Genomic DNA, 72,089 nt, shown 5'->3' on the forward strand with positions numbered 1-72,089 from the left:
AAGGTTTCTCTATTCCTCCTGGTAAGGCTTTGCACCTGCTGCACCACTATGGCATACTCCATTGCTACCTTCATTAACATGGCCATTATCATGGCACTGCACATCAGCTTTAATTTCTCTTCACCACAGGTGGGCCTAGACTGTTCCACTTGGTCTTCACTAGGCACCTCGGCTTGCACTTTATGCTGCTTCTTGCACATATTCATTGCCTCTCCACTCACATGTAAGAGGTCAAACTCATCATACCTGGATTGAGAGGACTCGGTCTCCCAACTCGTATATGTGTCCATAGACCTACTGTCATTCGACTCGGCTTCTTCTTCTATTTCAAGCTCATGAATCTCCTCTAGTTTCACCGCTTTGACCTCGTCTGCAAACCACACTATTTTCTCTTTACAACACTTCAATGGAAATTGCCACACTTGAACTTGGTAGCACATCCGTTGTCCACTCTTAAACCACCTGCACTTCCTCCACAATTGGAGCCAATCTAGCCGGCATCTTCGGCATAAGAATCACCCTCTCTCTTTGTTGCCAAAGAAGTCTCGGTTCTTCTTGCACTTGCACATCACTTTGCATCACCTCTGGCTTGGCTACCACCGCATTACAGTGCCTTGGCATCACTCCACTTGGCAAAACCTGCCTAGCCTCATGCTTCTTCAAAATCTTTTTGGTCCGCCCTTTTGCTAGAGCTACCGCCTCCTTATACGACATCGGGCCATCTATCTCCACCTTATCTCGCACTTCCTCATGCAGGCAATCCATGAATTTACTCAATTTCAAAAAACAGGCATTCTTTGCAGCAGTTAAGTTGATCAATTTCCCCCATAGGGCTTCAAACTCCCACCCGAACGTTTGAAAATCACCCTCCAAGCATTGTGTCGAATTGTTCAGCTTTCTCTTTACTTCATCTAGTTGCTCATCTACTACAAATCCGCTTCAAAAAGCCGCCTCCAGGCCTTCACAATTTGCCTTTCCTTCTTCGCCAAGGCTATCAAACCATAGCCACGCTTTACCATGAACTAGGAGCAGGAACACCTGTACCGCACAGTCTTCTCTTGACAAACCCCTTTCCGACACGAAAGATCCGTATTCTTGAAGCCAGGTTTCCGCATCTTCAACCCCAGTGAAAATGGGAAATCCAGTCCAAGCCATCGCTAGTAGCAATTGCTCTTCAAAGGCCGCACCTTTGGCATCACCGAAATCACCACTTTGACATCAACTAGGAGCATCAGCACACTCCTTCATGGGGGCACCAAAAGATGGAGAGGGGGAATGGGGGAACACACTTTGCATGAGGGTATCCATAGGGTATCCACAGCTCAGGGTATCCACAACACCCCAGTCTTCTCGGAGAACACCTTCAAAAAACACACTTCACACTAGCAGACCACCGCTTGCCCAATTTCCACTGTCCACACACTCCACAAACCCACCACACAAAGCACACCTACTGCCACGATCTGTTTCCACCCCTACACACGCACACAACCACTCAATCTCACTCTCTCACACATAACACCGTCAGTCCGGGGGAGACACACCCATCCGCACAGCCGGCACCGAGGGGAAACACTTGAGCAGGAGAAAGAGAAGGTGGGGAGGGAAAACAACAACAAGACGGGGCAAGAATGGATCGATTGTACTTCAAAAAGCACATACACAGGCTTACACTGCCATCGCCATCGCCATTTTCACCAAAAAATACAAAGGGCTTTGACAGGCACACTCCTCTGTCAGAGAGCTCCACTTTGCAGGTTTCAAACGGCCCAAATAAGCCCAGAAAAAAGCCCCTAATTTGATGCAAAATTGACTTTTATAGGGGGGTCTTCAATTTTGGAAAGTGCTCTTTATTGGTCCATTTGGTACCCTAATTTGGTATATCTGAAAAGGGGGCACCACCTTGCTTCATCAGCTCAATTCCGCTCTCTTTTACACTTTGGGGGGGGGGGGGGGGTTCAATAGCAACGTCGCTATTGCCCCTGAGGCTTCTTATTATTTTTTTTATTATTTTTATTTTTCCACCCTTGGGAGGGCCCACTTTGCACTGCTCCTTTGGATCATCTTTGACCACCTCTCTCGGCTCACTCCTGCCTCCTCTCTCTCTCTCTCTCTCTCTCTCTCTCTCTCTCTCTCTCTCTCTCTCTCTCTTTTATCTCTCTCTCTCTCGCTCTCTTTTCTCTCTCTCTCTCTCTCTCTCTCTCTCTCTCTCTCTCTCTTTTCTCTCTCTCTCTTTTCTCTCTCCTTTCCTTCTCTTTGGTCCCGGTCTTTTCCTGGCCTTTGTTTTTTTTTTCTTTGTACACCCTGGCAGCCTCGAGCTCTCTCCCCTTCTTCCTCTCTGGACTCCCTCCCAATTGACCAGTGCGGGACACACCCTTGGCTTTAGACCTCCCGGCTGCCCTGGCCCTCTCTTCACCTCTGTGGGACACGTCTCTATTTCACACTCTGGGGGCATTAGCGATGTTTCTAATGCCCTTCCCCTTTGCCTTCAAAATGTCTCGCAGTGTGGCCACGCGTGTGATCTCGCCCTTTAGTCGGCGCTTGCCATGTCAATAGCAAGCTACAGCCACCGTCTCCTCCTCTCTCCCACGCGAGCGGACGCCACCGCATTGCCTCTCTTGGCCAAAATGCCACCGGGCTCCGCCCACGCCACTCGCGCACAACGCTGACAAGGCCGCCCTATTCCACACCATAGCTCACGGAGCTCTAAGCTCCCCACATTCCACCTCTACTAGCAATGGGCCACATGTCCCAGCCTTTATACTCCAGACTCCATCCTTCTTCTAGTGCATGTTGGTTTACCCACTACCATGTGGCAGCCCGTGGGGTGCTTTCCCTTAGAGCCCTCCAAGCTCCTCACAAATCCTTCCATGTTAACTAAAAAAAAACCTTTTTTTGCTTGCATTGGATGCTCTGCCATATCCTGCTCAATTGGCCTATGCACTATCCGTTGAACCCAACCAAAACCCTACATTTTAATCTTTAAGCTCACATACTGACCCCGCAAGGAGACTTTAACCCGACCTTGATCAGTGCACCCCAAACCGGGAAAAAGCATCTGACTCCTCACATTTGCCACAAATTGCTAACTTCGATGAGCATATCTCCGTGCTCCGGACTGCGATCCATGTGCCCTCACTTCCTCCTAGCATCATATACTACATACTATGCACCGAACACATGGCGAGATCATGAAAATGCCAGATGGCGCCTCTCCCCATGCGGGCAAGTGGGCAGAAACCTGGCCCCCGTCCAAATTTCGACAGCTGATATCTTGCAAACCGTGAGTCTAATCATCGATCTTAAAAGACCACCAGGCTCCATAAATCGAGCACTTCAGCCCTATCACTTCACATCCACTTATCTGGCCTAGCCACACATGTCCATCCCGTCAGAAATTTGCAACCACCTTTACCTTCAATCTGGCATATCTCTCTCTGTATAGCTCTGTTTGACGAGCCGTTTGAACGAGATCCTAGAGAATCTCAAGTAATCCATTTCAGGACATTGATAGAGCACTTTGGGCACCTTCACCTGCTACTCCAAGTGAGCCTTCTTTGAGGTTCCTGGGCCTAAAAAGCCGCTTTAGACATACTTTTCCGCTAGCCTTTTACACTGCACCTGCATGCCCCCTGTGCTTGGCGTAGACCACTTCCTAGCTCGGACCAACTTTGGCTGCACCAACGTGATTAAATTTCAAGACAATTGCACGTCAACTTGGATATCAAATGAATATGCAAGAGATGTCATCACAACTTGGCATCATTTAAAAATGACTAAGAACAATACATTGGATGACTACTACCAAAGGTTTTGGGATACTTAGTTGCCAATGTCTTCGTTTCAAAAGATTAATTTGAAATACCAGATTGAGTAGTTTTGTTGTGGTTTCACAAAAGAGATTCACAACTATTATCTGAACCTGAAGTGCGACTTTACTCAGAGAATTTTGCAACATGCTAAGGAACGATTTGGAATGCATGCTGGCTCATTGACTTATCTTACGGACATGATAGTATCCATCTCAACAAGGCAAGAGTCCGCTAGATTGAAAAGGATGATTCAGGAGAACCATATGACAACTCATCAGAGGATTCTGGTGAATCAAAGGGTTCCGACGAACCAAGGGAACCAGATGCAAGTTCATCAAAGGATTCCAGAGAAAGGGGATCAGATGATAATGCATCTTAAGGTTCCAATGATTGAGACTAAAGTGCCAATGGACAAGGGAAGCGAAAGACGTTACCCACAAGTCCCAGGGCATAAGGAAAGAAAGGAGAAAGGGAATCAACTGGTAGATCAGAGAATTCCCCAGACCCAGGATAAGATTTTTGAAGCAGATCAATATGATCTAGATCTAGATATTGCTTTTGCCAAGGTGCACAAGGCTCTTGAGAAGTTTTAAGCACGGCAGCTAAACTTGGTCCAAGCTAGAAAGTGGTCTATGCCAAGGGAAGGCTGCAAGCAACTGCATTGCAAAAATCTAGGGCAAATACCAAGGTCCTGGGCAGCCCAAGGTAGAGAAAACGTATGTTTAATGCGGTTTTTTAGGCCAAAAGGGCTAAAGGATGGTCTAGATGGGATAGTAGGTAAAGGTGGCTGAAGTGCCAAGTCAATGCTCTACAGTGTAGTGTTTGATGTGTTCTAGAAGCCGGTCCAAATGGCTCATCAAATGGATCCCCGGTGTGCAAGATACTGAAGTTTAAAGTTAGAAGGTGTTGCAGATCCCCGACAGGCAGGGCAGATGGGGACACATGGCCTAGGTAGATTTCAGCAGATAGATGCATAGAGCTCAAATTATGGAGCGTGGATGTCTTCTCAGATTGCAGATCAAAGCTCTAGATAGCAAGTTATAGCTAGGTGTAGTTTTGTTGTGGGCCGGGTCTTTGCCCACTTGACTGCATTGGAGGAGGTGCCATCTGGCGTCATTCTAGGATCAACCAGGTTTAAGAAGATAGAACACACCATGCAAAGTTTCAAGACGTTGATGGCTTGCCAATCGGATGTTTGGACACTAAGTTACAGTCCGATGAAGTCTAGAGCAGTTACCTGAGGGGTGGCTACAACTGGTTTTCTCATGTTTTTGCGGCCTTGGTTCGAGGTCTTCAGAGATTCCAGATGAGGAGGGGTTATGCAACTTGAAGCTGAAGATAAGGGATTTCAGTCGGCCTTGACGACTTGGCAGGTAGGGTAAGTAGGGGGAACAAAATGAGTTTGGGGATATTTTTGAGAAAAAAACCTTGGAGTTTCAAGTTCTTAGAGGCCACTCACCGAAGGGCACCACATTGTCGTGCGGTGGCACATACATAGTGTGAAATAAAAACATTCACCTCACTCTTGACACTTCTCGACGTAAGACCAGTTTAGGAATAATGGGAAAAATTCAAGTCCCATTTTTTGAAATGGTTCATCTAATTGGAGGTATTTTGGCAATATACAAGAGCCAACCATGTAATAGAATCCTCTACTTAGTGTAATTGAATTATCCTCTTTTTATGCATTGAAAGAAACTTCTAGTACATTTTGGAATCATTTTACCAATATTGTTCATTGCTACATGAAAAATAGCTTTAATTCAGTGAAAACTTGACATGCTAAAGTTTGAGTACTCACAAGTAAGGGGTCTTTTGGAAGAACAAAGGATATCATTCTCCTATTTTAGGGGTCAAAATATGGAAAATGCAAGTCCTTCACTTTTAGAAGTTTGCAAATGAGCTCCATTTTTTATGCAAACTGTATGAATTTTGAGCCTTAATAGAAAGATATTATTTAAAGAATCATCTAAATCCCTAAGAAAAAGCCTTCCCCTCATTCAAGCATGTGATGGGCATGAGGCAAGCTCCCCCCCTCATTTACATACATAATGAGCATGAGGTTCGAACTCAAGTTTGAGCCTCCATGTTTATTGATAGGCACATATCCCGCAAGCCTCGATGTTTCCCTCTCGTTTACATAAATAACGAGCAGGAACAAGCATGGAAGCTCCATGCTTTTCCCTCATTTACATACATAATGAGCATGAACATGCATGCAGGCTCGAACTTAAGTTCGAGCCTTCATGCTTGCTAAAAGTTTTAGATCCCAAGGTCTCCATGCTTTCAAATAGGTTTAGATCCAATAGGTCCCTCATTTACATACACAATGAGCATGAACAAGTAGGGAGGCTCGAACTTAAGATCGAGCCTCCATGCTTGCTAATAGGTACCAATCCCAAACTTTCTTGGTTTAAGTTAAGATATTATCAAACATCTTACCAAAGGGTAGAGATCTTCTCAAATTTTCTATCTAGAGGTGCTCTTCTCTAGATGTTTCCTTCTTTACCCAATACCTATTCTTGGTGTCACTAAGTTTTATTGTCGCTATTAGAAGACTATGGTGCTGGTATGAAATGGTGTTCTGGTGATGGCACTCAACTGATTGGTGTTGAGAGAAGACGTGCTGTTAATCTAGGATATTAAGCACTAGACAATAGTGATCCCCATAAGCTGCATAGCTAGCAAAAATTAGTGTTGGGGAAAGCGACATGCTATAGACTAGACCAAGTTGTCATGACTCATCTTGCTATGCACTTGAAGAAGCTATCTCAACTCAAAGGAGCTACTACATAAGACGTCTGAGAAGGCCCATTTAAATGACCTTTCTCAAAAGTCCAAAAAGAAAAGGGTTTAACAATATAGAAGGGCCTCGATTTTGATGATGGTCACATGTGATGAGTGATAGCAAGTTACATTTGACAGGTTGGTGGTGGTGATGATAAGGAGATGGACGAGAAGGTAGAGACGAGAAGTTGGTGGTGGTGGTAATGAAGAGATAGGGATGATTTCAAATAGCGCAAGTTGGATCAAGGTCCATAAAGTGGAGCTATAGATCCTGGAGGCGAGGGGGAAGGTGTGGAAGAGCACATGTGTGGATGAGGTAGCCCATGCCTCACACATCCATCTTGAGGCCATGGTTGATGCCTAATCAACTCATCTCAGGCGGTGCTTTTGCGGCATGAAATAATCTTGGCAGAAGTAGACTGATGATCCGGAAACAGCATCACGTGAAGAGCTAGCGACGCCCTCCTCACTAAAGGTGGAGGCAGTTGGATGATCCGAAAGCGACACCTTTTGGAAGTGTGCTGATGATATGGTTCGACCTCATCGACTTTGAGGATGCCACCTTTGTTGAGGTGGGCACCGCTAGCACTTCACCCATTGAGGATAAGTAGAAGAAGCTGAAGCGCGATGAACCACAGATCCAAGCAAACAAGGCCTGCCCCGATGGTAGTTTATTGCATTGTTGCGAGCATTAGAAAGAAGGGAGCTTTATTCAAAATATCCTCAGGATGTTGTCCCGTCGCTCCTCCTGCAAGTTCAGAGCCTGCATGACCTCACCTTCGCCTGAGGGCTCACACCCTGCATGATCTCATTTGAGTGCTTGCAATAGCCTTTCCACAGAGCCGAGATGCTCCCCTTCATGGCTTGAGCTTGTCAGCAGACGGTCATCCATTAGACGTCAGATCTCCTGACGGTCGTCCGCTTGAAGCCACTCCAAGTTCAAATTAAAGTGAAAATTCAAATTAAAGTGCAATTTGAGTCTTGAAGGCAGCTCGACCAACCTTCCCTTTGAATTTTGTCATTATTCGTTTCAAAATTTGAGTTTTGTCATGTTTAGGTATATGTTTGGAGCACGATGGCACCACCACAATGTTTTTTAATTTTGATGAGTCACATTAGAGAAGTGGTGCTCCTCTGCATTTTAGAGCCTTTTGCCTCGCCCTCAAGTTTGAGCCTTGAGCATTGGGAAAGAACCTCAAACCACGACCCAACTCTCTACCCTTTATGGTTGACACAAGTAGTTCTCGTCTAGACTTTAGAGCCTTGTCCATCATCCTCAAGTTTGAGGCTTGACCATTGTCAAGGAGCCTCAACCCACAATAGAGAACACTAACCTCCATGTTTGACACAAGTGATTCTTTGCTAGACTTTAGAGCCTTCTACCTTACCCTCAAGTTTGAGGTTTGAACATTGGCAAGGTGCATCAACCCACAACCCAACATGCTAGCCTCCATGTTTGAGACAAGTAGAATAGCCAAAAGCTTGAAACTCATGCATTTGCATGGATCTTCAGCCTAGATTTTCACCCTCAAGACAATGTTTGTTACAATGTTTGTTTTGGGAGAAGCATGGCCTTAAAATTGAATATTTGTTTGCTTCTTTTGATGCTAGCCTCATGAAAACACGTTCCTTCTTTTTCTTTTTGCTGACACAAAGTGGATTAACTTAAGCTGCCTCAAGTCGGGAGAAGATTCATCGAGAAGTCATGTGTAGTCGTAGTCAAAGAAGTTCCAACAATGACAGATATCAAAATTGGTCAACCCACAGGGGATTGCTACAAAAGGCAACGCCTGTACCAATAGAGACGTTGGCAGACAAGGCTGCTCCTCTTGCACCAAGCCACTCGTGACAAATGCACTGCCAAGATATCTCCATGCTACCAAAGAAGGATCTTTCTAGAAGCATGAAGTGGAACCGAGCCTTTGAGCTTCAAATGTAATATATGTCTAACAGATGCATGTTTTCATATAAAGTGGTGGCCACAAATAACACTTGCGAGTGCATCATCCAAACACTACATTTCATTCAAGATTTGGAGACAGAAAAGTGTGCATCTTGGACCGAGTTCCCCTCTCTTTAAAAGCTAGAGACAAAAAGAATTGTCCCATTTTAGTGAATTTTTCCCAGAATTCCTAAATTTGAGTTATGTATTCAAAATCAATCATGTACATATTGTGATATATGTTGAAGCATCTAATGCGGTCATTATCATGTACATATCTATCCAGGGAGTCGTGGCCCTAGATGTGGCACATTTGCTTGATTTTTTAATTGATAAGATGCTTAATTTGGTTTTACAATGTATATACTCCAAGTGATTCATGGTGGCACACTCATCTCGCCTATAAAGACTGATGCGGGCAAAAAACTGCCAAAAATAGCAGCTAATAGGCATCGTTGCATAATTGCATGGAAAGTGACTCAAAATGGTATATTGATGAAAAATTATGCTTATATATGCTTTTTATGCTTATGCAAGTAATCCCATAAATTTAGGGATTTTTCTGACTCCAAGAGGCAGGTACAAAGTCTTGCACTTCATCACAATGTCCATTTTCAAGAAAAGTTACAAAGGGGTTCGACAGGCACACTCCTCTGTCTGAGAGCTCCACTTTGCAGGCTTCAAACGGCACAAAAAAGCCCGTAATCTGATTTAAAATTTAGCATCTGCCCTCTCATTGGCCATCAGGTACCTTAGTTTGGTATCTTTTGGAAGGGGGGGGATGCCTCATTTTATATGCTCCCTTTTGGCTTGTGCTTTTGAAGGGGGGTGCACTAGCGATGTCTCTAGTGCCCCTTTGCATCATTTTCTATTTTTATTTTTACCCTTTGGGAGGCCTAGCCATGTACTGCTCCTTTGACTCCTCTTTTTGACCCTTTGTCTGGAGCTTTGTTTGATCCATCTCCACCAGTCTTATTCTCTCTCTTTTTCCTCACCCTCTTCTTGGTCCTGCGATGCCTGACCTTCTCCTCCTTGCCCTTTCCTTTGTCTCGGATTGCCTTTGCTTGGCCGGCCTTGGAATGGGTCCGCCTATCTTCTGTACCCTTGGGCGGCCCTTGAACACACTCTCTCCCTCTCTCCCATATTTCATAGCATGGGAATCGTACCCTGCCCCTAGACCTCGAGCACTAGTGACCTTGCTAGTGGGGGGGGAGCTTATCCTCAAAAACGATTGGGGCCCCAGGGGTCATGCGGGATCCCACCCTAACGAGCCGCCATGTCATCGCTGCACTGACCACCGTGACCTCCATAGCAAGCATACCATTGGGAAGGACCACCACCATGCACCACCAACTCGGAAAAACCGCCACTCTGGCCGCCCTGCGTAGCACCGAACGCCGCCAGTGTAGTGCTAAATATGCACACCATAGCCTCCCAAGAGGGGAGATCCCCTTCGCCTTCACGCCTTGCCAATGGGCTAGTTCCCTAGGCCTTATACACTTTGGTCTAGCCTCCCTATTTTCCCTGTGGGATTTATCCCCGCCACGTTGTCGGAAAGTATGCGGTCTAGCTCGGAAGGGGCAAAACCTCTGGCTGCGAGAGTTCGTGATGAGAGTCACAAACACTTTGTGAAAAAGTGTTTGCAGAGAATCACCAACCCTCTTTCTAAGGGCGACAAAAAATCTAAGAGCATTCATGACAGCAAAGTCACAAACCCTCTTTCCTATCGTGCTTGGAGTCTGCTTGTTTTCGTAGTCGAGATTATGATGAGAGGGTCACCAAATCACATTCAATTTTACTTTACAAGACCATTTAAAAAACACTAAAGTTTCAGCGATGAAACCTCAATGCTCATACAAGCACAATTCTCAATCAAAACCCAAACCTCTTTCACGGTATCATGTAGCCTCGCCCCCAATTACATACTCGTCGTAACATCAAACAGTTGAAAGGAATGCTTGAGCTTCCACCTTCATGACGACCATTTTCTGATTTTGCAGAGATTTATGAGCTTCTAAAGTGAAGCCCAAACACCATTTGATAAGGGGAAACCCTAATTCACTCCCTCACAAGCTCAGATACAAGATTGCGAAGAGGCGGGATTGCAGCACACATAGAATGGGCAACCATGGAAGCTATTGAACAGTAGAGAAAAATTGTTGGTCTTTTCTGTAAAAAGCCGCCCTCTCTCTCTTACCCATGGAATTTTCAGATGAGGTGTCAATTTTTAGGCCATTTTTCCGTTTTTGACCAAAACTAGGCCATTTTCAGGTCATTTTTGAGCCAAAAAAAAAACCATTGAAGTGTAATCAAGCCACTATTACCCTATTTTGTTTTTGTTTCCCCTTCCTCCCTTCTCTTTCTCCTGCTGCTCTGGTGTCTCCCTGTGGTGCTGGCAGTGTGGATGTGTGTGACCCCCCCCCGAATGACGGTTTTTGTGTGAGAGAGTAAGATTGAGCAGCTGTTTGTGTGTAAGTGAAAGGGTGGTGGTAATGCGTGTGCTAGTCTCCACCCAACCGTGATATCTTATAGCCTCCCCCTAGCGTACACACTGTCCGGCCGTGCCAGTGGCCTTGCCCATAGGACCCATGTCCTTACATTACCCCTCCCCCCCCCTTAGAGAATTGTTTTCGTCCTCAAAAACAAACATAGAAAAACGTTTCTTAAGTGCAGAGACATTCTCCCATGTAGAACCTTCTTCAGGTCTATCTAGCCTCCACCCAACCATGCTATCTTATAGCCTCCCCCTATAGTACACACTGTCCGTCCGTGCCGTTGGCCTTGCCCATAGGACCCATGTCCTTACATTACCCCCCCCCCCCCCCCTTGGAGAATCGTTTTTGTCCTCAAAAACGAACGTAGGAAAACATTTCTTAAGTGCGGAGACATTCTCCCATGTAGAACCTTCTTAAGGTTTATCTAGCCATTTTACCAACACCTTTCGTCTGACATGATGACTGGTGCAAAGATCATGAGAATCCAAAATCTTTTCGGGCTCATGAGAAATGCTTCGCGGTTCCATAAGGTCAACTAACACACCTGTGTTAAGGACATTATTTTTTTGTCCTAGCTGTTTTTGTAAACAGATAACATGAAAAACAAGATGAACTCGTGAATGCTCTAGGAGAGCTAACTTATAGGCCACTTGACTTGTACGTTTGAGATTGGTAAACTGTTCACAATAGCCTGGTAAAAGTTTAACAACTATTCCCATCTTCAGACTTTTTGAATGCTCCGAAACTTTGAGGAAACCTTGTCTCCTTCTTCGAAAGTAGCAAGACGACGATGCTCCTATGCGTACTTCTTATATCAATCTTGAGCTTGCTTAAAATTTTGTTGAGCACTCGAAGCATGTCAAAATGATCTTGGAGAAAATCCTTCTCTTGCTGTATCTTCTTGTTAGCCAACCCCACTGTAACAGGTGATCTAGGTAGAAATCCATACAACAGCATAAATGGACTAAACCCTATAGTCACATGCTTTGAAATATTATAAGAAAATTCCAATATAGGTAAGTAGTCTTCCCAATTGGTTTTCTTCTTGCTAATGTACACTCGTAGCATATCCTCTAGCACTTGATTAACTCTTTCTGTTTGACCATCCATTTCTGGATGATCAGCTGTACTTAGATTAAGTTTAGTTTCCAACTTTTGAAAGACAACTCTCTAGAAGTGATTATCGAACTTTTGATGTCTCTCACTAATGATACTACCTGGAAGACCGTAGAATTTGTATATATGCTCTACAGATAGCCGTGCTAATTCTGGTGTCTTAACCGTAGTCTTAGTGGGAATGAATTGGCCCATCTTTGTGAGACGGTCTACAATTGCCCAAATGGAATCATGGCCACAATTTGTAGTAGGTAGTCCTACTACAAAATCCATAGAGATACTCTCCCACTTACCTTGTGGAATCTCTAAAGGATGTAAAAGGCCACTTACCTTGAGGCGCTCTGCCTTATCAACTTGGCACTAATGGAAGTTTAGTACGTACTCTTGAAGATCATGATGTAAGTCCAGCCAATAAAATTGTCATCAAACTAAGGCACCGTCTTACAAATACTTGGATGACCAGTACTTGAACTGTCATGACACTCAAAAAAGATTTGGTGCCTAGTGTCTGAGTCCTCTGGCACACATAATTTACCCTTGTTTAGTAATTAGCCATCATCAATGAAAAAATTCTTCCATCGCTTAAGCTCTTCCTAAGTAGGGGTGGAGCTCTGTGTGTTGGAGTTTTTATATGTGCGTACAGAGACATGTAGATCTGGCTGTTTAGAGACATGTGAGTGTGAGGGATCCCTTTTTCAAACTGCACTCCACACTTTAGCATATGATTGATCTTGTGCACACTTGCCATGTAATGACTCCAAAAATCCACTCTTTAGTTCCGTGAAAGCAAGTGAATTAATCTGAGGCATCCAACTTAGTGCATCCGATACTACATTATATCGCCCTTGAAATATCGTATCTTACAATCATAATCTTGAAGGATTTATGTCCATCTAGCTTTACGGCCCTTCAAGTCTGTTTGAGTAGTAAACCATTTGATACTCTCATGGTAAAAAACTACTTCAAACTCGACACCATATAAAAAGTGTCGCCACTTTTGTAAATTGTGAATTATGGCATAGAGCTCTCTCTCATAAACAAAATAATTTTGTTGAGCTTTATCTAACTTTTTACTTTCAAAGGCTATAGGTCTTCCCTCCTGGAGAAGCACCGCACCAATTGCTTTATCACTAGCATCAATCTCTACCACAAATGGCTTAAGTGGGTCGATGATTGCTAGGATGGGAGTAGGGGCTATAGCTACCTTGAGCTGTTCGAAACTGCATTTTTGGGCATCTTCCCAAGAAAAGGTCTTACCTTTTTCTTTAAGTTGATCAGTCATAGGAAGAGTGATTTTGGGATAGTCATGGATATAGTGTCGATAAAATCCAACCATGCCTAACAATATTTGAAGCTGCTCAACCGTGTTGGGATGTATCCATCGAAGAATGGCAGCGACCTTGTCAGTGTCCATCTTGATGCCATAATAAGAGATCACATGATCTAGGTAATGTATCTACGTTTTGAAGAAATCATACTTTCTTTGATTAGCATACAACATGTGAGCTTGTAGTTGTTCAAACACTAATCGTAGGTGTTGTATGCATCTTCAGTCTTACTGTAAATGAGAATGTCGTCAAGGAAAACCACAACAAATTTTCCTAGACACTATCCATGAGTGTCATAAATGTAGCTGGAGCATTGGTTAGGCATAACCAAAAAGTCATAACCAAAAAGGAACTAAGACACTCTCCATGAGTGTCATAAATGTAGATAGAGCATTGGTTAGAAATAACCAAAAAGGCATAACCAAAAAGGAACTAAGACACTATCCATGAGTGTCATAAATGTAGTTGGAGCATTGGTTAGGCCAAAAGGCATAACCAAAAATTCAAATGCCCGAACCGTGTTCTAAAGACACTTTTGGAGATATCTTGCAGTAGGATATGCACCTGTTGGTATCCTGAACGAAGATCTATCTTTGTATAGTATCTTGCCCCATGGAGTTGATCAAACAAATCATCCACTCAAGCTCGAGGATACTTGTTCTTGATGGTTATCGCATTCAATCTGCGATAATCTACACACATGCGCATAGTACCATCTTTCTTTTTTACCAATAGAATTGGTGATGCCCAAGGCGAAGTGCTAGGTCTAATGAAACCAAGAGCAAGGTAGTCAACCAACTGACTCTCAACCTCCTTGGCTTCTTTAGCACTCATATGATAAGGTGGTTTACTCACCGGTTTAGTGTCTGGCAAGACATCTATGCCATGCTGCACATCACGTGTAGGGGGTAAACTTGGTGGTAAATCACTTGAGAACACATCACTATACTCCGTGAGTAAGTGAGTTAGCTTTTGCCGTGAAAAAGAAGAAAGTAAACTAGAGTTGGGATGGAGAATCTTGTAATTCCTATAATGTTTGTTTTACAACAATTTCACATTGCTCTATAGAATTAAAATTAAGAGCACTTTGCTCATTAGATTTGTTAACACTTTGTTTATCAATATAATTCATTGCACTTTGCATACCATTACTAGACTTCACCGCACTTTGCTCTTGAGAATTCACAAGACTTGGAGACAAGCAGTAACACAAAAAAACTTTATCTATTAAATCTTCTTTTTGCAAAATAGAAAGCTCGGTTGTACGTATAAGATGTGCAAATGGTATATTTTTCTCACCAAGAAAAAGCACATGTTTACCATTGGCCATAAAGGATAAGGAGTTCTATTCATAACTAGTGTGCAGTGTGTTTCCTAAATCATGCAGTCACTCTGTCCTAAAACTACATCAGCACGGTTCATGTTCATAACTTGGAAGTCAAGGGTCATTGTATGATCTTGAACAATAAGCTCAACCCCTTGAACTACCGTGTCCCATACTTCTTCATCATTCCCACACATCTGCTTTACCACATACTTGTGAGAGCAGGGAGTCTGTGTAAGCTTCAATTTCTTGCTAGCTTATAGTTCAAGAAGTTATGAGTTGCACCATCATCCATTAAAATACGAACACATTGTCCATTATTAGCACCATGCGTGCAAATCAAATCATGGGAGCCAAAGGTGGGCTGCCACATTGAAGCATGCACACAACACTTGTGCTTTTCTTCCATATGAAGAAACTCTACAACACAATATTTAGGAGTTGAATCTAATGTGAGGTGTTGCACCGTGTGCATGGCCTTTTCTTTGCTTTGCAGAAGAGGACAATCTTTCTTGTTATGTTGGTCCGAAAGACATTTAAAATGCAAATTGTGTTTCTTCGCAATCTTAAAATTGGCAGTGCTGAGAGACCCACGTGGAGTATCTCATGAGTGCTTAGGCTTCTTAGCCTCTTGTGGGCGTGGAGAGGTAGATTGTCTCTTATTCCTCTTGGAACGTGTGGGAGATCTACCTCGCCATTGGCTCTTAGACACATTGCTCTTAGAAAAATTACCCTTAGTGTAGGAAACATTTCCTTTCCTCTCTTGGTCATCATCATATCTTTGGGCATGACTGATGGCTTCTTCCAAAGTTTTTGGATGTTTGGTCTTGACATGAAGACGATAGTCTTTATGAAGGCCCCTATTAAAACCGCGTATCTTTTGGAATTCATCTAGACCTTCTAGTTTTAATATGTTTTAGCGATACTTTGAAAAGAACTGTGTGAGATAGAGGCCAAACATGCGGCATGCATCCCATGCTAACCAATTCTTATCTTCCTAATTTGAGTCCAAAAACTCTTTGGAGAAGGAAGCTTGAAACGCAACCCAAGATGCAGGACGGACATCTATTGGAAATGTCATCCACCATGTAGGCCTTGCCTTTAAGAGATAGACTTGTTTCCACACCCATCTTTATATCTTGGGTGTCTCAATCTATGAATATCACTCCATTTGTGTAGAACGTATTGACCGCATCCTTGTTGCGATCAGCTCTTCCCCGTGAAACTCAGGAATGGTGATATTCTTAAGTAATGCATTGCTACCTTCTGTATCTTCTACAGCACTTGTCTCTTGGACTCCTTGAGTCGTGCGAGCTTGATTCCCTTGAGCCGTGCCACTTGTGGCTCCTTGAGTCGTCTGTGAATTCATAAATTTCACAAGTAACTCCGTAAGACTGGTAACATTTTCATTGAGTGCAGAGAGGTTGCTTTCAATAACGCTTTGGCGAGATGATCCAAAGTTTTGAAAGCAACCATATCGAGAAGGCCATGATCTCCTAGATCATCATTATTATGCATATCAATGTCGGTTGCACCCGTGGTGCCCTGATTTTGATCTACGTGCTCACAATCAAACGTGTGTGTAGATGGGATATCCTCATTGGCCATGATAAAAACACACTAATGCAGAGAGAGAGAAAAACGTCAACTTGTACCTTGTGAAATTGAAGTCTTTGTGTTTTGTATGCTCTACGATTTGCGTTGCATGCGAACCTCGCCTTGCAAGAATTGGAGTGCTTCACGTGTTGTTTGTTGTAAGAACACCTTTGTTGATTCTTCACAAAAACCCATCATTTTTGTGAAGGCTTTTGTTCACTTTGAAGCTACCTCCTTGAGGAAAAAAGAATTTTTGGAGGAAAACTTGCCCTCCTCCAAGAAGTGAAAAGGAAGGGTGAAACTACTTCTTTAAAGTTTGAAGCTTTCCCTTTCCTTCCAGTTTTCCTTTCAACACAAGTATGCTATCTTTCCTTGCTATACATAACAAGGGTCAATAGCTTGATGGTAAAGTGTTGGCCTCTTACCCTCATGGGGTGGGCTCAACCCTCCTTCACGCAAGGGTTAAGCGGGCCTTCCTACGCACATAGCCAACGGCACCAACGAAAGCCTTCGGATCTTGGTGCCATAGAGTTTCCGGTCAAGTTTTCCTTGGTCGTTGGCCTTGGTCGCCTATGTAGGTGGGGCGGTCGCGGTTGACTGTCGCTATCTATCCACGCGTTGCGCACAAGAAGTGTACCTGTCTTCTTTTGCTACACAACAGAGACGTTGCTGTTTGCGGAACGTGGGAGAGAAGCAGCGTGTTGTATGCACATGCAACCCACTTTTCCTCTTCTCCAAAAATAGCTTGGATACAAGTGAAAGGGTGGTGGTAATGTGTGTGCTAGTCTCCACCCAACCGTGCTATCTTATAGCCTCCCACTAGCGTACACACTGTCTGGCCGTGGAGGTGGCCTTGCCCATAGGACCCATGTCCTTACAGTAAGGGTGGACAGACCATGGAAATATGTGTGTGTTGTGTGGTGGACTTGTGGAGTATGTGAGCAGTGGAAAAAAAACTCGCGATGGTCTACTAGTGTAAAGAGTGTTTTTGAAGGTGTTTTTTGAGAGGATAGGGGTGTTGTGGATACCCAAAGCTATAGAGAGGCCTTTGTTGTTGTGCACGGGTGTGTTCCCCCATTCCCCGTCTCCAACGGCATAAGAGAGCAACCTACAAGATTCAACATGACTTACAACTGAAGGAAGATGATTGGGTGCTCTTGTAGTTTGAGAAGGCATGCCTAAGGAAACTAAAAGGAAAGGAGAAGCATTTTCCAAAGCTAAGATAATATGGCTCTTTCCAGATTCAAGAGAAGATAGATGATGTATTCTTCACTCTGAAGTTGCCAAAAAACTTGTAAGATTCATTATGCTCTTCATGTGAGTCTCTTGGAATTTTTCAAGGATGAGGTGTCAGTCGACAAGGAGCTTGAGGAGCAACTTGAAGGGGAAGAGAGCGAGGAGATACTCATTCTGTAACAGATACTGGCTCACCAGGAAAGGAAAGAGAGGTAAAGTGAACGACAATTCTTAGTCAAGAACTATCCAGCATTGAATGCGTAGTGGATGGAGGACCTAGTAGATACCCCTCAGATTTCGAACTTTACCTTGTCACTTTTGGTCTAGCTTTGGCTATTCCAAGAGTTCTCTTAGATCAACAGGTTGAATCTAGTGCAGGCGCGACTGAAAATAGACTAGTTACTCTGCTCCTTTGTCATAGATTGCAACTTGAAGGGGAAGAGAGCTAGGAGATACTCGTTATGGAAAACATACTGGCTCACCAGGAAAGTAAAGAGAGGTAAAATGAATGACAATTCTCAATCAAGGACTATCTGGCATTGAATGCAAAGTGGATGGAGGACCTAGCAGATACCCCTTATATTTGTAACTTTACCTTGACACTTTTGGTCTAGCTTTGGCTATATTAAGAGTTCTCGTAGACCAATAGGTTGAATTTGGTGCAGGTGGGACTGAAAAGAGACTAGTTACCTGCTCCTTTGTCGTAGATTACCTAGAAAGAATAAAGTATGGCAAACCATCCACCAAGTCCAACAAAATAAATTAGAATAATTATTTATTAATAAATTGGACTGGGAGGTCAATTCTAAGTGAAATTGTCACACATCTACCCACCTGAGAATCCAATCCAAATGCGGAATGGCTCGTTGTATTTCTCTAACCTAGAACTATATGCACGCCATCGCCAAATGTCCACCTAAGACTAACAACGTTTGTCAAAATGAGTGTACGATTTATTTAATCAAGAGGGTTCCAAAACTGGAAATCCTAATCTAATGGACTCGTCCGAGCATACAGGTCCTACAAATAGGCTCACAAAATTGCCGGTACTAATCCTCCTAGGATTCTATACAGTTCTGCCTAGGAAGAAGTGGAAAAATGGCTCTGGAAGTTCATGAAGCATGTCCATGTTGCACATATATAGATCCATGTGCACATAACACAAGAGGCTTCCTTCTTGGCTAGAAAATACTTGAACTTAATGTTTCTTGCCAGTCAATGAATGTTAAGCTCTTCATGTGATTGCTTTTCTTGGTCTTGTACAGCCTCTTTGTCTTCAACATCTTAGTCACATTCCTCTGCTTTCTCCTCAAATTCTCTCAATCTCTCTTGATATTCTCTGTCGTTTTACACTTAGCACCCCCAAAAGATCTAACACGTAAAAATTCTGCTTTTAAAATAAGCCAAGTCAGCTCCATCGATTCACAATGTGTTTTGCTACAGGAAATTTGGATGGATTTTGGCACATTCTCTACAAGCGTGCAGTTGGCTCTTCTCAATTTGGTCATCATGGGCACAACATCACTTTGTGACATACAATACACCTGAAGAATTAATCCAGATAAGAAGTCTCCTCCCCCTTGCAAGAAGACACAATAGGATAGATATTGCAATGCTTCACATCTTGAAGGATCTGGCAATGCTCCACATCTTGAAGGATCTTGCAATGCTCCACACCTTGAACCCTCCATAGGGTTCCTAGCCGCGAGGAGAGGTGGAGATAAATTATTGAAGATGGGGAGGACCTAAAAGAGGCGGGGTTTAACGTCCACAAATACAAATCATCCAAAAAAATGCAATGAAACAAGTCAAGAAGTGAAGGCACGCTTTATCGAGGCCTGTCATAAATCAGGTGAAGATAACAAAAGTTCTTTTCATGATAGTGTTGACTCACAACATAATTTAGAAGTTGTTTGGAGCTTCATCAATTTTTCTTTCCAATCTTCTCTTCAAGACAGATATATGAAATTTCATTTCTTTGATAAGTCCTTTTCATGGACATGAATTTTGGTCACTTTAGTTTCTTTGTAATGTTTTGGGTGGAGTTATGTAAGTTATGGAATGATCTGACCAATAGCAATAGTTTGTTCCGGATGTAAATTTTGTAATGTTTCTTGTAATCCAGATATGCCATGATATTGAACGGTGTATCGTTGTTAGTTGCATGATTATTTGTGTTAAGTTGTTAGTGCTCATGAAGTCAGTGAGATATGTGTAATGAGTGTTTTCTAGACTGGCGTTCACATTAAAGCCTCCTGCAATAACAGTCGGTATATTTTTTTCAAAGTCATAAAAAATTGTATCCAAATTTTACTTTAGTGTGATAAGAGCGACGAAGGATGTCGATGTAGAGGAATTATATTCATTGTATGAGGAAAAAGTACTAAGTTCATTGCAATAAGCTCAATACCGTGTGCTACTATTATTTTTTTTATTGTTCAAGTGGTGATTTTTCTTGTACATCATCATGATCCTGGAATTACATTGCGATGAAATACAAAAAAATATTTGGAAGCATGCAGGTATTATTTCTGAAATGTGTTTCTTAGATACAGAAAATATCTGATGATATTAAATTTGAATATTTTTTTATGTTTAGGTAATGTGCATTGAGCGACATTGTGTTGAATGATTGTATAATAATGCTATCATTGTTTAAGTCACGTAGGTTGTGGTTTATTGTTATCCACTTTGCTTCTTTTTTTAAACATTGGATTTTTGTTAGTACTACTATGTCTGTTTTAACTTGTTTGTGTTTGATGTTTTGGAGGAGATATAAATTATTTGGGTTTTTTATTCTTGAAAGTGGAGTGTATATTAATCCATGGCTTCTGATATTTGAGGGATCGAAAGCTAATGCATGAAGCGTTAATCCTTGTGATCTATGAATTGTATGTGCTGATGCAGGTTGAATAGGAAATTGTGTTCTAGATATCATATTAAGCACATTTTTACCAACTTAAAACTCTCTTGTAATTTTATGGATGGGTGTCCAATCTTTTGATATAGCATTTGTGAAAAAATGCTTGTTTTCATATCGTGTACGTTTTCCTATTTTTTAATTGTAAAATTATAATGATATCTTCAGAATAATGTGAGTAATATTTATAGATTTTGTCTGCCCTAACGAGGTTGTCTATTATGTTCAGATTGCTTGCACAAAGTTCTATGACAAGGTTTGGTTTCAAGCATAAAATTTTGTGCAAGCCTCCACATTGTTTTCGGTCTTCAGGAATTCTTATGGTCTTACTACAGTTTTTTTATTTCTTGCCGGTGGCTACGAAAGTTTTCGATTTGCCGTCCATGGAGTCATATATGTTCTTGTTATATTTATCTTTGGTTTTATTATCATAAAATAAATAAGAAATTTTCATTTCTTTTGGTACAAAACGAAAGTACTTTTGATTTAAGAAAGCTATGTCTTCATCTGTATGTTTGCTCTCTCGAATTCTTTTTAGAATGTCGATATATATTTTGTTATCTTGGCACATTGTTTGTTGTAATTCATAACATTTTATACTTGAATACCAAAACAAAGGATTTATGGTTTCACCGCAAACTATAATATCCAATCCACCAAATGGTCTATCATTTATATGTTTTATGGCACGCAATCTTGCATCAATTTGTTCAAAAACACTTTGGCCGACAAGAGATATTTTTTCCAATGACAATCAGTTGTAGATCTATGTAATGTAACAATTTATGCATGATTCTTCATAGAAAAGAGTAGGAGAACTTAGCTCTTCGCAATGTTCATCTTTTAATAATCTTAAGGGATACTTTTCTTCACATGGTGCAATATAAGTAATTATATCTTTGTAATCAATAACTTGTTTGTAGTCCTGAACTGGTGTAGCAAGATATCTGTATATATTTCTTCATCATCACTTTCTTCTATACAATATTGTATTTCTTGAGAATGATACTTTTGATTGGGCAGTATTACATGTGTTAACCAATCAACATTCATCAAAATATTTTCTTTTTTGTATAGAGAAATTTTAAGTAATTCAGTAGTTGCTTTCATCATTAAAAGTGGACGGACAAGTCCACAAAGATAATTATGATTGTATTGCAATTTTTGTTTCAATCCTAGCATTATAGAGTTTTCTTCATGCATGAAACGAGGTAACATATTTTGAGTCTTTTCAAGATCTGCCAGTACGTTGATAATGCTTCCACGTAGTCCATATTGACCATCGTATGTTAATTCATGTATTTTTGTAAATGGTATACGTGGAGATATTAGTCTTTCTTCTATTTTGTTCCATTTTGATGAGCTCAATTGTAAAGACCTATTTCTTTCAGTGATCTGTATGAAATCTTTTGTTTTCTCTTTGTTCGTTTGCATGCACTACAAGTTGGTATCATATTGTCGCTAGCTTTTTTCTTTTTTGAGAAAGAGAGTTGATATTTAAAAAGAAGTCTTTCACAAACTGCACATATATTTGTACATGTGTCTCTGTTTTCTTCCAAGTATGTCTAAGTAGAAGATGCCGATAGCTTATGATTTTGTAATTGTTGATCAATTTCACATATATTTTGTGTTTTTTTAAAGCGTTTGGTCTTTCTTACAACATCAATTTTATCACGAGAAATCATTTATTATGTGAAAAAATTCTTCCACGATGCAGTTGTAGTTTTCATCATCGTAGGTCTCTAGTAAGCTCTTCAGTATGTTCGTTTCTTCAGGTGTCCATGTTTTGTATGCTTTTTGAAGTGCACTAGAGTTTACTTCAGGATATATAAATAAACATCCTTGTGTCTCAAAAAGTAAGATTTCTTTCATTTTCTGACAAGAATTTCCAATGATCAGAGTTTTTTTTCTTTCACTGTTGTGAGTATATATAATTACTTTAAGAGATTAATTTGTCATGACGTAAAAGAATTCTAGAACTTGTATATTCAATAGAAGTGAGTTATGAGTTGTATATACATTGCTATTATTTTATCTAGATTTTGAGAGGTATTCTGTTTTGTGTCTACAAGAAATGATTTTATGATCTTTACTGATATGTTATCTATGTTTTATTGTGACAAGATATATAGACCCATATTATTGAGAACTTTTATCGAAGAGCAAGATGAATTCAGTAAGAATTGTAGAGCAATAAAAATATTTTCATTTTTTTGGATATCTTTCAAAAAATTTCTTGTCGATGATATGTTTATGTTCTATGAATGCCATTTATAAGTTGAAGCAATAGATTTTTAAAAACAGCTTTATCTTAGTAGATTCAATGGATTTTTGTGGCCAATTTGTGAATTTTGTAATTCGTGAAGTCATGAAAGCTAAGGAATAGTGAGAAACAACCAAGTTTATGCTATCTGCAGACAAAGGAAAGGAAGGTTAGCAGTATCATTTGGAAACTAAAAGGTAAGAGTTAGACACAAGGATATAAAGGAAACTGTGAAAAAAGAAGGAGAGAGCAACAGGGAGGCAGAGAGTGGTCGCATGCAGTTGTGAGAATGTAAATATTGCTATAAAGAACATGAAAGACACACGTCATTGTTTATAACGTCAAAGATTCAAGTGCTACCTACATGGTTGGATGTAATATAGAGATTATTTAAAACATCATACAATTCATAAAATCTAAAAAGTACACATAACCACAACCATGTTAACTACTTTTTTATTTAGCATTGTTGTCTTCGCCGTCATTCTTATATAGATCCTCATCCCAACTTTTGAAAGTTGCATATAGATATATGCAAGCGCATCTGCAATCTCTGTTGCTTTTGGTTCTGTTCCCTCAAGCCTTCTCCAATCTAATTCATAAGATAGCAATAAGTCAAGCCCCATTTCGTAATCCATTCCATAAATTTTTTAATCCAAAAGATCTTTTATATCTTTTGGGAGTCTATCTATGTAGTATTCAATGTTGAAATAAGGCTTGTATTCACTTTCAGCTTCTTCTGACACGTTATCTCTGTCGCTCTTTTCTGCTTGTGTTTTTTGATTGCGTACCTGTGCCTTTGCTTTTACTTGACGATATTCTTTGAAGAGTCTTCTTTCATGTTTTTGTTTGTCTTGTTCTTGGTCGTTCTTAGTTTTCTGTTTCAAATCTCTCTCTCTCTCTCTCTCTCTCTCTCTCTCTCTCTCAAAGTTAGAACAAACCGAGGAAATAACATTCAAAAATAAATGGTGAACTCAATAATAATGGTCATGTATGTTGTCTTTTTTTTCTTGTATTGTCTTGATGACAATAATTTTCTTTCATGTTGTTATTTGTCTTGTCTTTGTCTATTCTCTCTCTCTCTCTCTCTCTCTCTCTCTCTCTCTCTCTCTCTCTCTCTCTCTCTCTCTCTCTCTCTCTCTCTCTCTCTCTCTCTCTCGCATTCAGAACATGCTGAAGAAATAGCAGTTGAAAATAGATGGTAAACTTGAATATATTGGCCACATTTTTTTTTTAAAGAACTTTTTTACGAAACAACAAAGTGGTCAGAGAAAAGTAGTAACTTCACAGCACCTAGTTGTTCTGAGCCTTCTATGTACACATGTAGTTGTTCTGAGTGTTCTATGTACATTATTTTATTGTAAAAAACTTTTTTTGTCAGCTTTATTTATTTACAATGTATATCTTTTTCTTGTCATAAACATTTTGTTGGATTTTATGTATGTGTAAAGTGAAGGCACTTTGTCTTTCTCTCGCTTCTGCTAGTTCTTCAAGTGTTCAGAGAAAGGCATTATCATGCCTGCAAGGTTGATCTTAAATTTTCCAGTTTGGGAGACTGAAGAAATCATCTCTCTTGCAGTTATGACCTTTTTAGAGTAGACATTGCAAAAAGACTTTCCTAATTAATGCAGTACATTATCAACTAAACTACCAGTAAGTTGTGCATGCACAATTGTCTTTTTTGACATTTTGATCTTCACCTGGAGCTTTGAAATTTGAACTATTTTTGTAAATCTTTTCCATGTGATGCAATAAAAATTTTCTACAATCTTTTTTATTTTATTGGACTGGCAATTTTGACAAGCAGCCTCAATGAGAACACTAACGTCTATGTTTGTAAATTGCAAGACGCCAGAAATATGCAAGCTGTGTGTCATGTCAAAGCAAATGTAATATTTCTCTTATACATTATTGTAAGCTTGCACTCACCTCTTGACCATATACAAGGTCTTCTGTTTGCTTATTGTCAGTCTGAAGTAATTCACGACGAAGCCGGTTGCTCTGAACTGGTAGTAAGATAGTCAAATCTAGAATAGGTAGAGCATCTCTTTTTTCATGGAAAAATTTGATATTTATTTCCACGTGCATACCTATTGTTCCTTTCTCAATCTATCGCACAATGTTTCTGCAGTCTTCTTTTTGGTCATTCACGAAAGACAACTGCAGAAATTAGAGTGTGTGAGTTACAGTATAGAAGATTGATTTCAATTTAAAGTTTTAATGAGGCTTACATTTGCACGATCTCTGTCATTGGGTCTATCTGCACTAAAATCTCTCCACGGATGGAGGAAGTTCTAACTTCAATGTTGTCACACTTGATGAAGAAAAATGTGATAGTTCCTAGATAGTTCTTCAGGCCAGAACGTGTCGCTTTATTCAGCAAAGGTCTAATTTTAATCGCAGGGTAGAAGCTCAAGTTGACGGAAAAAGGTGTACCAGTAGTAACAACTGATGAGCCATCTCAATACAAAGAAAGTGATGAACTACCTCCATCCTTACTATTCTTTTGTCTCACAGAAGCACCCTCTATGCATACACATTTACCAACTTTCAGTTTGTTGAGGAAAAAATTTATGAGCGAAGCTCCTATAACAAATGTGATGGTGTTTGAGTTGTGTGAATCTACAATGTCCACTTTGAAATATTTATTGTTAAATGCATCATTGATATTCTGTGCACCATAGTTATTTAATACATATCCTTCAATAGAAAATTGAGATGTCACATCACAAAGATCGACAATGTGAAACAACAGAAGTGAGGTTCCTGCTTGCGGGCGTGTGTGATACACAATCACTTCATCATCATCTTTGTCATTATCTTCAAGGTTGATCACATCAATGTTTTGAGGCATGAATATTAAATATTTCAGGTAGATATTGTGTGTCATGTGCATGCTTGACATCTTGATTTGTTGCATTGTTGTACGGGCTTTTGAGACACTAGATTGATGAATGCTTCGCGCACCTGTTAAGAAGTATGCATTTTAGGTTGCATTTCAATAAAATTTAGCGGGGCAAATGTGATGTTTACAACTCTTTTTTGGTCCTTGGCAAGGGAGCTCACAAATGTTTTGCTAAGCTTGATTGGAGCACTGCTTCTCTTTGAATATGCACTTTTTTCTTTCATTAGAATATCACTACATTGTCATTGTGTTTTTTTGCTTGGTTCTACAAAATAATCAAAAAATCAAAACTCAAATCTCACTATATATAGTATTATAGCATTAAGAACATATTTACTATTAAAAGCAACAAAAGACGGTACCATCAATGTCCTTTTTTTGCGCTCTAAGAACGGAAAACCATATTGAAAGTTATATATTGGTGCTCCGTATATAACCATTAAAGTGAGATAATGAAAACAGAACATGGCAAAGAAGGTATGATTGTGAGTGTCTGGCAAAATAGGAGTAGTAGATTGTGTCAATTACAAGCACAATTTATTTTAAGCGTATGGAAACATTTTCAAGATACGAGGCATTGAGAGAGAGAGAGAGAGAGAGAGAGAGAGAGAGAATTTTTATGGCTCATAAGAACCATTTTGGCTTTTTTTCAAGGTGTATCAAATCGCGACAAATGTTTCAAGTTGCTTTGAAAGTGCATTGAAATAAATCTTTGATGGTGTAATCTCTTCCTAAGTACTTTTCACAAGCTTGGATGGAACCTAGAGTCCATAAAGATAAAGATTGTTTGAAAATCATAGTGTTCTTCTATTGAGTGTATTCTTAGATATATTAAGCTTTGCATTCCAGAAATGCAAATACACTACTCTCAACAAGCTATTAGATATATATAAAGAATTTTTGTGCTTGCTTTTCCTTGAAATGTTAGGTGTTCGATGATTGAAGATGAAAAAAATACATCTCTAAGTAATGATGTTGTCCTATGAAGCTTCTTTTCGGACATAAGAAATCTATAGCTGTGAGACTAATAATATGTCAGATTTATAAAAAACACATCTCACTTGTCAAGAAGAGTAAACTGTGTAAAAATTTCAAATGATTGAATACTAAATTAAACACTTTTTGAATTGTTGTCAAATGAGCAAGACCCTATATATAAAATGAGCAAGACATAGTTATGTTGTTTCTACATTAATGTCATGATACACTTAATATCCAAGAACAAAGAAGCTGCATGATTTGGGAATGCAAGAAGAAAAAAAGAAGAGAAAGGAGTATCATTGAAATTTTTTTTAACAATGAGAAAACCATGTATATATATATATACAAAAGGTTTTTCAATGCTTGGAAATATATTTTCTTAAATGAGATGTGGTGACATCTCATAAATAGGTCGTAAGCACTTCTTACATTTCAAGCTTATGTAATCTCTCTAAAAGATCCACTGTTGTTTTTCTATCTTCTGGCACAATACACTTATATTTTGTCATCCACTCTTTAATGACTCCAGTGTCAATTTTTGAACGTCCATTCCATTTGATTTTGTAGAAGTGTTTAAACTCATCGGAGAAGATTGTGAACATTTCTATCAACCAAGCCAAAACGTACATATCAGTCACTTTAGTCCAAGTATAGGGAGAAGCAATATTCAGTAGCTCTGGAGCTCTCCATGGTTTTGCATCGTGATCTTATTTTATAGTGATATTTGTAGGCCTCTGTTCTTTCCCATCTCTCAAAGTTAAACCCCAATCAATCAATCCTATTCAAGGCATTCCCTCCTTGGTGAAATCAATTCTTGCAATTTCTTCGTCATGTGTGGTACTTGCTTTGGTTTCTTTTTCTTTTCTTTTTTCTTGTCTTCTCTCTCATCTGATGAATCATGTTTCAACATGCCCACAAAAGTTCCATAAGAGCTTGGCAAGCTTTGCATGATGGTCCGGTTTCCTCCATTATTAAAGAAGGGAAATAGCAATCACCATGGCTCTTTGCAAGTATGAGCAAGAGCTAGAACTATTCCAGGATGTGCCAAATCGATCACTGCTTCATGTGCAAAAGATTTGTGTATTTTTTTCATGACTTTCAATAAATTGTTTAGCACAGTATGTAATGGATGCTAGAAAGTACGAGACACCTTGAACATTACATTCAAAGGTCTCTTCGTATGATCCCTTTTTGAGCCTCTTGCCTAGCACCAGAGCGTCAACAGGCACTCCAATCGTCACGCTACATGATGTATTATATATAGTCCGCAATAAATGAATACCTTTGGCAGCTTCTCTAGTAGCAACGTCCTCTAATCTGTGTACATATGTAGATGCTCCTTCACCGCTTTTTTCTGCTGCAGTGAGCATCGTCTTCTGCATTCTCTTGCTCAAGTAGAATTGATTATCTATTGCTTTTGCTCGCTTGGACTTTTCTTTCTCTACTCTTCAACTATCATAGAAGTGATTAATTTTTATTCTATCCACCTCTTTTGGAAGTTCATTACCGAGGTCACGAGCACATTTGGATAGATTGCCAATTATATGAAGCAAAAAATGCTTTATGCTTTCTCCGTCAGTGCACCTGGGAATTTTTTTCTTGTTGATCTGACAATCTCTTGCAGAAGGTTATAAAACTACTTTACTTCACGTGCAACAATTGCATCTATATTGTCATGTAGATAGTGACGATATCACCATCAGAATTTGACATCGAACTCTTTTCTTCACATCTGAATCGAGAATCTTGGTCGACATATTTTCTTGCAAACCTGTATGACATTACGCACGTAAGTTTATGTCTCTATTTATTTATTTATTTTAGTGCTCTTGATATAGTAAATTAAATCCTCACGTCAACCAGTAATTGTGCAGAAGGCTATAAAACTTTACTTCACTTGCAACAATCATATCTATATGTCCTGTAGATAGTGATGATATCACCATCAAAATTTGATATCAAAATCTTCTCTTCACGTCTGAATCGAGAATCTTGGTCGACATCTTTTCTTGCAAAGCTGTATGACATTGCACACATAAGTTTATGTCTGTATTTATTTATTTATTTATTTCAATGCATTTGATACAACAAATTAAATCCTCGTGTCAACCAGTAATCGTGCAGAAGGTTATAAAACTTTACTTCACTAACAACAATCGCATCTATATGTCTTGTAGATAGTGACGATATCACCATCATAATTTGACATCGAACTCTTTTCTTCACATCTGAATCAAGAATCTTGGTCGACATCTTTTCTCGCAAATGTGTATGACATTGCGCACGTAAGTATATGTATGTATGTATTTATTTATTTTAATGCGTTTGATAGACCAAATTAAATCCTCACGTCAACCAAGTAACAATGAAATATACAAATAACGGCATATGCAATCGTGACTCAGTGTGAGCCTATATTTTTTGTGGGCTCAATGGTGACGAGCACAAGCTAGAAGAACGATTTTCCATCAAAACCTTTTTTATTTATAGGGGCACGGATTCAACGATGGAAGATGTTATCTGAGTGGCATCTGTCTGTCAAAATTTATTTGAAAGATAGTTAGTGTCAGAAGATGGTCAATGTAGTAAAGTAAACTCACTGTACAAATTTAGTGATGGAAGATAGATCAGAAGTGACGACAGTTCAACAAAGTTTCTTCAAGCAGTGGTCAATGCAAAAAAAAGAAGTCCATTATGTGAATAAAGCTATTGTGGTTCTAAATGAAGCAAACACGTTCATTCTTGGTTTTGAAAAACGACAGATTAAACCGAGGCAACGGTCATCTATCAATGCCTTCCCAAAAGATTATCAAGGTAGTAGAATAGACTCACCATAAAAATACAAGGATGACAGATATAGCCAAAGTAATGATTGTTTATTGAAGTTTCTTTGAACGATGAGTTGATGACTTCAACCGCTCATTGGTTTGAACAATGCTAGGCCCAATCGAGCCAACGATTATCTGGCGAGGACTCCCCAAAAGATCGATGAATAAAGCAGAAGGAAATGGATACTTTTGGATTCAGGGAACAAAAGTCTGAATCGAGATAACGGTCCTCAATAAATGGATCATTGGTTTGAGCAATGAGGAACTCAATCGATTAGCTGAAGTGACGACTATCTGTGAAAATTCTTTTGGAAGATAGCAAAGAAACAATCACTTCCCGATTCAAAGAATGACAGACAAGATCAAAATAATGCTTACTTGTTGAAGTCTTCTCAAAGATAATTAGCCTAGCATAACATAACCTCACCACACGACAGATATAGCCGAAGTGGCAACTGTCTGTCGAAGTCTCTTTGAAAGATAAGCTAATGCAAAAAAAAGAGGATCATCGTGTCGATGAAGCCATGGTGACTCGAAATGAAGCAAGAACCTTTATTCTTGGATTTGAAAATGGCAGATAAAACAAAGGCAATGGTTATTTGTCGAAGTCTTCCCAAAGAATTATCAAGATAGAACAATTGACTCACCATACAAATTCAAGGACGACAGACATAGTCAAAGTAACAACTGTTTGTCAAAGTATCTTTAGATGATGAGTCAATGAATGCAATCGCTCAATGGTTTGAACAATGATAGACCCAATCGATTCAACGATTATTTGGCGAAGACTCCCCAAAAGATCGATCAATAAAGTGGAAGAAAACATATACTATTGGATTTAGAAAACGACAAACTGAATCGAGGTGACAATCCTCTGTCGAAGCCTTCCGACAAGATAATTAATATAATAAAATAAACTCACGATATAGATTAAATGATGGCAGATATAGCCAAAATAATGATTGTTTGTCAAAAGTTTTGTAGAGCATGAATGAGCATAGAAGAGGAGAGACTGACTGCTTATATGAAACCACGATGGCTTAAACCAAAATGAGATTCATTTTTTGAAGACTCTTCAAAAATCAAGGGAGAAAAGTAGAGATGAATCAGCAGAGTCTATGAAGAGGCCAAGTGTGTGAATGAAATCTTTCCAAGAGCTGGTCAATGCAGTAAAAATAAGTTTGTTATACAGATTCAATCATGGCAGATATAGTCGAACTGGCGACTATCTGTCAAAGTTCTTTTGGAAAGAAATGATTGCTTCTCGATTCAAAGAACGACAAGCAAAATCAAGATAACGCTTACTTGTCGAAGTCTTTCTAGAAGATAGTTAGCATAACACAATATAACATCACCACAGATAGATGTAGCTGAAGTGGTGACTGTTTGTCAAAGTCTCTTCGAAAGGTGACCTAATGCAAAAAAATCGAGGCTCGTTATGTCGATGAAGCCACGGTGGTTCCAACTAAAGCAAGAACCTTTACTCTTTGGTTTGAAAAATGGCAAATAAAAGCGAGGCAACAATCATCTGTTGAAGTCTTCCCAAAGAATTATCAAAATAGAAAACTATACTCACCATACAAATTCAAGGACAATAGATATAGTCAAAGTAATGACTGTTTGTCGAAGTGTCTTTAGACGATGGATCAATGGATGCAATCGCTCATTGGTTTGAGCACGATAGACCCAATTGAATCAAGGATTATATGTCGAAGACTCCCCAAAAGATCGATCAACAAAGTGGAAGAAAATGGATACTTTTGGATTTGAGGAATGATAGACTGAATCGCGGTAACAATCCTTTGTCAAAGCCTTCCCATAAGATAATCAATATAATAAAATAATATCAGAATGTAGATTTAATGATGGCAGATATAGCCAAAAACATGACTGTCTGTCAAAGTTTCTATAGAGGATGAATGAACGTAGAAGAGGAGAGACTCATTGTGTAGATGAAACCATGACGATTTAAATCAAAAAAAGATTCATTTTTTAAAGACTCTTCAAAAAACAAGGGAGAAAAACAAAAGACAATCCAAGCATAGAAATGAATCAACAGAGTCTATGAAGGTGAGCGTTTCTTGAAGTTGACGATGATAAACTTAACTCAATTAGTGATTTTTTGTAAATGTTTCCCTAAAAGTTAGGCCATTGAAGTGGAAGACTTAATCATCTTTAGTACATAAGCCCTCTTATCTCTTATACTCAAAGACATCTCCCATAAAACCCTATTTCTTGATCAATGCCTACATTATTCAGGTAACGAATGCACAGACCATAACTCAATTATATATTGCATTGATATTTCCATACACTAGAAAGACATCTATGGAATGAAAAATTAAAACCCATTTAAAGTCGGAAGCACAATAATATTTTTCATGTAGTAATATTGACATATCTAGTTTGTTTTGTACGATAGTAATACATCTTAACATGGCATACTATATTGAACTTGAAAGTCAAGTGAGTAATGTTGTCATTTTGTAAATGTACATAGCTTTCCTTTTTTTTCCCCTGTCTTAAATCCATCACAGAAGGCAGTCATCATATATGTCCAATCAATCTGTAACTTATGAATATTAGTTTCTCACAAATATTTTGAAGAAAGAAAACCTTAATGCAAGCTGGAAACGATGAATTCTGCGAAAAACTAGGTCTATCTATAATGAGCATGGCACAAATACAATATTAGGTAAGCCCAAAATAATAGAATTAGTCAAATCACACAACAATTTGTTGAGCAGTGCAATAATTCACAACAAATTAAATATCTCATGATTTCATAGTAATACACACAGTCAATCAAACATTTGTGAAGAGTTGAAATATGTCACAACCAAAAAGTGGTCTAGAAAGTCATATTTGTTTTGTGTCAATTAACTACATATATACTTTACGCTCTCCCTCCCTCTCTCTCTCTCTCTCTCTCTCTCTCTCTCTCTCTCTCTCTCTCTATCTATCTATCTATCTATCTATCTACCTATTTATGTCTTGTGTATTCAAAAAAGACCATTCTTTGTACCATATGTATTCTCATAATTATAAGTTTCTCTTAGCTAATAGCAATATTGGAGCATGAAGGCAGTCCAACACTCCTCAGTGCGACAATAGTTTATTGAGTTGTTTTTACATGTGGATTTTGAGCTTACCAAGAGATTGCAAGACATTAGATCTTTTAAGAGTACCACCAAATTCTCTCCTCTATGCACTTGTGATCCTCAGCACTGTGTTTGGACATGCTTGAGTGTCCTTTTCGAGTGTATGGCCTAAAGAAAATCGCTGATTTGATCTCGAGAAGCTTATCACATAAGAAGAGTCAACTATGGATCCGGATCCAAGAGAGACTCGAAGTTTCTAATTGGACAAGCGTTCACAAAAGAAAGATAGAAGTACAAGAATATTACTTTTTTTCTGTGTTTTGAAATGGTATCACAATGAACTTTTCACCATTTCTACTTGTCGATGTGCAAGGTGTCTAAAGATATCTAACTGAAGGTCTTTCCTTTCAATTTTCCACTTTCTTCAAAATCCTTTGAACATGAACGCTGATGACATCAATTTGATGTTCACCTTAGCAGAATTTGGAAGAAAAGTAGCATTGTCAAGGGTTTTTATCTCACTCTTCCTGAGAGATGACACCAAGAAAAACATGCTATTTGTCGTTCGTGAAACCACAAGCATGCAACTTGGGAAGGACTTATTTATCTCATTGTAGGCATGCCAATTGATTAGGAAGACTGGTCATGGCAATTTGTTTTCTTTTAGACCATATCCAGCTATATGATGCCTCTGAAACGTTTTTGATTACACCTAATCGTTTGGGTTCAGCCTTCGTGATGGCAAAAAGTTAGATTTCTGGAACTTTACCTAAGCCTAGGTTGATTACACTAGGTTCGATGCGTATTGTAGCTCTTTCATATTAAGCTCTCAATTGGACATGTGCACATGTTTTATGACAGACATCTCAGTAGTGGTTACTTACTTGAGCAGGTACCCAAAGTTGGGAGAAAGCAAGTTGTTGAAATACATTTCCTTGCCTTGCTTACAGAAAGGCAGTCACCTAGGGCTGCAATAAGACAAGACGTTGCGGTTGTGAAAAAAAGAGATTTTTTTCCTTGAAACTTGAACATGACTAAAACAACGCATTTGTAGCACGCTTTCGAAGGCCAGATTGAGAAAGTAGCTGTAACATTTAATGGTCTAGTAACTTGTGTGTAGCGGAAAATAGCATGAACATAGTGAGCATTTCATTAGAATATCTTCCATAGGATAATAACAAGAGTGCTCGGGTGGAGAGAGCATTAAAAAGCATAACACCTTTGCCTCCTGGCCAATAGGAATCAGGCAAGCCATTCGGCTATTGAATGCTCATTGGTCCCCTTGGGAGACTGCCCAATAGTCTTCTAGAGAGCGTAATTCTTATTGGTTCTTTTATTAAGTGTTTTTGAACTAATTAAGCTAGATTTACTCTAGCTTAATTCTCATTGGTCCACCTCTATGGCCATCCAATAGGATTTGAGTACACTTTGTGGGCATCTGGCCTGGGGAGCTGACATGTGTCCCTCTTTCCACCTATGTACAAATGAAGCTTGTGAGTGTGTGTGGATGTTTCTCTCTCATCCCCGACTTCTTGGGCTGGCCCCCTCCTATGTAGGGCTTGAAAAAAACTTTTTGGGACACACACAAAGCATCCAATTCCCCTAATGTTTGACCCTTGGACACAACCTTTGAATTTTAGAACCTTAGCATTTTGGAAGTCTTAATGGGCTGAATATTAGGGTCTTTTGAGCCCATTGTTTCGCAGATGGGCCCCCCTTTGGATCCCTATTTTTCCACCTTTGGATCCCTACTGTGGCCGGTCTCCTAGCTTAACCAATATTCTAGCTTTTTCTCCCCTGGCACTTCCCCATATTAAATGATCAGTTTAACATGAGAAAATCATTTTGGAGAATTAGATATTGATTATTATGACATTATCTCTCTTTTGAAATCATAGTGGTCCTCGACTATGGGGTAGAGAAGATAAAGCATATTCATTAGTCCTTTTCGTAGCGGGTAGAGGATCCCTATGTTACCCTACGACATCTTTCCATAATGGATGACTGGGCCATTTGGAGATTGAGAGCCTAAGCTGCCACAAGCATGCCTGCACATTAGTCCTATCAGTCTTCCATATTAGATTGACAAGCTCTACTTGGTGTTCGGGAGATGTCGTCTCTGCAAACTTGATCTAAGCATGCATACTACTTCATTTTTGTGCACAATAAAGAAAAAGAGAGTCTTATAAGATGAAAACTTTGTTCATTTTAAATATTCGTACAATTGCTTACTCTAGGGAAGCATTGTAAGAAATCAAAAGGTTTAGGTTATCCTTTAATTGTATGCCTTGCATCCATCTAGCATCTTCAAAAGGATAATTCTTAAACTTAAAAAGATATCGTCGGATAGTTTTACCGCCTCTTCGTACCTTGTCTTCATGTCAGAGAATAGACTCGAGCTGCAGCACCTCTTCTTGGTCCTCGATCTGCGGTGGGTCTTCAATAGTTGGTTCTTGAGGTGGCTCTCCTTTGTAAGGCTTTAGTAGGATCACACGTAAAGCATTGTGTACGAGCCAATGGTTGGGCAACTTGAGTTGATAGGCCATCTCATTGATTGGCCTAAGAATCTAGAAGGGACCATAGTACCTTTTTGCTAACTAAGCATAGTACTTTTGTTCTCCCATAGGATTCTTGCCCGTCATGTGCCTTGAGAAATTTTACTAAGACCCAATCATTTTCTTTAAAGGCGTGGGCTCTTTTGTGCTTGTCAGCAACAACCTTTTGCCTTTGCTGTGAGATAGAGATAGCATCCTTAATCTTTTGGAAAGATTCCTGTAGGTCTTGGCTATACTCATCTGCAGCAAAGATGTACCTTAAGTAGAAAGGGACTTTTTGATCTTCCCTAAATTACCTCAAAAGGTGCTTTTCCCGTGAAAGTATGTACAGTGTTATTGTAGGCATACTCCACTAAGAGTAAGTACTTCTCCCATTGGGATCTTTGATGCACTTCCGCTACATAGGCTTTTAGTAGATCAAGAATTGTTAGGTTAGCTATTTCACTGTGGCCATCCGTTTGCAGTGGATAGGCCGAAGAAAAATTTATCCTTGTTCCTAAATTCTCAAAGAGACCCTTCCAAAAATTACTAGTCATTGTAGGATCTCTATCCGACAGTATGGACATTGGCAAGCCATGGTACTTGAAGATTTGTGAAATGAAGAGGGTTGCCATTTGATAGGCTTTGATAGGTATAAAATGAGCTTGTTTATTGAACTTATCTACTATTGTCCATATTCCTATATTCCCATGGATAGACTTAGGAAATCCAAAGAAAAAATCCACGGATATTCTCTCCCATGGTGAAATAGGGATTGGCAAAGGTTGAAGAAATCCAGGTTGCTTTTCTCTATCAAACTTCGTCTTTTGGCATACCACACATTTAAAAACATACACTTGTATGTTTTCTTTCATGGTAGGCCAAAAGAAATATGTTTCAATCCCCTTTGGTGTAGACTGAATCCCTCTATGCCCGGCATAAGGAGGAGCATGAGATTCATACATTACTTTCTCACATAGCGAGCTAGTAACGCATAGTCCATCGCCATAGAGAAGATAACCATCTTGTAAAGTAAATGGTTCCTCTTTCTTCCCTAGTGCAAGGGATGAAATCACATCTCTAAAATCGGGATAAATAGCATAATCATCTATCATAGAAGATAGACCATTGTGAGTTGCTACGGAAACCGCATTCACTCCCGGCCGTCTTGAGAGTGCGTCGGCTACTTGATTATGCTTGCCAGCAATGTGAGCAATATGAAAATGAAATTGTGAAAGGAAATTTTCCCACCTCATTTGTTTGTTGGAAAGATTGGTCTGCGTCATAAAGTACTTAAGACTATCGTGATCCGCTCGTAGAATGAAAGGAGTCCCCAAGAGAGAGTGCTTCCAAGAGTCTAAGGCATGTAGAACTGCAAGGAGTTCCTTTTTATATATGCCTAGAGCTTGCTCAATAGGGTTGAGCCTTCAACTTTCATAGCCAATGGCGTGCCCTTCTTGAAGCAAAACAACCCCAAGGCAAGCACAACAAGCATCACATTGGACCTCAAATGGCTTTGAGAGATCCGGTAGTGTAAGCACAGGTTGAGAGATAAGCTTTTCTTTAAGCTTTTTGAAAACATTGTTCTCCTTGGAAGACCATGTGTACCTAAATTTTTTCTTTGCTAGGTCATGTAATGGTCCTACTATTAGTGAGAACTTTTCTATGAAGCATCTATAGTATGCACACATACCTATAAAGCTTCTTAACTCATGAAGATTCCTTGGTTTGGGCCATCCTTTTATTACCTCTAACTTCTATGGATCCATTTGGATGCCATCTTGAGAGATAATGTGACCTAAATACTGAATCTCTTGTAAGAAAAACTCACTTTTCTTTCGATTAACATAAAGTTTATTCTCTCTTAGAACTTGAAATATTACCTGGAGGTGTTGCTTGTGTTCGTCTAATAAATTAGAGTAGATGATGATATCATCAAAGAACACTCCAATAAAGGTTCAATGAGGCTTGGATAGCTTCTCCATCAAGCGGTTGAATGTGGTTGGTGCATTGATCAAGCCAAAAGGCATGACAATGTACTCATAAAGACCAAACGTAGTGCGAAATGCGGTCTTTACAATGTCTTGATCAACTATCCTTATGTGATGATAGCCACTTTTTACGTCAATCCTACTAAAGTAGGTGGACCCTTGTAGCTTATCAAATAGGTCTTCTACCCGTGGAACGGGAAACCTATTTTTAAAGTGATCCTATTTAGTGCTCTATAGTCGACACACATACGATATGTGTCGTCTTTCTTTTGCACTAGTAGCACATGAGAACAAAATGGAGATGAGCTAGGCATAACCATGCCCTTCTCAACTAGCTCATGCACTTGCCGCATAATCTCCTCTTGTTGATCTTGAGAAACTCTATAAGGAGGTTTGTTAGGCAGTGAACTTCGTGGAAGAAGTTCAATTGCATGGTCATCGTTACCTCGTTTAGGACGTAGCTCACAAGGGATGTCGTCAATAAAGACATCCTGAAACCCCTTGAGAAAATTGGATAACTCTAATTCCTTTTTATTGTGTATATTTTATTTTGCTAAAACATTAGGTTCATTTTGAGAATCTTTACAAAAATCATGTACATGGAGCTCTTTATTGACTTGTTGAAAGCTAGTGTATGTACAATGGGTATAGTGTTACCCATTTCCTTAGCATCTATATACATGTCTTTTTCCTGAACTTAAAGGAGATTCTCGTTTCAGGGAATTTAACACTGGCAGCTATGCGATCAAACCATGGTGCCCCTAGGATTACATCCTCATGCTTGAGAGGAGAGATAAAGAAGTCCTCTTGTCCACATAGCTTTGGACATGGAGAATCAATTTCCCAATTAAGGGAGTGACTGAAGCTTCTTGCCCCTTGAAAGCACCGTCTGAAAGCATCATCTGCGGGTAGGACATCTCCCATCTCGTAGGCTTGTATGCCTAGCTTGATGACCAATTCTATAGATATAAAATTCTGAGTAGAACCAGGGTCAAAGAGAATAAAAGCATCATGTTCTCTTACCTTTCCCCAAGTATGGCATAAAGGAGATCCTTTGTGGTTAATTTCCTCCTCTTGGATTTCGACCAAGGTATCTCTAGGAGGTTCATGGCGGGTGTTCTTTTTGGGGACATGCGTGGTACGCATGCCCTTGCTCGCCGCACTAGAAACAACGGTTATTCTTGCGGTAACGCTCAAGCTCTTCAGGAGAGAGTTTATTTTTTCCTTTATAAACTCTCTTCTCTTTAGCTTTGTTGGAGTTGCCCTTAGGAGACTTTTGGACATTGTCCTTCCCCTTAGGCTCATTGGAACCCTTGTTTTCCATGGGCTTAGAATTTCTTTATCCCCCATTTGGAAATTGATTCGAGAGGCCACCATAGTATGGTGTATAATCGCCGATATGGTGCGTGGCCTTTGGGAGTTGACATACTCCGCCATTTCTTCAGTTAAGCCCGCACAAAATTGTTGCTCTTTCTCTCCAAAATCCAACTTTTTGAAGACAATGGCTTTGAGTTGTAGGTCCCAAAACTTGTCTACATATTTGTGAATGGATTCGTAGGGAGAGAGCTTGAAGCTTCCCAATTCGGTGAGTACTTTGTCTTTGGCATCGGTGGCCAAAAACTGCTTCATAGTGGAAGCTCTTAAAGCTTTCGATGTTCATGGAGCTTCATCGTTGGCCCATAGGCTAGACCACCATTGTCTGGCCGACTTCCAAAAGTGCATAGCTACATGGCGTAGCTTAGATGACGCTGTGAAGCCCTCATCTCCAAATGCCACATCGGATTCTTGGATAAAGGCCAAGACTTTGTCCGTAGCACCAAAAGTGCCATCATAGGTAAGGAAAGAGATGCTCTTCTCTCCCTCTTTGAATTTCTTGAGCTTGGACGACCTCTTCCACGCGGCATAGGATTTCCTATGGCCTCTTATTTTTTATGATTCAAAGGTTGCACCATCACTTTCTTTAGAAATGAAGAATTTGAGGAAGATGGAGAAGAGGGTGATCTCTTTCTCGCCTTTTTCTTTCCTTGATCTTCATTTTCTTCACCATCACTTACATAAGAGGAAGAGGATGAAGAAGATGGACAAAAGGGTGTCCTCTTTCTCGTCTTTTCCTTCTCTTGCTTTTTTCCATCCCTCTTTGAAGTATGGTGTGGAGAAGTATACGATGGTCCTCTCTCTTTTGGAGGTGATGGAGAGAGTCAAACCTGCCGTCTTCGTGGAGCCATCTCCATCGAGGTGGCGGGAGACTCACTTATTTCTCATTCCTTTGGTGGAGGCTCTCGAGTTCTCCTTTGAGAAGGAGATGCATCATCAAGGAGAAAATTTATGAGCGCTTCATGGGATCCTCTTCTTCTTCCCGAATCGGAGAGAGGCCTCTTTTGGAAGTCTCGCAAGGAGGCTTCCTAGGTGCTCTCTCGTCATGGTGGGGAGCTTGGAGAATTCCATGAGCATGAAGCTGCCGTTGCACTTCACTTTCGATGGATGGATGGATTGCCCATAGCTTGTTGAAGCCTAGAAACAAGATAGTTCACAACCATCGGGGCATCATTAGTAGCTTGCTCATTAGCAAAATCAAAGCTATCAACATTAATTTCACTCTCTTTACTATTATCAGCCATTCTAACAACTTTTAGGTGCAAAATTTTTAGGTGTACTTTGGCACTTCAAGCCCTAGTTGCTACTCCTCTTTACCCCTTTAGAAAAAGCACTCAAGCTACTGTACCCATGGCTCGAATACAATTGATTGCAAGGAATAGAAGAGAGGCTCATTCAGCTTAATTACAGCACCGGCTCATGTCAAGCTTCTAATAGCTCAATAGTGGTTAAGTTGTAGGCAATAAGTTGTAGGAAAGTTCCGTAGGACTCCACTATTAAGACCATAGCTCTCGCCGGTGATGCCACGTTAACTGCACAAAGGCAGGCGCACTGCAAGGCTGAAAAATCCCTATTCTACTTACTCACATGCAATTAATATTACAAACCATTTATAGCTAGCTTGAGGACCTCCCTTCTTGAGCAAGAAAAGAGAAACCTTGTGCTCTAATACCAATGTAACATTTAATGGTCTAGTAACTTGTGTGTAGCGGAAAATAGCATGAACATAGTGAGCATTTCATTAGAATAACTTCCATATGAGAATAACAAGAGTGCTTGCGTGGAGAGAGCAACAAAAAGAATAACACCTAGTTAGATAGCATGAACAATACTTCAAAAGAGAGCAAAATTAAGCAATTGCCAACAGTTGAGGACCGGATTTGCATGGAGCAGGTCCCCCCTCCAAAAGGCTTTGTATTATGGTTTCTCCCATGAAGAGAGACATTTTATAATACAATTTTTTGTGTTCCTTCAATACTAGCTGGTGCAATGAAGATGGAAACTTCATGCACTAAGCAAAACACTTATCAAACACAACATCAATTCCCTCCTGGTCTCAGACCCAGAACCTCACACACCTTCAAAGATGGCGAGAGCTAGCGGGGTACGAGAGTAGATTGAGAAGAAGAAGGAGTGTTCGTATGTTGAAAGGTCAACCTTTCAACATCGCTTCCACAAAGATTCCATAAAGATTCCTCAACGATTATCTAAAGATTCCAAATAAAGATGTTGATGAAGTGATGAAGACAAAGATGGATGTTGTAATGTGAAGATACAAGCTCAAGGACATCCTCGAATATCCCGTTATTATTATTTTGAGCCATTATGGCCACTTTTCTAATGTTTACGGGAACTTCATATTTTAAGTCGACAATTGTATTTTGGTCAGAGATGCTTGTTGGATGAGCAAAGGGAGCTCACGGTGTTGTAATTAAGCTCTATAGGAGCCTAGGAACAAATAAGGTCATTTTGGTCAGACATTAGGTTTTCTAAGGCTTAGTATATAAGCCAAAACCTAAAGCTTTGTAAAAAGACTTCGAATAATCTGATCTTCTGTGTCGTTGGGAGACTGCGAGAGAGTGAGAGAGAGTGTGTGTGTGCTACAAGAGCTACGGTGGTCGGAATCCCAAACGGAGAGCAGCAATGTGTTGCCTACGAGGAGAGCTACACGTTGATGCTTACATCACGCGCGTTCCTCTGTGTTTTGGCAGATTCACCCGCGAGCTACTTTGGGAGTTTTGGTGAGTAACTGTTTTCTGTTTTTTCTTTTCAGCATATCCACATGATCAGAGCGAGTAGAGCTACACATTAGGCACTTTAGTCTTCGGAAACATCGACCTGCAAAACCGGCCAGACATCCTACGTGTTTTCTGCACTGAGGGTATTGAGTAGGTTTTTTTTGTCACGGATCTTAGGGAGAGTGGCCTATTGGTGTTGATAGGATATCCCTCAAGTTTCGTAACGTTTCGAGAACGTCTAATGGGCTTTTGGCTTGCGGTAGCATCATAGGAGACTCTCACATTCGCAGAACCGATGGCATGTAGATTTGATATCTCTTAAGGAAGTAGTCATCAGTCGCTCAAGTAGAGGTTGACACCCTTTGCTTGCTTCCATGCGCGTGCGGGTCGAGCTCCGTCCTATGTTGACATTATATGTTAGGTGAGTTCTCGTTATGCTGACGTCCGTCATGGCGTATCCGTCCAACATTGGCGCCGCTGCCGGGGACGAGGGCCCTAAGTAGGTGACCGAGACTAGTCCTTGAGGATAGAGGTCCCTCTGGCTTGCCAGAGTACTATTTTACATTTAGATAGGATTAGAAGGTGGTGGAATCTCTAGGTCTTAGGAGGAGTCTAGGGAGCATGTGTCTAGCCTGGATCTTCCGTCTTAGGTAGTATTAGGTAGTAGTAGGTTGTGGTGTAGAGATTAGGAGTTGGGGTGGTAGATGTGGTGGTAGGTTGACTTGAGAGTCCGTGTGAGGCTAGGAAGCAACCAAGACATCAAAATCACCATCTCACATTGATGAGTAGGAGTAGGGTAAGTAGGATATCTTGATTGCTGATCTAGAGTACTTTATGCATGTCTTATTTGTAGTTAGGCTCATCAGAGAAGTGGAAAACGCTAAGTAGAAAAAACGGAAACTGTGTTTGGAAGCTAATTTGAAGTCCAAAAGTTTTTGTGATTTGCTCAGAGCTCTACAGAGCATAGGGAATACTACTGCTAGAAAAAAATTGCAGTTTTAAACAAAAGACATCCTACGCATAGGATGTCTCCAGGGTACTTCTGACAGGGAATTTGGAAAAACGAGGTTACCAATGGGTTCAGAGGGTAGGTTTTACCCTAGTAACATATTGACTTGAGTGTCTTTCCCTATTTTTGTTGACCAAAAGCCAAAAGGCGGAGTCAAAAAACGTAAAATTTCAGAAAAGGCTTAAATTGAGTGATTTTTGCATGTTTTTGCAATTGTGAAGCATACTTGCACTTGCTGAGAGCATAAGGAAGCATCAGGGACACTTCAGTCTGAAAAAATCAGCAGTAGACATCTTACTCGTAGGATGTCTACAGGGTGATCTGGGCACTTTTTGGAAAATCTGAGGTTACCAGTGTGTTTAGAAGGTAGGTTCTACCCTATTTTCACCTGGAAAGTAGAAATTTGACCAAATTTTGACAGATCAAAGCCAAAAGACAAGAATTGCCACACATCCTACCCATATTGTGTCCAAGGCCTAATTTTGAGACTAAACCATAGGATGACTCCAAGGGCATGTTCTAAATGTTGTATTGAGTGCATGTGATAAATTTCATCTCATTTGGGTCAGTGAAAGTGAAGATTGAACAAACTTTAGCGTTTTTGGATGGACAAAAGGTAAGAATATCTAGTTTTGGGGTCTTTTGACATCCAAACTCAAATCTAAGAATACCAGTGGGTTGTTGAAGACTAGGGGGATATTTAGTCCAAGTTTGGGTTCATTTTGGGCAAAAAGACATCCTACGCGTAGGATGTCTCCTGCATGATTTTGAGACCAAAATTCTACTGTGACCATACCATGCTATCATATAGCCTAAGATAAGCCTCCTAGGAAAATTTGGTCCAATTTGGAGTTGATTTGAATTGGGAATTCATCAGAATAGACATCAAGCTTCTGGAGCAGATTCTTGATCATTTGACCAACCTATAGGTGTCTGAATGAAAAAGTAAAAATAACTGTGATCAGCACATCAAGGAGAAGCTAGGGTGAAAATTTCAAGTCATTCTGAGAAAAAAGACACCTACGTGTGGGATGTCTCAAGGCCATTTTCAGGTCCAAATGAAATTCTGAGCATACCATTGTGTTGTTGGACTCAAGGGGAGTCTCTGGACCAAATTTTGTTCAATTTTGAGCATAATATAGACATCCTACACGTAGGATGTCTCCAAGCCAGTTTTAGGGACCAACTGTAATTTTGATCATACAAGGGTGTTCCCAGTGTCTCAAGGATTCCATAACTTTTTTCAAAATTGAATTTGGACTCATTTTGACCATTCTAAACTGCATTTCACTGTTTTGGCCATAACTTTCACAAACGGTATTGGATTGGAAAAGTTTTTATATCAAAACATAGCTTGAGAGCGACACTACAGATCTTAGAGCAAAACTTGAACTGAATGTATGCCCATGGCAATCTTTTAGTTCAACTTTGAAAAAAACATCGTTTAAGGCTTCAAAATGCATCCGAAAGTCAGGAGTGTCTAAAACCGATAGTTCGAAAGAATTGTGAGAAAACGGTCACGGTTTTGAAGATTGCTAAGTTAGCAGATTGAAATTATCTTTTGGAAAAACCATTGGTCACCCGCGGGAAGGTGTAAAAGTTAACTACGGCCTAGTGTAAAATTTGAGCGTCCATACACAAATCTGGTAGCAGTAAGACCATACACAAGGACTCTTGATTTTGCAACAACAGTCGCAAGTTTTGGAGAACTTTAACACAAGATTTTTGCTAGCAAATCATTGCGACTTGTGCATAATTCTTTTGTGCTAGCTTAAGTTTAGTTTTGCTAAAAGCGAACTTGAAAGTCACTTCCGAGCTCAAGGAACAAGTGTGGCCGTCAAAGGTACATCAAGAATTTTTGCATTCATTGTGAAAAAGTTTGCGAGCCAAATAGAATTTTGTAGATTGTGTGCTAAAGTGAACACAGGTTAGCTCGACTCAAGAATCGCTTCGAAGGGAGCAGTCGTTGTAGTATAGTGGTAAGTTGCATAACTTATCACAGTGCTTCCAATAGATCGAGGCCTGCTAAAAATCTCTAGGCAAAGCAAGCAGCCAAACAAGACAGTATCAGTCTTGGAAAGCAAGGGAGCTAAGACGTTTAAGTAGTGCAAGCAAAGTCCAGTTCAGAAAACTCGCAGATTAAGACATCCTCAAAAGCTAAAGGACCTCAAGCGAAAAAGACCGACACAAGGGTGCTAATAATTTTTATTAGCATTGAGGCAAGCAATTAGAGATATCACTGAACAGGTACAACAAGGGAGTCAAGGCGAAAGCAATGGTGTCTCAAAGGAATCAGACCAGTTAGGAAGAATCTTCAAGTACATCCACAGAAATTACAAGAGAGCAAATTTGGATCTATCTCATTGGATACTACAAAGGAGTGCCATGCTATGAGGATGACAATCGGAATTCGTACATCAAGACAAAGAAAGATACAGAGGAAACTCGGACATCTCAATATGTGGAAGTTGAAACAATGAAAAATGTACTACACCCACATCCAGATTTCATGGAAGATTGTCTGGGATCAATTTACATGAGGCACGAAAAAAACATCGACAATGAGATAGAAATGTTGTACAAGGATCAACTTACAGAACTCTACACATATCCTCCAAGTATTTTTCTGTACAAAGCACAAGATGGAAAATGGAAAATTGGTACCCTCTATGGAGACGAAGACGGTCGATACTATAGGGTTTTCACAAGTCATGAAGTTCCTGTAGAAAACAATCATTATTTTACAGCAGAAGTGTTTGGCTCAAGAGGAGAAGACTACATGTCTAAAGGTGGTAATGTATATATCTCGTCATGGGTTTACCTCTAACTACGCACTTGGAAGAGTTAACAACGATAGCTGTCACTACACAAATGAGTGACACACCACATGACACACAACAAGGCACAACACAAGACACAACATGGAAAGACACGATACAAGTCTCATGCACCACACCAGCACAAGACAAAGCACAAACACACCAAATTGCACAAACAGGGAATACGTCGAAAGTACCCGTTATGAAGATAACACAACTTCAAAAAGAACTAGCTTGGTCTCAAGAGCTACTTAACAAAGCACAAGAAGTCATATCATCAGGCATTAAACAGATTCCAACATCAAATATGGAACCCTATCAGATGGGGGGAGTTCAAACTCAACAAAGAGACCCTATCTCTTCAAGAGTGGGATTAAGAAGTCCAGTTCTACAAGAAGTAGTGTCCTTTTCAGGAGTCCAAGTGGAATTTCAAGAAGCATTGGAAGATGCAGAGCTGGAGGAGAGACCACTGAAATTCACAATGCCCAATGTAGAAAGTCAGGTCAAGATGTCATTGTGGTCGACAAATACGATAGGCACTATGAAATAGCGGATGTGAAAAATATGGATGAGTTTAGCAATTGTGGACAACCTGTAAGTCACATACTTGGACCCCGTCCAAAAGCACCATCAAGGGAAACGAAAAGCAAAGATTCGGTTCGATCTTCACCCTCGGTGCTGAACTCGCCAAAATCAACTCGGAAACATATCCCTAAGGCTATGCAGAAGCCCCACGTCAAAGAACATATACTGATGGAAGAATTGGCATTACAACTGCTAGAAATCATGGATAGTGATTTGATTTTGTATGCAAGCAATAATAAAATCTATTTTCAGCTTCTCAAGGACAAGAAGATGAAGGATAAAGAGACGAAGCCAGTGGATACACCTAAGGCAGTCGTAATCTACAGGTTCATGCATACAAAGAAAAGGTCATATCTGTATCTAGATACCACAGGGAACCATTATCAACAGTATTATGGAGAGTTGCCTCGTCCAAAGGGTGCACATGTTAAGATAACAACATATTGCGACCAATGTGCCATTGGTCATTTAGTGAAGGACTACCCAGCAAATCTCTACATGGAAAAGAAGAAGCAACAAGCCAAAAGAAAAGTTCAGACAGTGACAACAAGGGAACGGAAGCAAGAATCCCCAACAAGATCTCCACAAAAGAAGAAGATCTTGTCGCAAAGCACAAAAGATAGGCTCAAGACACAGTTGCTTGAAGTCAAGGGTGTCAACGACATTATCATAGAGAATCACGCTTTCAAAAAATATCAATTGAATCAGCTAATTCAAGATCGTTTAAAGAACCTCAATGAGGACAAGTCAAAGCATCCACAAGGTGATGAAGATGAAGCTCGTTTCAAGGTTCGAGAGCAAAAGAATCCAACATTCTGACGATAGTGAGCCAACACAAGAAGAGGTGGCAGAGGTAACAAAAAAATCTTAGTGCCACGTCACAAGTGGAAGACATGCAAATAGAATCAATGGATGAAGCTGAAAATCTACCAAATAAATTCTCTATTGTGGACTCTTCATTGGTGATTGAACAAATCAAAGAGTATGAGAAGCTAAAAGAAGATGTAACTGAAGACATAGAATGCACAGAAGAACAGGAAATGACTGATTCCAAGATTGACTATCAAGGACAAGCAATATAGGATATGAATGAATATTTTCAAGAAGAGACTCTACAAAAACCCATGGAACAATGGAAACCAAAGGCCACGGTGACCATTGCATCAGAAGAAGAGAGTCAACCTCAACATCCTACTACACAAGCTTCAAAACATTTCCAAGAAGGAAAGTCGTCATTGAATGACCTTCAAGTGCTAGAAGAAGTAAATAGTGACAGAGAGCTTCTGAAATCAAGAATCAAGGCGGCACAGTCAAAAACTAGCAATGAACACCAACAAGCAGCTACAACAGAAGATAGTAAGCACTTGGGACATGCTACAACCAGTCAAATGACAAAGAAGTTCAACATACAAAAGGATGACAAAGCCTTCAAGGCACAAAAGTCCAAGAAAAGTACCGAAAGCAACGAGGACATCAGCTACTTCGCAGCCAACAAGAAGATTAAATTCTCGTTGGATGTGTATGAGACACTGAAATTCAATTTTACAGCAGAGATAAATTGCACTGCCACGACTAATGTCATGTCTTATGGGCTGTGGTTACTTCTAGATTAGCTAGAACTGTATGAAATTTAGGTACAGGTTCCTATATCACATGGAATAGCCGTCACAAGTTTAGGGATTGCAAAAGCTACCCTTACACTACGGTCAAAGGTAATCAAAGACAAATTCCTAGTGGTGGATTCCTCCAAAATGAGTACACATTTGATTTTGTCCAAGCACTGGGCAAAAACATTGGCAGAAGAACCTGAATTTTTAACAATGGGCATCATGACTAGCTCTCAAGGAATCCATCCTACTACTGCTCCAAGATTATCGGCTTCCGACAAAGGCAAATCCAAAATGAGCCCACAAATGTCCTACCAACAGAAGCATCCCCTTAAATCAGAGTCTTCAATCCAGCCCCGAAAATTTCAAGATAGAGCTTCAACATCAACTGACCACATGCTTCCACATGAAAGACAGGCTCCGAAGAAAGTCTTTCAACCGAAATATCCTACACTCTGAGATCACCGTCAACAAAGGTCTACATTAAAGCTGAAGAAATAAAGGTCAAGGACCCAATATGGGTAAATGATCCTAGCCAATTGATGAAAGATAAACACATGGGATGGATAGCCTCCCACTACCGTTTAGCAGAGAAAGGCTATTATGAGGATCAAAAGAAACTTTGGTTACCAAAACCACAGACCTCGGTTTATGCGGTGGATAAACGTTTCAAAAATCATCCCCAAAAGCAACAAAGCTCATATTTATATCGCCAAAGGAAACCAACCAACAAGGCTCGCCAAAGGTACGCAAGAAATTTCAAATCCAGCTGGCCTTTATACCAACAAAAAACTTCATCGATAAATAATCCCAAAAATGGCACTCTTGTACATCTCAATACGACATCAAAAACATCATGGGAAGTGCCATCTACAATTCTTCAAGCACAAGGTTACTATCAAGGAAATCGGAGAATGTGGCTACCAAAGATGCCAGGTAAACATTCTTCAATCTGATGACTTCAACATGAAAATAATCGCAATTTCACGGAAGGCAAAATCAAGGAAAATGTCACAGTCAAGGCAAAGGATATCTGCAAAGACACGCTAATCACACGATGCAGATACAAATGGGTGCCAAAAGAACAACACATAACGAAAAAGATTGAAGTCATCTCCAAGAAATGTCAAGACATGATAGACAAAGTGTTATGGCGAATGGAGCGAGCCAATCTTCTCAACCAAGGGACCAACAACAACAAAAAGAAATTTTGACAACCAAGGTCACCCAGGTATGGCAAAAGAAACCAATATTTCCAGTATGGTCCTTTACAAATCCTCTCTTCAAGGATGGGAGTTTTGAATTAGTCAAAGTCTACTATTTTAAATGGTGGAGTGGCGGAGTAGTCCAGAAAACATTCACGCACATGAACACAATTAGGAGAGTGGAAAAAACCTCGTCGACAAAAACTCTTCTTGTGAGTAACGGCAGCTCTTGAATTCAAATATATTTTTGGTTCTCTAGCTACGTTCACTCCTGGAAGCAGCCATTCAAACTCCTCTCGCACCGCATATTGTTTCCCATGCATCTATCTGTGCAAGCATACACAATGTCCCATCATTGGACATTTGCATTCGGCACGCTTTTTGTGTTCCACCCATGAACTTACACAACAAAATGACGATGACGAAGCGGTAACAGGTTTCATAAGCATTTGCTCAACAACAACGACTTTGACTTCAAGGTACTAACACTTATCCAATGTATATCCAGTCAATAATAGTAGCCATACGGCCATAAGTACTTTAACTCAACAAAACTGGGTTACATCACTACATAAGTACATATAGCCTCACATTTAATGGTGGTGACCAAAGGCATTTTTTTGGGTTTTTCCCTTTAGTCCTATCCGTGTATCCAAGACCTTCATTTTGTAATATACGCCACATTTTATTTTTCTTATAAAAACACAGAAAAGGAGACCAACGACATCCACAAACAACTACATGCTCATCAACTAGAAGATCAAAGGGGAACAGCCCAGAAAAAATTTTAAAAAGGCTTTAAGATTACAGGTACACATGCAAGATGCAGCCAAAGAACAAGCAATACAAAGCTGCCACGCTAAAGACTTGCTGCAACAACAAACTTCACTCAACCTATTTACGCCACAACAACCAATCGGAGGGGGAGAGCTATGGCTTCAACTACACTACATGTACAAGAAAAAGGTAACTCTACAACATACAAAGCATCTGGTAGAAGCAGTTGCAACAACAAAAGATTCAACCAACACCAAAACATGAAGCACTCGTCAAGGCCACTGCATACATTGGGTCTTGTCGGGGACGACAAGACTTAGGAGGGGGAGAGTGTTGAAAGGTCAACCTTTCATCGCTTCCACAAAGATTCCTCAAAGATTCTCTAAAGATTCCAAATAAAGATGCTGATGAAGTGATGAAGACGAAGATGGATGTTGTAATGTGAAGATACAAGCTCATGGACATCATCGAATATCCCGTTATTATTATTTTGAGCCATTACGGCCACTTTCGTAATGTTTACGAGAACTTCATATTTGAAGTTGACAATTGTATTTTGGCCAGAGATGCTTGTTGGATGAGAAAAGCTAGCTCACAGTGTTGTAATTAAGCTCTATAGGAGCCTAGGGACAAATAAGGTCATTTTGGTCAGACATTAGGTTTTCTAAGGCTTAGTATATAAGCCAAAACCTAAAGCTTTGTAAAAAGACTTCGAATAATCTGATCTTCTGTGTCGTTGGGAGACTGCGAGAGAGTGAGAGAGTGTGTGTGCTACAAGAGCTACGGTGGTCGGAATCCCAAACGGAGAGCAGCAGTGTGTTGCCTACGAGAAGAGCTACGTGTTGATGCTTACATCACGCACTCTCATCTATGTTTTGGCAGATTCACCCGCGAGCTACTTTGGGAGTTTCGGTGAGAAACGGTTTTCCATTTTTTCATTTCAGCATATCCACGCGATCAGAGCGAGTAGAGCTACACATTAGGCACTTTAGTTTTCAGAAACATCGACCTGCAAAACAGGCCAGACATCCTATGCGTTTTTTGCACGGAGGGTATTGAGTAGGTTTTTTTGGTCATGGACCTTAGGGAGAGTGGCCTATTGGTGTTGATAGGATATCCCTCAAGTTTCGTAACGTTTCGAGAACATCTAATGGGCTTTTGGCTGCGGTAGCATCATAGGAGACTCTCACATTCACAGAACCGATGGCATGTAGATTTGATATCTCTGTAGGAAGTAGTCATCAGTCGGTCAAGTAGAGGTTGACACCTTTTGCTTGCTTCCACGCGCCTGCGGGTCGAGCTCCGTCCTCAGTTGACATTATATGTTAGGTGAGTTCTCGCTATGCTGATGTCCGTCATGGCGTATCCGTCCAACATCGTACGAGAAATATGTACATCTCCTCACATAATCACTCATCTTAGCAAAGCTTATCTTAGTAATTAGCATGGAAGAGGAGATGAGCATTCATTGAAGCTTGGCTCTTGGTTGGATTTGCATCACAAAGCCAAGAGTTGTTGGTGTAGGCCTCCCTTCTCACAAGTTTGGAGTAGGTGGTAAGCTTTCCATTAAAGCTTGAGAATGAGAGAGAGTCTTCTTGCTTCACGCATGTGATTGTGTGAGTGAGTGTGTGATAATGCCTTGCTAATTACTCATGTTACAACCCTATTGAGTGAGTGTGTGATTGTGTGAGTGACTTTGTGATAATGCCTCTCTTGGTCGACCCCCCTTGCTAATTACTCATGTTACAACCCTATTGGACCTCCCTAGCCTCAACCAATGGAAATTAAGCAACATAAGTGATAGCCTTCTGACATGTGTCTCCCTTTCCCCTTTTGTGAGAGATTTAGGTAATCAATAAATGCAACTAAACTCTCATTGGATCCCTTTGCCTCCTTGCCAACAACAGGAATCAGGCAAGCCATTGGGCTACTGAATGCTCCTTGGTCCCCTTGGGAGACTGTCCAATAGTCTTCTAGAGAGCTTAATTCTTATTGGTTCTTTTATTTAAGTGTTTTTAAATTAATTAAACTAGATTTACTCTAGCATAATTCTCATTGGTCCACCTCTATGGCCATCCAATAGGATTTGAGTACACCTTGTGGGCATCTGGCCTAGGGAGACACAACCTTTGAATTCTGGAACGTTAGCATTTTGGAAGTCTTAATGGGCTGAACCTTAGGGTCTTTTGAGCCCATTGTTTCAAATAGATCTTTCGCAGATGGCCCCCTCTTTGGATCCCTATTTTCCCTCGTTTGGATCCCTACTGTGGCCGGTCTGCTAGCTTAACCAATATTCTAGCTTTTTCTCCCCTGGCACTTCCCCATATTAAATGATCAGTTTAACATGAGAAAATCATTTAGGAGAATTAGATATTGACTATTATGACAGTAGCATTTCCAAGTAGATGGTTTAGGAGCACTAGTAACAAGTCTTCTACAACGTTTTTACAGAACTTGCAGTGTGCTAATGGTTTCTGCTCCTAAATCAAATATAGGTTTTTTACGCAAGAGTAGCCCTAGATTTTTTGTTCCATGCCAATAAGATAATCCGAATGCTAGTCTATACACCGCGTCAGTCTCACTGTTTTCCAGTTTCGACCCTTTCTGTCACTGAAGACTAGATTAGTTCTACCTTTACGATCTCTTTTCTGTAATTTGGTGCTTCAGCAAATAACTGAGGATCTGTTCAATCGCTCTCTCTCTAAAACCAAGTGCTTTCATCACTATCCATCCTCGACATCATCGAGATTTTCAATTTCAGCCCTTCGTTTCTCTAAAAGTGGGAATGCAGATCAGCCCCATGTCTATCTCCTGATGTTTGAAAGAATCCCAAAGAACACCAAAACAGCCCCGCAACTTCCTTGTCGTCAAAAATCACCGCAACAACATTCATCCTTCAAGTCAGCAAAGTCTCGAGTCAAGGTATTATATGCATGTACATTCCATTCACAATGTCTCAATATATACTATTTTAGTAATGATGCAAGAATCCTTGAAGAAGGTTACTTCAGACCCTATCGAGCGTCATTTCTCTCTCTCTCTCTCTCTCTCTCTCTCTCTCTCTCTCTCTCTCTCTCTCTCTCTCTCTCTCTCTCTCTCTCTCTCTCTCTCTCTCTTAGAGAGCTCTACCGCTCTCTTGTATCTTGTCTCCTGGAAAAGGAGGAGAAGTCACCATTCATGCTAAACAATCATTAATGCAAGCAACAAAGCAGACATCAGTGGAAGTGCAACATCTAGATCCTCACTATTTCAATTCCATTGCAATCGTCAAGATTTGTATTTACAGGCCTTCATCTCTTTGACATTGAGAATACAAGTCAGCTCCAGATTCCACTCATCAGTGCCCAAAAGAATCTTTACATGCATCAAAACAGCCCTAAAATTGTCTCGTCTTCAAAAGTCACTATGGCGACATTCACTAATTGAGTCTGCTCGAGATTTTGTGTTTATGCACATTCCATTGCAATCATACAAAAAGAGAGTTTTTCCCTTGAAACTCGAACACAACTGAAATAGCAAATTTGTAGCACACCTCAATAGGCCAGATTGAGAAAATAGCATTTCCACGCAGATTATTTGGGAGCACAAGCAGCAAGTCCTCTAAAGCGTTTTTACAGGACTTGCAATCCAACAATGTTGTCTACTTCTAAATCAGACCTAGTATTCTTACGCAAGAGCAACCCTAGTTTTTTTGTTCCATGACGGCAAGGCATTCCTACTACTAGTCTGTACACCGCGTCAACCTCACTATTATCCGATTTCAACCCTTTCTATACCAAAGTTTAGATTAGTTCTACCTTTACGATCCCTTTTTTGCGATATGGTACTTCAACAAACAACCGAGACTCTGTTCCATCGCTCCCTCTCTGGAACCAAGTGCTTTTGTCACTATCCATCATCGACATCATCGAGATTTGCAATTTCCTCCATTTCTCTAAGAACGGGAATATAGATCAGCCCCATGTCTACCTCTTGGTGTTCAAAAGAACCCCAAAGCACATCGAAATAGCCCCGCATCTTGCTTGGCTAGAGAAATCATCGTAGCGATATTCATCCTTCAAGTGAGCAAAGTCTCAAGTCAAGGTATTGCATGCATGTACATTCCAATCACAATGTCTTAAATAAATGCTATGTCAACAATGATGCGAGAATCCCTTGAGAAGATTGCTTCAAACCCTCTTGAGCGTCATTCTCCTCTCTCTCTCTCTCTCTCTCTCTCTCTCTCTCTCTCTCTACACATCTCCACCGCTCTCTTGTATCTTGTCTCCTGGAAAACGAGGAGAAGTCACCGTTCATGTTAAACAGTCATTAATTCAAGAAGCGAAGCAGACATCAGTGGAAGTGTGAAATCTAGATTCTCACTACTTCAATTCTGTTGCAATCATCAAGATTTGTATTTTCAGCCCTTCATCTCTTTCCCAGGGGATTCACTAGTAGTACTAAGAAGATGTCACCTGCGTGCACCAAAACTGCCATTTTACCCCCTATATACGGTACCATCCTTTGTAAAATGTACCTTTTTGGCCTCATAACCCCCCCCCCCCCCCCCCTACTGTACACTCACGTGACACCATACGGTAATCCTTAGTGAAGACCCCGGAATCTCTTTGACATTGAGAATACAAGTCAGCCGAGATCCACTTGTTTGTGCCCAAAAGAATCTAAACATGCATCAAAACAGTCCCAAAGTTGTCTCGTCTTCAGAAGTCACTATGACGACATTCATTGATCGAGTGTGCCTGAGATATTGTGTCTATGCACATTCTATTTACAGAGAGTTTTTTCCTTGAAACTCGAACATGAGTGAAATAGCATATTTGTAGCATGCCTCTAAAGGCCAAGTTGGGAAAGTAGCATTTCCACATAGATGGTTTAGGAGCACTAACACCAAGTCTTCTACAACGTTTTTACAGAACTTGAAGTCTGCTAATGGCTTCTGCTTTTGAATCAGACCTAGGACTTTAACGCAAGAGTACCCCTAGCTTTTCTATTCCATGCCGATAAGGAAGTTGTAGTGATAGTCTGCATAGAGCATCAACCTCATTGTTTTACAGTTTCGACCCTTTTTGTCACCGAAGATTGGATTAGTTCTGCCTTTACGATCTCTTTTCTGTGATCTGGTGCTTCAATGAACAATTGAGGCTCTGTTCGATCGCTCCCTTTCTGAATCCAAGTGCTTTCATCACTATCCATTGTCGACATCATGAGATTTTTAATTTTAGCCCTTCATTTCTCTAACAGGAATGCAGATCAGCCCCATGTCTACCTCTTGGTGTTTAAAAGAATCCCAAAGAACACCGTTTGCTCTTTAAACTTAAGAGCCTCCTTGATATTGATGACTAGTCGTCACTTTCAATAGGTAAGTATAAACCCAAGTAGGCAACATATAAACCCAATCAAGTGTAAACCCAACTACATTTCAATCCACAAAAAGTAAAACCACAGAAAGGTCACTACCTTTGATGCACAATTTGTAGGACATCATCTAGATTTTCTTTGGAATCATGAAGAATCTAAGGACACTTGCTCTACAAGAGATGCCATGTTTATGTGGACGGCTTCTTTAGATACACTCATCCTTGCAACATGTCAATATGTAACGACGTCAACCAAATCCTCCATGCATCAGTTCGTCACCATAGGAGCATAGGATGGTGATATAGGTCACTCCCCGACCTTGGAACATGATCTTTGTGACCTCCAAAGATCCATATGGTGACCTTCTCTGTGTCATATCTTGGAAAAACCACAGAAACCATGAAGGGGCATCCACACTTCTTGGATGTGCAAAGTCCCCGATGCTCTTGGCCGTTTCTTTGTGTGTCATCACATCGATGGCAAAAAATTTCCATTCTGTTTGTACTGCCCAATTTAGTCTAGCCAATCTAGTTTTGTGGTTGACAACTACACTATCTAATGTTTTTTGAACATCGCCAAACCTCACTGTGTGATGCTCAATACACACTTCACTCTTGCTAGCACTCTCACCCCTGTCATGTAAATCTAGGCACTGTGTCACATCTCGTGTTTACCTATGTCCATCCTCAAAAGGTGAAACTGTAGCACAAGAAAAAAGGTCAAGGACCTCATTTGAAAATTCAAGTGAAATACCATGCATCCTAATGTTGATGCACCATGTTTTTGCGATTGCTGTCTTGGTTGCGGTCCACTCAAGATGTTCACTTGTGTGGAATGAAAACACAATCCTTTCCCAATCTTCTATGTATGGAATCCTCTTTCCAGTGCTAATGACAAGATACATATCACCATCTTCATCGGTGGCCGTGTGTAATGATACTTGGATTCTTCCCCATTTTCTCAAGTCCAAGGGGCCCTCTTGGTCCACTGCTTTTCAAGAGAATCTATGGGTCGATCCTAGCCCTTTTTGTATGGAAGAAATCATCAAGGTGTTTGCTTGTCTATCAAAGGCAAAATACCGATTAGATGTAAATGCAAAAGCATCTATGCGTGATTGTTGAGCCATTTTAAACAAATCTTGAATTTTGCGGCTATCAATTGAGTCTCCCCCATCCATCTGGTTATCAAAGGTGCTATAAATTTGATACATATCGAGAGAACCTTGTCGCCCAAGCATCTCATTTGAAGAGTCTATCCAATGAGGCTGTTGCTTAACAGCTGGGAGTTCATTCAAATCCCAATGGCAAGCCATCCCTTCCATTGTCACCCTTATCCCCTGTCTTCTTCGAGTTTACAAAGACTTTTCCCCCTCTCCCCAACTATCCAATCATGTAGCCATGGCCAAAATATCCTCTGTCCTACAGATCGCCCACCATTTCTCCCATTTTTTCAGTGCAATTCCCTAACTTTCTCAGGTTTACAATGAAAGAGCTCAACTATGGGTGACTGTGGAGAGATGTCGGTTCTTCACGTCGAATACAGCTTGGCAATCCAAATCAGGGACAAAGGTTAAAAAGTGGCGAGCTCTTTTAGAAGAGCAAGGGGAGAGGCGAGTTGCAGTGACACAAGGCCATGGCGAGTTGCAATATCACTTTCTCTACCTACTTGTGAGAATGGATAATTGTGGATCAACACCTCAACTTCCTTGCATGTCCTACATGGGTCACTCTCTCTTCCGCCTTGCTTTTTTTTTTTTAATACCAAATACGTGCTTTGAATTTATAAGAGAGAAGCAAAATTACGACTGATCACCCTTGGAGGGGGAGAAGAGTTAGATAAAACTAGGGAAAGGCCCATAGGCCATGTTTCAGACTTTACAAAAAGGGGTCTGCGATATTCCCTGGGATACAAAGGGTCATTAACAGTTAACTTAGCACTTTTCTTCATAGCCAGTCTATCTCTTCCTGAAGCTTGTTGGCAAAATTCAGAGCCTCTTCATATTTGCTGGCCAACTCTAGCACTTCATCCTTCATCTCCTGCACCCAATTATAAATCACATCTAGAGAGCCATTGTCGTCCAACAATCCCTGCAGATCTGCAACCCTTCTTGCATAAAGCTCCATAGAGTCTTTGAGGATTGAGACTCTGTGCCTGTAGATCCTCCTTTGTTCCAGCTTGAGGTTAGCATCCTGCAAGCTTCTGCCTTGCTTTCAAACAACCTAACATTTTTTAGCCTTTATTAGTGTCCCTTCTCTCCTCATTTGAACACCATCTCTTTACAATTGGCTCCTCATTTCCTTCTGACGCATGTGGCTCTGCACGGTATTGACTTTTTTCTACCCTCTATTCCCCAATGCTCTTATTTTTCCCTTTGATGGCCTCCTTATATATGCAACTGGCCCTGGCCCTCCCTGCTCATTTTCTGCCTCAAGCTACAATTGCAGTGTTTTCATGCTTGTGGACGTCCCCGACATGCATGTCTAGCCCCTTTGGATAACAACTCCCCACAACTTAGCTGGCTCGGGGCTCCTCTTCTCTGGCCACGCTTCCCTACGGCACTCGAAAATTACTAACATGCCCTTGAACTCACCCGTGACAATCCTTCTGGGACTTCTTTTTGCACTCTCATCATGGCCAGCAACGCAGATCACCCCTTAAATACTCCTGCAACCACCGTCTTTCTTGCCCAGTGCTATCTAGCGCCCTTCTACACCCTCTAGCCTACTCATGGCCTAGTCCTCTCCTCCTGTATGCAGGCTCCTGCCCCTTGTGGTACCAAAGCCCCAAGAACCTCTCGAGCCCTAGCCCTCCAATCTACCGTCATGAGCTGGCCTCTGTTGCCTCCCCCACTGGCGCTCCTTTCCCCCCTCCCCCATATGGGTGTTGCAACTTCCCGACTCAACTCCCCACATGCCGCCTTCGGCTCCACCTTCCATGCAGTGTTGCAGTAGCATCGCCATTTCCAAACAATGTTGCTTGTTCAAATTTTTTTTCTTGTTAAACCTAGTTCATTTCTTTTTTAAATAAAGTTTTTCATGGCCTTCGTTCCTGACGAAGGAAATTTGGAATGGCGGCCTCTACACCAAAACAAACTCCATTGCGCCACAAGGGAAATGAGATGAGGGCACCACCTAGTCTTGGAAGCATGGACTACGACCTCTACACAAAGAGAGAGAGAGAGAGAGAGAGAGAGAGAGAGAGAGAGAGAGAGAGAGAGAGAGAGAGATCACTATGAATGAAGCATTAACCTTAGTGTGTGTACAAGGAATGGATAACTTCAAACACTCCCAACACAAATAGCATGTAGATTACCAAACAACCACTCAAGGATTAGCCAAGATCACATCAAGCACTCTCACACACATATAAAAGATTTCTCTTAATTAACATAAGTAAGAGGAGGGGAGGTTACTAGCATGAAACAATTTGCACTCTAGAATGTGCAAGAATAGAGTGAATGAATGAGCTTATGGGCTCATGGTGAGTGATACAAGGACTCAATGGGGCTGAGGGAGGCTTAAAATTACAAAGGGGACGGCCTCTTTATATAGGAAAGAGAGTGATTAGGAGTGAGGTTAAGATCCAAGTGTAATTTTTACAAATGAAGCTTGATTAGAGACATTCAACCAATGAAGAAGCTCCTTCCAAGTGATTTGTTGACCAATTTGCAACTAATTAGCTCCATCATCACTTGTGTTGTCTTCACTCCTTCCTCCATAGCTTGAGTCCAAGAGCTTCCTTATTTTAAAATGTAAAGAATCTACATAAAATCAATACATATCTAGTAATAATAGAAAGGGGTTGAATGAGAACTTATGAATTACAACAAGATTAAGCATGACTTGAGAGGTGATTAGAAGAGGAATTTTGATGGGTTTTTGAGCTTGAGAGAGAGGAGGAACGACGGGAGGGTGAGAAGACTAATGGCTGATTTTAGAGAAGGTCTCAATGTGGAAAAGGAAGGGTGTGTGTGTGTAAAGGTAGAGGGGGTGGTCTCCACCACAGTTGAAAAAACTGGCGTCCTCCATTTTGGCCATATCTCCTAGACCGTAGATGCAAAAGTTATAAAAAAATATGGTCGGAATCTCCAGCTTATCAGCTACAACTTTGATGAAGACAACTTTTCTTGGATCGGAGTGGAAGTATTTTTTAAAAATTCAGCAAAATCATGTGTCTGGTTCCTTCCTTTACCAAGTCTTCCACTTGGGTCCCATCTGTTTGAATCATCATATGGCTCCAAAGCCATGATGATATGAGCCACTCATGACCCTTGAATCATGGGTGCATGGCTCCACAACCACATCATATCTTTTCTTTTCACATTTACATATTTTCCCTTCCCTTTACCACTAGGTTCTCCCTCTACCTTTCACCTCCGGTGACCTAGTCAAGAAAAAATTCCGATCAAATCATTTTTTAATTTTTCCAAGAGGTTGTTCTCACTCTTTCTTTTATTGTAAACCTCTAGAAGCAAGGAAAACCAACAAATTATAATAAACAAAAATTTGTGATAGGCTCGGATCATAGCCCCCCCAAACCTGGCTAGGGGTATTTATGCCTCTAGCCTACTTTCTTTGATCTTGAGCTGACCTTATCCTGATGTGATAAGGCTTTAGACGCCATCCATTTGTCCTGGTCTTGTGCACTTTACCATCAATGTCTTGAAGTCTGTAAGAGCCATTTTTGAACTTTTTGGTGACCAAGAACGGGCCTTCCCATCGAAAAAGAAACTTTCCATCCTTACGAGTGTCGAAGCGATTGTCATATCGAAGCACCAGAGATCCCTTTTTGATGTCTTTGGATTCTAGCTTTTTGTTGAACTTTTCTCTACGCTTCTCTGCTTCTTGAGAATAGTGGTTGATGGCTTCTTCACGATCCAATTGCAGCCTCTCTAGATCCATGATCCTTTGATGTACTTTCTCCTTTTGAGAGCCTACCTGGCTACCCAATATTCGAAGACTTGTTAACTTCACTTCAATGGGCAAAAGCGCCTCCTTTCCATAAACCAAATGAAAGGGTGTGTACCCTAATGTGGTTTTGAAGGAGGTTCTATAGGCCCATAGAGCTCCATTCAGGTGTTTGTCCCAATCTTGGCGCCTGGAATGTACCTGTTTGGTGAGAATTTCGCAAATGATTCCATTTACCTTTTCCACCAAACCATTGCACTGAGGGTAGTAAGGAGTAGAGTGTTGATGCTGAATATTTAGCTTCTTCATGAGTTCTCCTACCAAGTCTGCTCTAAACCCTGGTCCTCTATCAGATAGTATTTCAAGAGGGGTGCCAAACCGGCAACAGATGTGGTCAAAGATGAACTGACTCACATCCTTAGCAGTAATTCTATTGGTCGGCATAGCCTTAGCCCATCTAGTCATGTAGTCTACTCCCATGATGATGTACTCTTTACCTGACTGAGTGCGTGGTAGAGGCCCTATGGCATCAATTCCCCACTTCTCAAAGGGCCCATATACCTTTATTGGGTTCTGAGGTTCAGCTATGAGCCGTTGTGGTCCTGCTTTCTGACATTCATCACATGTTTGACACCAGTATTTGACATCACGATGAAGACTTGGCCAAGTAAACCCAGCTTGTAGAACCTTTCTACTAGTGACGTCGTGTGCAAAGTGTCCTCCACACATATCATCGTGACAAGCTTTTAAAATCTCTTCAATTTCACTCTTCAAAGGCACTCTCCTAAGCACACCATCCTTACCAAGACAATACAAGTCATCATTTACTATGCGATACCTGGTAGCCTTCCTAGCTAACCATCACCTTTCCCCTGCATTCAAGTGTTTAGGAGCCTCTCCTTGCTCCAGAATGTGCATAATATCTTCTAAGTCCTCCTTGCCTTGCTGAAGTGGAAGTTTGATGGCCACTGCTCCCACTATTGACTCATTTAACTTCGATGATGCTAGGTGGTCTGCATCCTTGTTCTGGTCTCTTGGCACATGATGTACTTGTGCCTCCCTAAATCTCCTCATAAGAGCTTTGGCTTCTCTCATTTTAGTAGAGAGATGGGCATTTTTGCAAGCCCATGTACCTTGCATTTGCCTTACCAAAATCATGGAGTCACCAAAAGCGTTTAATCTCTTAATTGAATTATCGAGGCACCAACAAAGGCCATGAATTAGAGCTTGATATTCTGCTTCATTGTTCGAGTGGACATCTTCTAGAGTGATCCCTTCACCATGGATCCTCTCTCCCAATGGAGATAAGACCACGATGCCTGCAGCTGCCTTATCCTTGGTTCTCTTGTATGCTCCATCAAAGTAGAGGCTATAAGAATTGACCAAAGCCTCTAGAGCTGGAGGTGGTGGAAGTTCCTTTCTCTTCAAATGGAAAACTTTTTCATAGCACTTGTTTGTTAAAATGTCGGCTAAGCATGCTCGAGTTGTTCTTTCAAACTGTATTGTATAATCAAACTCTTGAAGTCGCACCACCCACTTTGCTATTTTGTCAGAGATTTCCATATGTTGTAGTGCATAGGGAAACATATCCTCCACAGTGATAATTACAAACCTCTTCGGCAGCAAGTATGGCCGAAATTTGGCTACCGCAAACATGAGAGCTAACACTAGTTGTTCCATCAAGGTGTAGTCCTTCTCTGTGTTTTCCATGAGGCGGCTAGCAAAATACACAGGCCTCATAAAGGATGTTTTTGGATCTTTTTGTAGGAGGGCAACACCAATGGACTCTTCTCCCACACTAGGGTTTACAAAGAATGTTTCTTCCCAACAAGGTTGGAGGATTACAGGGAGTGACCCTAACATTTTTTTAATCTCTCTAAAATGCCCATCACTTTCTTCACTCCAAACAAGCGTCTCTTGACGAGTCAGCTGTTGTAGAGGAAATATCACTTGGGAGGGTAAGTGTATGAATCTACTCAAATATCTTAGCTTTTGCAAGAAAGAGATTAATTGTTTGATGGAAGTTGGGGAAGGTAGATTTAGCAATGTTTCTATCTTTTCAGGATCTACCTCGATTCCATCAATGGACACTACATGCCCTAATAGTGTAACCTTGCTTTCCCCAATGTGACATTTGTCCTTGTTTAGTTGTCCACCCAGCTTAGCTAAACGAGTAAATCCTTCATCAATCTTGCCGAGATGCATACTTTTGGAGCTGTAAATACAAAAGTCATCTATGAAAACCCTTATGGACTTACCAAAGTAAGGTTGGAAGACCATGTTCATGAATCGTTGAAAGGTGGCTGGAGCGTTGGTGAGACCAAAAGGCATGACTCAAAATGCAAAACAGCCCCATGGTGTGATGAAAGTAGTCTTTTTCTGGTCCTCCTCTGCAATGCGTATCTGAAAGTAGCCAGAGTAGCCATCACACACTGTGTATCTCTCATGGCCTGCTACTTCATTTAGAATCTCATCTTGAAATGGGAGAGGGAAGTGGTCCCTCTTTGTTGCAGCATTTAGTGTCTTGTAATCCACGCACACTCGCCATTTACCATTCTTCTTTGGCCTCACCACTACTGGGGAGACCCATTCTGAATCTTCTATTGGGTATATGAATCCTGCTTCTAAGAGTCTCTTCACCTCGGACAACAGTGCATTTTGTTGCACAACTCCTAATCTTCTTAGTTTTTGTACTACTGGCTTGCTCCCTTCTTTTAGATGGATATGATGCTTCACTGCAGTGACACCTGTAATGTGAGTGTAATCAGAAATAAAAAATGATGCATGCTTCTTGAGAACATTTACATAACCCTCCTTTTCTTCTTCCTTTATATCCTTGGATAACATCTCCTCTAGGCTGGCATCCCACACATTCTCCATTTGGATCCTTGGGTTGTCTTCTGATGATGTAGTTTCCTTTATGGTGACGCCCATGACTTCGAGAGTGCTATCACTCTCTTCACTTGAACTCTCTTCCTCGTCCATGGATGAGGAGCATCCACTTGAGCTCCACTCATCAGCTGACGTCTCTGGTTCAAGGTTCTCTTGTCGCCCATTCTTCAGGTTATAAACCACCTTCCGACTATGGCCACCCATGCGAGGCCTCAACTCCAAGTCTCCTGTTGCCCAATCTTGCCTAGCTCCTATACCCATGAGCCAAGGTCATCCTAAAATAAGGGGGTATCCTTCTCCCTTTACTGGCATCACATAAGCATCAACCTCTATAGTGATTCCAAAAACAGAAACTCTCAAAGCTTTCACTACACCCACACAAGTGACAGAGACATTATTGGCCATTTTTGCCCTAAATTTTGATGATTCCATTACCTCTAAACCCAATTGATGATTCCATTACCTCTAAACCCAATTGATGCATTAGCTTTTCTGTCATGACACAAACCTCGGCTCCACTGTCAATGTAAGTTTTTGGAATCCGTTGTCCCTTGATTTGAGCCTCCACCAAAGGCACTATATCCTTGAGACCATATGCTTTGATTACACTTACTAGCTTACTTCGCTTTGCCCTTGTGCTCACCATTTTTGACCATTGTCGTCGAAGCTTTGGGGAGATATGAAGTAGTTGTGGCCAAGTAATCTTTGGTCCTTGAGAACTCACATCAGCTGTCAAGTCATAAGGTTGTGTTCGAGATCCCATAGGGAAATCAGAGATGTCAATTTGAGACCTAGTAAGGGTCTTTCTCTTCTTGGCTTCATCTTTAGTTGCCCGAGATGTACTTGCTTCATTGCTTGCATCCTTGCTTGTTTCTTTACTTACTTCATCTTGGACACGCACACGTTTGATAGGCATTGTAGCCAGTTCATCTATCTTCATCTTCCCTTTAGCTATTTCTTCCTGGTTGCTTCTGCCCTTGAGGACCTCCTCCATCCTTATGATGCTCACATTTGGTTGAGTAGCAGGGGCTTGAGCTTGAGCACGAGGTGGCTGCAAAATTTGAGGTTGCGGTTGCTCTTGTGCTTGAGCTCTAGCACGGGGAGGACTTACTTGTTGTCGAGGACCTCTGACAGGGTAGTCATATCTTCTGGGATGAGGGCAATTATACATGCCGTGGCCATTTTCCCCACAATTGTAACACAACATTTCCCTTGCTTGACATCGCATTGGTGGCCGATTCCCACCATTTCCCTCAATAGGCCTTCTTGCACCCTACACAAAATTTACTCTCAACCCCTCTAGCTGGTTTGTGAGATTGTTTATTTGTTGGAGCATATCTTCTTGTTGACCTCTATTGAGGTCTGGTGCATTAGGCACATTTGGAGGTATGTGAGAAGCTTCCATAGTTGTGATATTGCCTCCCAAAGCTAGCTGGCCAGCTTGGGCTTGATAGAGAATCTTTCTATTCTTTTCCCTAGCAATTCTTAAGGCATCTTCAAAAGCATTTGGAAATTTTCTCTTTAACTTCTCCCTTAGCAAGGGGTACAAACCTGAGATAAATCAATCCTTTTGGAGGCAATTGGGAGCTCGCTCACCAGGGTTTAGTGAGTCTGACCATTGCCCCCAAAGTTTCAGAAAACCTTCCTCATAGGTTGCATAACCATGAGGGTCAACTTGACGAAGGGCCAGAAGCCGTTGCCATAGTTCTTCTGCCGAATTGGCTCGTTGAAATCTTCGTAGGAAAGCCGCCTTCAATCCCTCCCAATCAACTCTTTGGGTTGGATCTAGAGCCTGGAACCACACCCTAGCTTCTTCTTTGAGCACCAAAGGAAAACCTCTCAATTTCAATGCTTCGTCATCCCTCCCAGAGACAAGGAAAGCCATCGCCAAGTTATCCAAAAAATCCCCAGCATTTTCCCCACTACGCCCAAAAAAATTAGGGAAAGCCATCATAAAAATGGGTTGCCTTCCTCTCAATACAGCACAAAGATGAAAACGTCTAGGCCCAAATCATATCTTATTAAGGGTAGAATAAATGGATTGATAGATGCATTAATCTCAGCTAGACGACGAGGGCCTAGTAAGTTCCTTATGATGTTTTGGAACCTAAGCTTTGTGCTAGCTATTATATGCACAGTTTGTCTAGCAAGAGGTTGGAAAGGTCCATATAAATCCCTATGATTCATGGAGTATGCTTAAAGCAAGATGAAGATGTGAACATCAAAAGATACATTATACTCCAAAATAGGAAATATTATAGGGTCAGGGGACAATGATATCTCTCTCAACCTCTCAGCTCCAAAATATAAGACCAATCTTTGTTGGAAAAAAATCTTTCTATCAATGCGCACATTCACCCTAATATTCTAAACTGATTGAAAGTTGTAGAAAATGGGATTATTCATTGGTGCATTAAATACAAACTTCCATGAAGCACTTCATTGAAGTTGAGCTCTCTTGGATCCCACCATTTGAGAGATGCGAAGAATTTGCTCACCAGTGATTAGCCTAGCTTTGGTATGACCATCTTCAGCTTTGTAGAGTCCATAGGGTTCAATGGCTACCCTCTCAACCACCTTGAGCCTTCTTGCTAGTAGTAGTTGGAGTGCATCACCATATGTAGCCTCTTGCCAATACCGCACCCCATTGATGTGTAGCTCCCCCTCCAAAAACTTGTTAATACCCGAGTTTGAGAGTGCTTTCACCACCTGGAGTCAAGGCTTCAAAGGAAGTGTCTTCACACTAGCCACAAAGCACTCAACACAATGCTTTGACCTAGGGACTTGATGACTACAAGATTTTACTTGAAGCAAAGAAGGGTGTGTGTAGTTAACTCTCTTTACCCACATACGTGCCGTTTGTCGATAAAGACGCTTCTTTTCTCGAGCTTCTTGGGGAGAACATAGTGGAAGTCTCGGAGAATTTGATGGATCTTACTTCATAGGATTGACAGAGCGCTGCTTGAGAACTCCTCCGTGGGGGCAACAATTTATGATGAAGGAAATTTGGAATGGCGGCCTCTACACCAAAAAAAACTCCATTGCGCCACAAGGGAAATGAGATGAGGGCACCACCTAGTCTTGGAAGCGTCGACTAGGACCTCTACACAAAGAGAGAGAGAGAGAGAGAGAGAGAGAGAGAGAGAGAGAGAGAGAGAGAGAGAGAGAGAGATCACTATGAATGAAGCATTAACCTTAGTGTGTGTACAAGGAATGGATATCTTCAAACACTCCCAACACAAATAGCATGTAGATTACCAAACAACCACTCAAGGATTAGCCAAGATCACATCAAGCACTCTCACACACATATAAAAGATTTCTCTTAATTAACATAAGTAAGAGGAGGGGAGGTTACTAGCATGAAACAATTTGCACTCTAGAATGTGCAAGAAGAGAGTGAATGAATGAGCTTATGGGCTCATGGTGAGTGATACAAAGACTCAATGGGGCTGAGGGAGGCTTAAAATTACAAAGGGGACGGCCTCTTTATATAGGAAAGAGAGTGATTAGGAGTGAGGTTAAGATCCAAGTGTAATTTTTACAAATGAAGCTTGATTAGAGACATTCAACCAATGAAGAAGCTCCTTCCAAGTGATTTGTTGACCAATTTGCAACTAATTAGCTCCATCATCACTTGTGTTGTCTTCACTCCTTCCTCCATAGCTCGAGTCCAAGAGCTTACTTATTTTAAAATGTAAAGAATCTACATAAAATCAATACATATCTAGTAATAATAGAAAGGGGTTGAATGAGAACTTATGAATTACAACAAGATTAAGCATGACTTGAGAGGTGATTAGAAGAGGAATTTTGATGGGTTTTTGAGCTTGAGAGAGAGGAGGAACGAGGGGAGGGTGAGAAGACTAATGGCTGATTTTAGAGAAGGTCTCAATGTGGAAAAGGAAGGGTGTGTGTGTGTAAAGGTAGAGGGGGTGGTCTCCACCACAGTTGAAAAAACTGGTGTCCGCCATTTTGGCCATATCTCCTAGACTGTAGATGCAAAAATTATAAAAAAAATATGGTCAGAATCTCCAGCTCATCAGCTACAACTTTGATGGAGACAACTTTTCTTGGATCGGAGTGGAAGTAGTTCTTAAAAATTCAGCAAAATCATGTGTCTGGTTCCTTCCTTTACCAAGTCTTCCACTTGGGTCCCATCTGTTTGAATCATCATATGGCTCCATAGCCATGATGATATGATCCGCTCATGACCCTTGAATCATGGGTGCATGGCTCCACAACCACATCATATCTTTTCTTTTCACATTTACATATTTTCCCTTCCCTTTACCACTAGGTTCTCCCTCTACCTTTCACCTCCGGTGAACTAGTCAAGAAAAAATTCCTATCAAATCATTTTTTAATTTTTCCAAGAGGTTGTTCTCACTCTTTCTTTTATTGTAAACCTCTAGAAGCAAGGAAAACCAACAAAATATAATAAACAAAAATTTGTGATAGGCTCGGATCAGTTCCCACCACTTGAGAGCCGATCTCCACTCCATACCTTCATTGTGCAAGACTTTGATTTTGTTGATGCCATATAAAAATCCTCTTTGCCTCCTTGAAATGTCCAGTACAGCCCTTTGAAAGAAACTGTAAGACATGTGAAGAATTTTCGTGGCCAAGGTCGTCTCACACGCAGGAGCACAATACCTGGTTCATCCATAGCTTCTAGCACCGTGCACACATTCTCGTAACAACCCTTTACCTTTTGCTCTCTCTCACTTGTTCCATAACTGCAAGCCCAATTGTCACTTCTACATTGGACTAACTCCCATGAAATCCATTTCATGGACTAGTGCCTGTAGAGAGAAGAGGGGAAGGAGCGCACTCACACAGAGAAAGAGAACGGTTGTTGAGCCATAGAGAGAGAGAGAGAGAGAGAGAGAGAGCACGCAGGAGCGTGGGCAAGAGGCAAGGCGGTAGCCAAGGCAATGTGTTAGCATTGATTACAAGGTGTGTAGTTATATACAGTCGAGGAGGCAGTTACAAGGATCATGTGATTCATGGGAATGAGGGCCGTTGTGCCTACTAGGATGACAGCTAGATGTATGATGTGGATTAATATTCCCACATGGCCCCGTAAGACACATCGTCCCATACAGAGGTATGTATGTGTGCATACTTGATGTGACTATGAGATAGATCTACATGCTTTGGAAAAATACAATATGCGTGTGCAATTATTCTTGGTGTGACTTCCGAGGTCTTCAACATGGATCAAGGTCCCACTTTGTAATGAAGAAGTTCAGTAACTTTGATTGCTTCATTGAACGAGCTTTGAAAGACTTCAATGTTTGGTTTGTCGCATGCGTGCTTTCACAAGCTTGAATTCCAAATATTCACCCTCGCAAGCGAAGTGAAAGAAGGAATTCATCAAGAACGGCGCGTCCTCCAGGGTCAAAGGGTTCAAAAGTGAAGGCTTTTGGGTTAGGTGCGGGATTCAAGGCGGTATTGTAGACCTGAATATTGTGATGGGTGGAAGGCTCAATTGGCAAAGGCTCAAGCGGAGAAGCCAATGGGAAGGGAGATGGATAGGGAGCAACTTCATCAGTGGAGAGCCGAAATGGTTGGGATTGATGAAGATATAGCTCAACAGGTGCATAGGGTATTGGATGGTAGATGTGTTGGCATGTTGCATGAGACGAAAAAGATGTGAGCGGCTAGCAATGTAGCAGATTCTACCAAGAATGGATGCAATTCTAACTTTATTGACTGCTAGATGTTGAGGGACAGCGCGATCAAGCTTCTCATGAAAAAAGTCAATGATGGTGGCATCACCATCGTTCTCAACATCTCCATCAGAAATTGTAGCTGCTTGGTGGGCATTAGAAGCTTGGATTCCTTTGATGTTGTAGGCCACATCTTTGGTGTGCAAAAGAGCATCACAAGCGGCGACAAGAGCTTTGACGTGCTCACATGTGATGTAACATTTAATGGTCTAAAAACTTATGTGTAGCGGAAATTAGCATGAACATAGTGGGCATTTCATTAGAATAGATTCCTAATGAGAATTACAAGAGTGCTTGGGTGGAGAGAGCAACAAAATGCATAACACCTAGTTAGATAGCATCAACAATACTTTCAAAAGAGAGAGAAATTAAGCTTTTGACAACAGGTGAGGACCGGATTTGCATGGAGCCGGTCCCCCCTCCAAAAGGCTTTGTATTATGGTTTCTCCCATCAATAAAGACATTGTACAATACAATTCTTTGTGTTCCTTCAAGACTAGCTAGTGCAATGAAGATGAAAGCTTCATGCACTAAGCAAAACACTTAGCAAACACAAATTTAATTATCCCCGTTCTCAGACCCAAGACCTCACACACCTTCGAAGATGGTGAGAGCTAGCAGGGTATGAGAGTAGATTGACAGGAAGAAGGAGTATCTTACGAGAAAGATGTACATTTCCTCACATAATCACTCATATTAGCATAGCTTAGCTTAGTAATTAGCATGGTAGAGGAGATGAGCATGCATTGAAGCTTGGCTCTTGGTTGGATTTGCATCCACATGCCAAGAGTGTGTTGATGTAGGCTTCTATCTCACAAGCTTGGAGTAGGTGATGAACTCTCACTTAAAGCTTGGAAAGAGATAGTCTTCTCTTTCTTCACACATGAGATTGTGTGAGTGTGTGTGTGATAATGCCTTGAAAAAATAATCCCCCTCTCTCTCTTGGGGGAGCCCTCTTGCTATTTGCTCTTGCTTTTCCCCTATTGGACCTCCCCAAGTCAAGCCAATGGCTATTAAGCAGCATAAGTGATAGCCTTCTGACATGTGTCCCCATTTCCCCTTTTGTGAGAGCTTAATCAATTAAACTAAACTTAATTGATTTAAATGAATTAAATCCCCATTGGACCTTTCCCCATTCTGACCAATAGGAATTAAGTAGCCCATTGGGCTGCTCAATTCCTATTGGACCCCTTCACGGGCTGTCCAATAATCATCCAGGAGACTTAATTTTCATTGGTTCTTTTATAAAGTGTTTTAAAATTAATTAGGATAAATTTACTCTAGCCTAATTCTCATTGGTCCATTTCAAGGGTCATCCAATAGGAATTGAGCACACTTTGGGAGCAACTAGCTTAGGCATCTGACATGTGTCCTTCATTCCCTTTGTGTAAAGGGGGCTTGTGTGTGTGTGTGTGTGTGTGTGTGGATTTCTCTCTCATCCCCTACTTGCTAGGCTCGCCCCCTCCTACGTAGGGATATGCAAGACTTTTTTGGTCACACACAAAGCATCCAATTCCTTAAGGTTGACCTTTGGACATAACCTTTGAATTTTGGAACCTTAGCATTTTGGAAGTCTTAATGGGCTGAACCTTAGGGTCTTTTTAGTCCATTGTTTCACATGGCTCTTTTGCATATGGCCCCCCCTTTGGATCCCTATTTTCCCTCGTTTGGATCCCTAATGTGGCCGGTCTACTAGCTTAACCAATATTGTAGCTTTTTCTCCCTTGGCACTTCCCCATATTAAGTGATTAGTTTAACATGAGAAAATCATTTAGGAGAATTAGATATTGATTATTATGACATTACTTCTCTCTTGAAATCATAGTCGTCCTCGACTATGGTGTAGAGAAGATAAAGCATATTCATGAGTCCTTTTCTTAGCGGGTAGAGGATCCTTATGTTACCCTACGACATCATTCCACAATGGATGACTAGTCCATTTGGCGCTTGAGAGCTTGAGGCTGCCACAAGCATGTCTGCACATTAGTCCTATCAATCTTCCATAGTAGAGTGACAAGCTCTACTTGGTGTTTGGGAGACGTCGTCTCCGCAAACTTGATCTAAGCATGCATATTACTTCATTTTTGTGCACAATAAAGAAAAAGAGAGTCTTATAAGACAAAAACTTTGTTCATTTTTAACATATTGTACATTTTCTTACTCTTGGGAAGCATTGTAAGCATTGACGAGGTTTAGGTTATCCTTTAACTGTATGCCTTGCATCTTCAAAAGGATAATTCTTAAACTTAATAAGATATCGTCGGATAGTCTTACCACCTCTTAGTACCTTGTCTTCATGTGGGAGAATGGACTCGGGCTGCAGCACCTCCTCTTGGTCCTCCATCTCCGGTGGGTCTTCAATAGTTGGTTCTTGAGGTGGCTCTCCTTTGTAACGCTTTAATAGGCTCACATGGAAAGCATTGTGTATGAGCCAATGATTGGGCAACTTGATTTGATAGGCCATCTCATTGATTGGACTAAGAATCTGGAAGGGAACATAGTACCTTTTTGCTAGTTTAGCATAGTACTTTTGGTGGCCCGTAGGATTCTTGCCCGTCATGTGCCTTAATCGAGCCTTGGGAAACTTTAACAAGACCCAATCGTTTTCTTTAAAGGCTTGGGCTCTTCTGTGCTTGTCAGTAGCAGCCTTTTGCCTTTGCTGTGAGATAGAGATAGCATCCTTAATCTTTTGAAAAGATTCTTGTAGGTCTCGGCTATACTCATCTGCAGCGAAGATCTTCCCATGTACTTTAAGTAGCAAGGGACTTTTTGATCTTCCCTCAATTACCTCGAAAGGTGCTTTTCCCGTGGAAGTATGTACAGTGTTATTGTAAGCATACTCCACTAAGGGTAAGTACTTCTCCCATTGGGATCATTGATCTACTTCCGTTACATAGGCTTTTAGTAGATCGAGAATGGTTAGGTTAGCTATTTCACTTTGGCGATCCATTTGTGGATAATAGGCCGAAGAGAAGTTTAGCCTTGTCCCTAAATTCTCAAAGAGAACCTTCCAAAAATTACTAGTCATTCTAGGATCTCTATCCGACACTATGGACATTGGCAAGCCATGGTACTTGAAAATTTGTGAAATGAAGAGGGTTGCCATTTGATGGGTTTTGATAGTCTTTTTGACAGGTATAAAATGAGCTTGTTTACTGAACCTGTCTACTATCGTCCATATTCCCGTATTCCCATGGATAGACTTAGGCAATCCAAAGATAAAATCCATGGATATGCTCTCCAATGGTGAATTAGGGATTGGAAAGGGTTGAAGCAATCCAAGTTGCTTCCCTCTATCAAATTTTTTCTTTTCGCATACCACACATTTAGAAACATACTCTTGTATGCTCACTTCATGGTAGGCCAATAGAAATATGTTTCAATTCCCTTTAAGGTAGACTGAATCCCTCTATGCCCCGCATAAGGTGGAGCATGAGATTCATACATTACTTTCTGACGTAGTGAGTTAGTAACACATAGTCTATTGCCATAGAGAAGATAACCATCTTGTAAAGTAAATGGTTCTTCTTTCTTCCCTAATGCAAGGGCTGAAATCACATCTCTAAAGTCAGGATCAATAGCATACTCATCTATCATTGAAGATAGATCATTGTGAGTTGCTATGGAAACCGCATTCACTCTCGGCCGTCTTGAGAGTGCATCAGCTACTTGATTATGCTTGCCAGCAATGTGAGCAATATGAAAATGAAATTGCAAAAGGAAATTTTCCCACATTATTTTTTTTCAGAGAGCTTGGTATGCGTCATGAAGTACTTAATACTTTGGTGATCCGTTCCCAGAATGAAGGAGTCCCCAATAAATAGTGCTTCCATGAGTCTAAGGTATGTAGAGCTGCAAGGAGTTCCTTTTCATATATGCCTAGAGCTTGCTCAACAGGGTCGAGCCTTCGACTCTCATAGCCTA

General features: G+C 40.7%; 1 pseudogene; it reads right to left on the reverse strand.

Moving 5' to 3' along the window:
- Positions 1-24,300: 24,300 nt before the first annotated feature.
- On the reverse strand, positions 24,301-28,973 carry LOC147439161 (uncharacterized; annotated as a pseudogene).
- Positions 28,974-72,089: the final 43,116 nt, after the last annotated feature.

The sequence above is a fragment of the Adiantum capillus-veneris genome, chromosome 16 (assembly GCF_014529385.1).
Source record: "Adiantum capillus-veneris isolate H3 chromosome 16, ASM1452938v2, whole genome shotgun sequence".
Classification (NCBI taxonomy): Eukaryota; Viridiplantae; Streptophyta; class Polypodiopsida; order Polypodiales; family Pteridaceae; genus Adiantum; species Adiantum capillus-veneris.